This window comes from Acanthopagrus latus, chromosome 9 (genome assembly GCF_904848185.1).
Source record: "Acanthopagrus latus isolate v.2019 chromosome 9, fAcaLat1.1, whole genome shotgun sequence".
NCBI classification, from domain to species: Eukaryota; Metazoa; Chordata; class Actinopteri; order Spariformes; family Sparidae; genus Acanthopagrus; species Acanthopagrus latus.
The window spans coordinates 14,463,383-14,530,524 of NC_051047.1; the positions used below are offsets into that span (position 1 = coordinate 14,463,383).

At 42.8% G+C, this 67,142-nt stretch overlaps 7 protein-coding genes across 9 annotated transcripts; 1 reads left to right on the forward strand and 6 right to left on the reverse strand.

Moving 5' to 3' along the window:
- Positions 1-4,108: 4,108 nt before the first annotated feature.
- Positions 4,109-9,775, reverse strand: hoxd3a (homeobox D3a). The gene is made up of 4 exons (XM_037110934.1): positions 9,597-9,775; positions 7,631-7,690; positions 5,150-5,702; positions 4,109-4,979 (listed from the first exon to the last, which is right to left on the reverse strand). The coding sequence occupies exons 3-4, from the start codon at positions 5,598-5,600 to the stop codon at positions 4,234-4,236; spliced, it is 1,197 nt and encodes a 398-aa protein (XP_036966829.1). The 5' UTR covers positions 5,601-5,702; positions 7,631-7,690; positions 9,597-9,775; the 3' UTR covers positions 4,109-4,233.
- Positions 9,776-13,613: 3,838 nt separating this feature from the next.
- Positions 13,614-16,996, reverse strand: hoxd4a (homeobox D4a). Its single transcript, XM_037110935.1, has 2 exons — positions 16,246-16,996; positions 13,614-15,770 (listed from the first exon to the last, which is right to left on the reverse strand). Exons 1-2 carry the CDS (start codon positions 16,706-16,708, stop codon positions 15,472-15,474), a joined length of 762 nt encoding a protein of 253 aa, XP_036966830.1. The 5' UTR covers positions 16,709-16,996; the 3' UTR covers positions 13,614-15,471.
- A 14,385-nt stretch (positions 16,997-31,381) lies between these two features.
- On the reverse strand, positions 31,382-33,180 carry hoxd9a (homeobox D9a). The gene is made up of 2 exons (XM_037108866.1): positions 32,443-33,180; positions 31,382-31,886 (listed from the first exon to the last, which is right to left on the reverse strand). The coding sequence occupies exons 1-2, from the start codon at positions 33,023-33,025 to the stop codon at positions 31,642-31,644; spliced, it is 828 nt and encodes a 275-aa protein (XP_036964761.1). The 5' UTR covers positions 33,026-33,180; the 3' UTR covers positions 31,382-31,641.
- A 1,689-nt stretch (positions 33,181-34,869) lies between these two features.
- Positions 34,870-59,489, reverse strand: hoxd10a (homeobox D10a). Its single transcript, XM_037108865.1, has 3 exons — positions 59,416-59,489; positions 36,604-37,448; positions 34,870-35,738 (listed from the first exon to the last, which is right to left on the reverse strand). The coding sequence occupies exons 2-3, from the start codon at positions 37,391-37,393 to the stop codon at positions 35,464-35,466; spliced, it is 1,065 nt and encodes a 354-aa protein (XP_036964760.1). The 5' UTR covers positions 37,394-37,448; positions 59,416-59,489; the 3' UTR covers positions 34,870-35,463.
- Positions 42,079-43,946, reverse strand: hoxd11a (homeobox D11a). The gene is given in 3 exon segments (XM_037108864.1): positions 42,079-42,360; positions 43,093-43,924; positions 43,926-43,946. Coding segments are annotated over 3 exon segments (1,089 nt in total). The 3' UTR covers positions 42,079-42,124.
- hoxd12a (homeobox D12a) lies at positions 48,783-57,276 on the reverse strand. Of its 2 annotated transcripts, none has more exons than XM_037108869.1 (4): positions 57,253-57,276; positions 54,205-54,293; positions 50,579-51,186; positions 48,783-49,992 (listed from the first exon to the last, which is right to left on the reverse strand). In XM_037108869.1, exons 3-4 carry the CDS (start codon positions 51,141-51,143, stop codon positions 49,754-49,756), a joined length of 804 nt encoding a protein of 267 aa, XP_036964764.1. In that variant the 5' UTR covers positions 51,144-51,186; positions 54,205-54,293; positions 57,253-57,276; the 3' UTR covers positions 48,783-49,753. The 2 variants fall into 2 exon arrangements, with proteins under 2 accessions (XP_036964764.1, XP_036964762.1); XM_037108867.1 differs by lacking the exon at positions 57,253-57,276 and adding an exon at positions 54,519-54,786.
- A 5,357-nt stretch (positions 59,490-64,846) lies between the features above and the next one.
- On the forward strand, positions 64,847-67,138 carry evx2 (even-skipped homeobox 2). 2 transcript variants are annotated; one of them, XM_037108860.1, is made up of 3 exons: positions 64,847-65,322; positions 65,767-65,987; positions 66,524-67,138. In XM_037108860.1, exons 1-3 carry the CDS (start codon positions 64,893-64,895, stop codon positions 67,136-67,138), a joined length of 1,266 nt encoding a protein of 421 aa, XP_036964755.1. In that variant the 5' UTR covers positions 64,847-64,892. The 2 variants fall into 2 exon arrangements, with proteins under 2 accessions (XP_036964755.1, XP_036964756.1); XM_037108861.1 differs by having other exon boundaries at positions 64,847-65,286; positions 65,752-65,987.
- The last annotated feature ends 4 nt before the right edge of the window (positions 67,139-67,142 follow it).

A 67,142-nucleotide genomic window follows, 5' to 3' on the forward strand; every position in this document is an offset into this window, starting at 1 on the left:
ACCCCCCCTCCTTTTCCCCCCGTCTCCAGCTCCTCACCACATCAGACTGCGGCTTCACGTCAGGTTTCTGCTGAGCTGAAAATCCTCTCATGTTGTGAAATTCAGTCCTGATCCGATCATAATCCACAGTGTCTTCATTCGGCGCCGATAAAAAGCCCCGATGCGACGCGTTTGAATACAAAAAGAAAGAAAGAAAACGAAAAAAAGAAAACAAAAAGACATTTTCTCACTCGTCTAAATTTCTTCTGCAACGTTTGCGCAACTCGTGCTCTCCTCCTCTTGTCTCTCGAGCCGGCGCGCGTGAAGACAAACAAATTATAAATAAATAAATATATAAATAATTGGAAGCCCTCTTGGGATGGAGATGAATGCTGCTCACTTGCACACAGAGGAGGAATCCTCGCGATATGTTCCAGCCAGAGCCGACGCAACTTTCTCAGAGGCTGATTACAGGACTGTGTTGTGCGGTGGAAAACAGATATTTCTGTGGTCATAAATAAATCTCAGACGCTTCTCTCACTCTCTGCTTCACTTTGAATGAAAGGCTTTGCTCTCTCCCGGTGGTCCAGCATCTACAGGCTCCCTGTCCATCACCTCAACATCAACAGAGGACACAAACAAACACACAAAAAAATAATAAAAATAAAAAAATCAGTTAAAGTTTTAATTGAATAAACCTGTCTTCTTCTGCTCTTCTGGTGCCGGGATGTCCTGAGAGGAGTTGGCTGTTAGCACCTCTTGTTCTCATTAATGGTTAGCCTACAGTAGGGCTACAGCTACTTCCCCATATGTAAATATTAGCCTCCACTGAGCAGGCGTGGTCTGCTCTGCTCTTTCATCCAATCAGGAGGACAAAATGATTCTCCCAGCTGCACCGACTGCTCCAACAAAGCTCCCTCTACGTTCACACATACATGGATATCATGTTTTCGTTATTTTTATGCAGTTTAATGGATGATCTAAAGTCCAAACCCTTATCTAAGAAGAACATAAAACATTGGCCATGGAGGCTCATGAATAGCAGCAGAGGGCTTCAGTCATGCAGTTTTTAAACCAGACTCTTGAAAGCAGAGTTTCTCTGTTTTGCAGAGGCACTCAAATTAAAAAGGAACTGTGCTGCTGCTAGCTCCAATTGGGTTGAAACTTCCTGTTTGCATGCCAGATTGTTGAATTAGATCCTAGCTACACCCATGTTCAGTGCCAGAGTCAGATGGTGAGGATAACATCTGACTCTCCATTTGTTCCATTTGGTGCTACTGCAGTGAGATTTGGACTTTTATTTAGCATCCATTTGATTACATCAGAATTAAGAGTTTATCGCTGAGTGATCGAATGAATGACCTTATTTTATCTGAAAGGTCCGCTGTGTCGTTTTATGCCCAAACAAACTGAATAAACAAACTGTCTTTGTTTTGTTGCCCGAATAAACAAACTGACCTTAAAGGACAACACAGCTTCATACTGTTTTACTGTGTTCATATGTGGCGGACCCCGCCACCTTTCTAGCCTCAAACAGTGTTCTGGGGAGCTTATTTCCAGCTTGTTTATTCAGTTATGTAAGGAAAAAAAAACCTAAATATTTGTTTGTATTATTAACCCATTAATATTACAAACATTTTAAAAATCTGAGTTTGAGTTTCTTCTCCAAACTCACATAGTGCCCCTTTAAAATTTTAAATGCGACCCTCTCAAAGCATATAGATGTTTTATTCTAGACTGAATAATTGAACTTCTCTTCAGTTCATTTTCATTCAAATCAGTTCATTTTCATACACAATTGTGCAGATCCCATCAATATATTTAAATTGTTTTATTAAAGGTCGCCATGCTTTAGGGGGGGAAAACACTTTCCGTTTCAAATTTCCAAACGTTATTTCGTGAAAACTAAACTGTAAGGTTGGAGACATGAATGCGTTGTGCGGTGCTGCTGCAGTGGGGGAGATGAAAGAAAGAAAAGAAGCTCACCCAGGGTTAAAATGGCCGCCATCCACTGACTACTGAGGTGATTTGTGGCCCATTGTAGTAGCTCATAGCCAAAATCCATGAATGAATCAGGATGAAATCAACTTAAAAGCGACGCTATTGGAGGGATTTAGGGTAATACTCGCGTGCTGAGCGCCATTCAGCTGATCGTCTGAAACTTTTTTTCTGTGTGACTGTGAGACACCTGCACGGATTTAAAAAAAAAAAAAAAAAAAAAAGTCACTGATGATGTCTGATGCGCTCGCAAATCCGAGGATGTATCATCTCTGGAAATGTGAACACAGAAGGGTTTGGTTTTTTTTTTCCTTTTTCTTTTTCTTTAAACTCTCTCCCACCATTACAGATTGGGGCTGCTCGGGTCTGAAATGTGTTACTTGGATTTGGAATGCAAATGCTTTGTTCACAAGGAGGAGGGATCAGCGAGGAGCCTGAAAGCGACGAGTTTTTGATTAATGAGCTTTGAAATGGCTCTCCAGGAGCAATAAAGGATGAACTGCTCTCTCTCTCTCTCTCTCTCTCTCTCTCTCTCTCTCTCACACACACACACACACACACACACACACACACACACACACACACACACACACACACACACACACACACAAGTCCGTCGTTGCATCATTCCCAAAGCCAAAGCATGTTTTTTTTCTTCTCCCTATTTTTGTTTTATTGTCAGCATTCCGCTCGCTCTGCCAATCACATTTCTCTACTTCCAATTTATGAAAAACGATTTTTTTTTTTTTCCAAGTTGAGTCTCAGTGTGCACCGATCAATTAGACAGCCAGTAATTAGTCTTATAGGAAAACGGAGCTTAAATTCTCTTGTCCCGGCTCATGGGGAGGTAATCATGTGGCCGAGTCTAACAAAAAAAAAAAAAAAGATAAGTGACATGTGGAAGATGCAAAAGGGCCTCTCATCCCAATAGAACATCAATAACCTGCAGAGGCTTTCCTACCGCTGAAATGCACTTCGCATTGGAAGCATAGAGCCGTCTGATGAGTTTTAGATATCCTGGTGTCTAATTATCGATCGGCTGGACTCCGTATACAGTACAGCTGTGGAGTCAATAAGAGCCCTCCGTATTGTTGCCTGACAGTTTCAAGAAAAAAAAAAAAAAAAAAAAAGGAACGAAAACAATCAGAAAACAAACAAACAAACAAAAGATCAATAAAATGCCATAAAAAAATACAAGTTTGAGCACTTTATTTACAAAATGTTAAACACAATAAAATATAACATTTCAATATCATTAGGGGTTTCATAAATTTATGGATATCCAACTGAATGGAGTAACAATGGAAGACGAACTAAAGAATAGCAATGGACTACACGAAATGACATGCTGGTGTGTATAATATTTCATACTTCGATAGTCTACGTTTTTGTTTAAGGTTCGACACAAGATTAACCATGGACACATAGTGGTGTTTATACACTATCAAATGCCCCATTTATCCCAGATTTACAATTAAGAAATGCTCTTTATCAACAATTACACTGCGAGTCATAGCATTTTCCAAACCCTGTTTTGCCAACACTTTCCAAGTGCACTGATCTGTCCAATCTTACAAAAAAAAACAACTCCACACTTATAAATACTCGCATAGAAAACGATAAATAATGTGCAATACAAAAGTTATTAAATAATAAATATGCTATTATGCTAGTACGAAAAGATTATGCCAAAATGATAATCATAATAATAATAATAATAATAATAATAATAATAATAATACAAAATAAATAAATAGGAGGATGCCCGTGAGGAGAGTGAGATCCTGACAAAACAGACGAGAACATTTCCTCTAAAAGTCCTTTTCTTCTTCTAAAGATGAGCTTCTACTTCTTTCGGGATCTACAAGACTTACCTTCAAGTAACGGCATGAAATATTCAGTCAAAAAGAAAAAAAAAAGAAAAACAAACAATTTGCGCATTGCACTTAAGGAAAAAAAAACAAGGGAAAAAGTCACACCAGGCTAGTCTGCCTCTGCGCGTCCTCAAATATTCAAGAGAAAAGCTGTATTATTTAGAAAATAATTACACAATAGCATTAATAGTAATATCAATAATACTGTAATAATACACACGACTCGCTTGGAGTGTAGTTATTAGACTAGTGAGGTAATAAAAAGAGCGCAACATAATTTTGGCACACATACACACGCACGCAGACACGCGCACACACAAACACACACACATACAGACACACACACACACACACACACACACACACACACCGGAACCACATATTACAAATGCGTGAGTTTAGGCGCTTCCTGAATCCTTCCCTGAGACGCTTGGTGAGAGGTGAGGTCTGTGTATGTGGGATGGGGATCACAGGGTCCATGATGGTGGTTTCCTGGGATCTGAGCGGCACAGCTGTAGTCCACGCTGGTGGATGAGGGGTGGGGAAGATGGCCGAGGTTGAACATGGGGCCCGAGGCTGGCATGGAATCAACAAAATTCCCACCCACGTAAACGGGGCTGCCTTGCAAATTGGCGTTGGCAAAGCCGCCGTTGCTCTGCATGCCGTGGTGTTCGTACTCGGCGCCCGGGTACCTCTTCTGCTGCGGGATGCAGCCACCCAAGGGCGCCGTGTACGCGGCCAAGCCGTACATGTTCTGCTGGGGTTTGGCGAAGGACGGGGGCGAGGGCGCGTCATAGCTGAGGCCGTTCTGGAGCTGGCCCGAGTATCCAATGTGATTCGGGCCACTCAGCGGCGGGCTCCTGTCCGGGGAGTGTCCCAGGGGGGAGTGCGCGAGCCCTTTAGACTTCTGGTCCTTTTTGTATTTCATCCTCCTGTTTTGAAACCAGATCTTTATTTGGCGCTCGGTGAGGTTCAACAGGTTCGCCATCTCCACCCTCCGTGGGCGACAAAGGTAGCGGTTAAAGTGAAACTCCTTCTCCAGCTCCACAAGTTGCGCGCTCGTGTAGGCAGTTCTGACCCGCTTGGAGGCCGGTCCCGGCGGGCTCTTCTCATCACTCACCTCTCCACCTGCGAGGGAACACACAGAGCCATTTTATTACCAAAGCAATCATAAACTGTAAGCACAACGAGGCCCAGTACACCCCCACCCCTCCTCCTCCTCCTCCTCCCTCCCATATCCACACACACACACACACACACTCACGCACGCACGCACGCGTCTCCATCCTGATCTCTACCTGAGGTGGTGCAGTTGTTGCTCTTCTGCTTGGCGTTCTGCCGGGTCTCCTTCATCCAGGGGAAGATCTGCTTGGTGAGGGCAGGTGTGGCGCTGTTGGAGGCGCCGCCGCCGGATGGAGACTTCTTCTTCTGGGTCGCGGAGCTGTTGGGGCTGGGAGAGGAAGCGGACAGCGGTGGAGCCTGCTGCTCCACGATGCTCGTCGCCTGGCTGCTGCTGCTGCTGCTCTGACTGCTGCTCTGCCGCATGCAGTCCCCGTTCAGGTCACTGTCCTTGAGGGTCGGTGGCCGGACGGAGGAGGTCTGGATGGGACACACCGGGCCCTGGTAGTCACTGTCGATGCTGGCAGCGGGGTAGGACTGGTGTGCGGGGCCATAGCTGTAGGAGTCAGGTTTGGGGTAGGTGTAGCCTCCAAAAAGTCCAGAGTTATCGTAGTACGTTGCTTTCTGCATTTTGCGGATTCAAAGCCAATAAGGAAGTGCGACTCTATCCAATGGCATGGGTGTTGTTTATTCACGTGATTGGTGTTTCCCACCGTTGCTCCAGTCTGTGACCTATAAAGAGAAATACATCAGAGTCGTCTGGGCACACGCGAATGAGGCCCACACTCATTACAGCCGCAGCTTCCTCAACATCAATCCACCGCCTGGGCTGAGATTCATGCTTTAAATAATTCACAATAAACCAGGAGAATCACTCTACTTGGCCCTCTAGATTATCTATTAAATTATAAATCACCAGCTGCCTCTAACAGTGTCTGGAGCAGTGACACATCTCCCGGCTCCACATCTCAGCCCCGTCCGACTCATTTCTTTCTTGGCACAAAACAGTTAAAGTTTAACTCGCGCTAAAAGCGACCCTCTGGGAGGCTTCAGGACTCCCCTCACAAAACGAGCTGAATCAGCATTTGACACACACATAACACACAATACCCCTTTCACTAATCACAAGGCCTGACAAAGCCCGTCATGCATTGTTCCCTGTAGCAAGAAATATATGGCCCACCAACCAAGGCCGCGCGCATGCGTTCGGATCACATGTTTGCGCGCAGAGAGGAGCTCGATATTAATCCTCCTCCTCCTCATGTGGTGTTTGTTATTAATGTTAATATCAGAAAGAGAGAGAGAGAGAGATGGAGAGGGGAAGTAAATATGATGTTTCATTAGCCTCAACACAGATATTGTGGCTGCTTGCTCATGCAAAATGTATTGTTAAAGGTGCAGTCTGTAGTTTTTGGGGGGAAAGAAAAGAAATTTAAACCAGAAGGAGAAAGATCTTCACTGACTGATTTTATTCATTATTTTGTTTTCACGACTGAATGAACAAACTGATTTTTAAAGGACAACACACTTTCACACGGTTTCGCTTTGTTTATATTTGGCGGACCCTGCCACCTTTCTGCCTAGGAGCCCTGTTCTGCCTCTGAGAGCAGCTTAGTTTCCTCAGTTATGGAGAAAATAAATATTTATGAGTTTGTATTATTGCCTCATCAATATTGTAAATATTTGAATTCTGAGGTTGAATCTCTCCTCCAAAACTGCACAGTGTCCCTTTAATTCTAAACAAGAACATTTAATGACTGTTATTCTGGTGTGTATTTTCTCTATCAGCCACATTTGTTTTAGGAGTATAAATAAGGGACGTCAGCTTTGTAACTAAGCTGAAACAGAAATATCAAAGGGCCCTTCCTTCCTCCCTGCTCGCCTGCCTGCCTGCACTGTATGTTGGTGGCTTGAGGAGGTGCAGCCCGCGCCGTGCATAACAATTGCACCTGTCAGTGTGGACCGCGGCAGAATTTATGACCGCAAATGTTATGGTTGTAAACGGCCTGAGAGAGGAATGAAAAGCAAAACACTCCTCGAGACTCGCAGCCCCTCAGAAGTGTAAAACTAAGCGTAGGAGGAAGGCAGGGGGAAAGAATTTCATACTCGGCGACTTCTCTCCCCGCACCGAGCCTCGGTTTTTATATAAATGATGCCTCCATTCTGGCTCAGCGCGAGTCTGCAGCCAAACACGAGCCGGGGGTGAGGTGCAGCACTGGAGACGTCTCGGGCAGGGGGATAGTTTGGCGAGGACGCGTTAAAAATGTGGAGAAATCCAGGGATGAAACGGTGAAACTGCTCCTGATTTATTACATTTATGACTCATTTATAATTCGCATGTTTTTTCCAGTTAATGTGTGAGAACAATGCAAACTTGATTCATATTTTTTTTTCTTGTAGATAAATAGTTTTAGGCTTTCCTCTTTTTTCTTTCTTTTTTTTTTTTGTTTTTTTTTTTTGAATGGGACTCTGGCCTGCGCAAATAATTACCCGCACAGGCTGTGTTAAAGTCATCCCTCATGTCTGTTTTGGTGATTTAAGCCTCCTGTGCCACACTGTGAGCGTTAACACGCAGCCTAATAACAAATCGCCCCTTCACCTTGTTAGCAGTTGGCCGGCGCTCGCACGTCCACTCCCTTCATTAAAGAAATGTTACTCACCGAAATCTGCGCAAATCTGTTTTATATCCCTCACGCATTCATCACCGCTGCCGCCTCGACCTGCAAGAGAAATAAAATAAATGTTTGGCTGTTTCCCCCCACTGTTTGATTCACATTCAAATATGGGCCCTCCAAGTCGACGCACACACGCAGAATTTATACCCCCCAAAAATAAAAAATAAATAAAGATCAGGACGACTTTTCTCCATCATTTAAAAAAATATGTATATACAAAATATATATGTGTCAGTTCAACTTGTTCCTGAGCAGATCAGATTTATTTTTTCATTTCATCTCATTTTTTATTTTGACTTTTTCATTTGGCCAAATTGGACCACTCATGACACTTAGTATTTTATTTTATAAACATATATTTTTTCAACAGCAGAGAGACAGAGAGAGAGAAAAGTCTTACATGTGCACTTTTTTTTTTCTTTTGCCACAAAGAGCCAGCCCAAATATTTAGCAGTCATAAGCTCTTTTGGTTGACCTTTGGGTCATTCAGCATTAAGTCAAAGTTTAATGAACAACGAGGCAGTTTGGCTTCAAGTAGCCCCAAGTCTGAAACTAAAGTCAAAGCAGCCTTTCAAAGCAGCAGGCTGACTGAAACGCAGGACCCGGCGGCGAGAGAGCACAAATTAACCCTCGGAAACACATTTTTATCTCGGAACGTGTGGGTGGGGAAACCTCTTCTGTTGTATTATCTCATCCTAGGATATTCGCTGGAAATCTCAGATTCCTTCAATGCTGGAATATTTGTTAAAAGCTGGTCGATAATCTGCGCCTGAAGTGCTTTTTAAACACACTGGGCTACTAGTAGCAGACATGCTCCTCTTTTCACACAGCAGTGTTTTTCGCCTACGCGTTGTTACGGTAAGTTTGGTTCGCACAATGGGCCGGACTCGAGTGTCGAGGGGTTTATTATCCCAGTGAGGTTCTGCTGCTTAGCCCTTTAAAACCCTGCTCATATCCACTGCTAGAACATTCAAGGTTGTTGTTGTTGTTGTTGTTGGGGGGAAAAAATGTTTGTTGCGTGATAATAGTGGGATAAAAAGCGTCGCTTTTGTTGTAATAAAATGCGTCCGAGGGGTCTGTTTCATCCTGCAGATAAACACGAGCTGCTCATATAATGCGAAACAACCGAGTCGTGCTTTGGTTAAAAAGAAAGAAAAGAAGGAAAAGAATAGAAAAAAAAGAAAAGAAATCGGTAGAAATTCAGCACAGACGCACCATCACGAGTTATATTGTTTATGGAGATGTGGTGCAGGTAAATGAAACGTTTGTCCATTAAAGTGTCAGCAGAGTGGTGCGTAAAAATGGAGAAAAATCATCTAATAACCGAGCTTTTATTGTCTTTGCGACTCAGGCCTGCAGGGAAATGTTCAACTAAGTGCAAAATGAGCCTGAAACAGAAAATAGGAATAAAAGAAATGTCACCAAATAGAAGGAAAATCTGAACTATTTGCCTTAATCCTTGATCACTATCCAGCCGGGCGATCCTTTCAAACATCAAATATGAATCCGTGTATAAATATAACGTTGCAGCTTAACAAAGCCGTACAGCTGAAACCACATAAATCACCGCAAACGCCACTGTGACGATAAGACAACAAATTAATGTGATTTACGATCCGAGAGCCCAAAAAGAAAAGTTCTTCTTCTTCTTCTTCTTCTTCTTCTTCTTCTTCTTCTTCTTCTTCTTCTTCTTCCTCTCGTCGAAACGTGAATTTCAGCTGAAAAAAGCGCAGGATGTCGATAATGTTTGAACGCGCGTTCTTTCCCCTCTTAAAAAAGAAAATAAATTATGAATGTGCCTCAGATGAGCCGGCTGTGTGGACTCCATATCCGCCACACGGTCTCCGACATTAACAAGCGTCGCCTCCTTGAGTGGAATAAATCACATATATTTCCCTTGCATTATATTAACCCGTGGTTAAAGGTGGCTTTCTGCCGTGCAGTTGCTTACCTGCGAATCAATTCATCATAAAGCGGTCCCCCCTCTCAGCATCAGTTCCTTTCCACGCAGTCTCTAGAATAAATCCTTCACCCTTTGTCTGTAGACAATGCTGTCCTAAACCTGATCTTGCTGTTTTTCAGACATTTCCATATACCAGTGGAGACAGTATTCCCGAAAGAATGGAAGGACTCGCATTCAACTACCAATAAAAAGCGAACAAGGTATCCTTATTCCAGAAGAAAAAAAAAAAATCCCTGGCAATCAATCACCCATTGAAATATACAGGGATTCAGAGCAGGATAGGCCTGAGCACACTTGGAGCTTTAACATTAGGAGATTTTTTTTTTTTTTTTTTTTTTTTTTTTTAGGTGTTTCGGAAGCTTTGTGGTGACAATTAAAGGCGCTGCCTCAAGATACAGGCATATTTGTTCACGTGATTGTTCCTCTTCTTCTCCAGCCGAGCCTTACCTCACCAATCCATTTTGATAAAGGGTGGCGTTTATTTCCTCGTCTGAGCCGTGTGAAAATGTTGTGCACTGCCTCGTTTCTTTTCGCCTCCTCTCTGAAATTTTGGCGAGGACTGGAGCTCGCCTGCGCTCGAACAACGAGCATTACGCGCTGCTTGTTGCTGGACAGGGCTGCTGCCTCAGAGCCTCGTTAAATGCAGCGTGTTTTGCGTGTTACCTTCGCCAGTTTATGTGCAATTGAAGTCTGATTGCAGCCTTTTTTTTCTGCATTTTCTCCCCTGTAAACTGTCCGCAATCTCACAACAAAACGCCTAAAAGTGGGCCTCAAACGCACCACATTGAAGTATTATTGGATATTATTCTCAAACGATACTAAACCTACTCTCTGCCTGTGTCTTATGAAGTCGACCGGTGATGTTTCATGTGCAGTTTCTTTTGTTTACAAAAAAAAATGATTTATGAAATAAACGACATGTGTTGGCGGTTTTTTTTTTTCCTCCTCTTCTTCTTCCAGCTGGGACTGGATTGTATTCAAATAAACCACATTATCATCTTTTGTTTGCTGTGTCTGTCCTCACTCTCAAACACAAAGAGATGGAGAGGAACGTCTTCTCCTGCATTGTTTTTTTTTTTTCTTCTCTCCAATATTAACAGCAGCACGGTTTGAAATCCAATAAATAAATATATTGAGGGGGGGAATAAGACTAGGATGGATTGGGGAAGGAGGAAGAATTCGGAGCCGCGGAGAGCGTCGGCTGTGTTATCTGAGGAGAAGACGAGGCAGAAGACGAGGAAGAAGAAGGATGCAGGACTGGTAGCGACGCAGCATATGTTCAGAGGGGTAATAAAAGTGAAAGATTTACAGTTTTCGCCCGGCCCCCCAACAGCCTCGCACCCTTTCAGGAATTACTGGGAATGATTTACAAGGAGGCAGACCTGTCAGCCTGGCCCCCTCCAAAAAAAAAAAAAAAAAAAAAAAACTTCCAAGACTTCTTCTTCTTCTTCTACGACTTCGAAAATCAGAATCATATTTTTTTTTTCACCCCCGCGAACAACAACAACAACAGAAATCGACTCATATTTTAAAGATAAAATAACAACGAGCTGCTATTTATCTCGTGTTGAAAACTTGCACAATAAAAAAAAAAAAAGATACGTGCACTTTGTACTCTGCGAGCAAGACACAAGAACGATGAATTTTTACTCGTCTTTTTAAAAATAAAATAGAAATACAACATTTGACTGATTGTGAATAAAGACAGAGTGGGCCCAGTGGTGTCGGAGAGAGCATCCCATAAATACATGTCACTACCCTTTAGTTTTTACCATTCATCCCATCAGTCCCCTTTCAACATGGACAAGCGAGCTCAGCAACAAACAAAAAAAAAAAGAGGAAAACCTACCATTTGTGATATATGAAATGAAAAGCAAGAAGAAGAAGAAGCAGAAGAAGAAGAAGAAGAAGAAGAACGGAAAGAAGGAGAAGAAGACATGCACACAGCGACTATACGCACAGCCTCGGAGCGCGCACACACACACACCAAAAGGCAGCAATTTATCAAATATCACGACATTTGATATCGTCATTTAGCGGCTCGGCCAACATGGAAAAAATGCTGAAATATTTACCTACCCAAGCATCCATCGGTTCGGATGTGTCGCTAAAGTGCGGGGCTGTAAACGCTTGAAGCCGGGGTATCGGATATTATTTTCTTGGGGGATCTCTTCAGTTTTCAAGTCTGATAGAGTCCTTGCGATTAATGACGACGCCGTGTTTCTAGGGGGACGTGCTGCATTAATTATTTAGACAATCACGTGGTCGAGAATAGAGAGCGGAGTGGTATAGTCTCTGGATTATATCTCTGAATGCAGACAGCGCACTTTAATATATCTTAGGGGGGTTGTCTGGCTCTCGGAGAGGCTTCTGCGAGAGAGAGGAGAGAGGGGGGGAAAAAAAAAAGAAAAAACAGCTGGAAATCAAATATGGCCGGATGGAGAGCGACGACGTTGTATTCCTGCACTGGGTGCAGTGTCATTGAAAATGGCACTGCCTTTGGCTCCCATTTATTGCTGTTCAGACATGTAGGTCAGTGTGGCTACACACTGTACGGCGTAGTAGGCTGCTCTGACCTGATAACTGCCGGAGGACTGCGGGATGGAGCCCGCGTTTGAATAAAAGGGATCATCACAACTTGTGTTTGACATAAAGATGCATTTAAAATATATATTTAATAAATAAAAAAAAAACCTTATATGAAATATATGTATATTAGTTAGGTTAGTTGTCCAATTGTGCCAACAGCACCCCCCCTCCCCTCCCCTCCCCTCCCCCACTCCCCTCCCTCCCTCCCTCTCACTCTCCCCCCCCCCCCCTCTCCCCCCCCCCTCAGCAGCGATGTGCAGATCATTCATGGCAGGATGGTGGATTGGAAGCATCACTTTGTCTCAGCTTCTCTCTGAATCTATATATGACACGAGCCTCCACTTTCTTTTTCACACCTACACAGCCTGTACATAAGAGCCTCGTGCACGCCTTATGGGCCCCGCGCGTGCTCGATGGGGGGGTTGCTGGTGGTGGTGGTGGTGTTGGTGGGGGTATCAGACAGTGGTCACCGGGGATGAAAAACAGCGCTGAGTGGGCTCGAGATTGTCTTTCCACATGTCTGTTTATGACCACTTCTGTTTGTGTCACCGCCGCTTCGTGCAGCGTGGAGGGTCGGAGGTCAGAGCTGCAGTGGGTCATATTCAATAAAGGAATAAGTCGTGGAGCTCTGATAGGAGGCGGCTCTGATATCAGATGCGTACAGTTGTTTATTCGGTGCGTTTGGAGCGGTTCGTGATGAATGTGGCGTAATCTGGTGTTTTGGAGCAGGAGCAGCAGCACCGTGAAAGAGTTTGTCAGTTTGAACGTTTGTGTTTCTATGTAATAAAAAGATTTGTGTGATTCTGATGCGACTCGAGACAAAGTCTCGGTTTTTCATCGAATAAAATCACCTGGAGAGGCTCCACCGAGAGCTCCCGAGGACGCAGCCAGGCGCTCGTTGTCCATATCAGAGCTAACCAATGAAAATTAAGACAAAAAAATGGTATAAACTCATAATTTAATGGGGTTTTTTTCAAAGAAAAAAAGATTTGCTAAACTTATCACTTATCAAACTCATCACATACTATTTTTGCTCGTAAACTTCACCCTTGACGCAGGAGAAGAGGCTGAATGTGCCCATGCAGCGCACATTTGGTGCATTTGTGGACGTTTGGTGGGGAAAAAAAAGCGGCTCAAATGGCTCCACGTGCTTTGAAGAAAAACTCCTTAACCATCAAACGTGATCCTTTTTTTGTAAATGGCGCAATACGAACGACGGAATAACCCCATGAAAATGAAAATAAAACACGTTTTGCAGCAATTTTAGAGGAGTTATTCAAGTCCCACAGTGGCGCCGGGAAAACAAATCTCCTCGCAATCACAACATTTCTGAGAGGAGAATTAAAAAAACAAAGAAAGAAATAAGAGAAATCTCGACAAAGTGCCCACTGCAACCATTTAAATGCATAATCAGTAGAAATCTTTATTTTTTTCCAATATACTTCTCGCATCTCAATGCACAATACAAGGTAGAAAGCATGTACAAAAATAAAAATAAAAAAAACAACAAAAAGGATTGCATATTGACATGAGGAGACAAATACACAAATCAGAACCTTCTGGGGGCTTCGCCTGATATAAATACTGTTTTTCTTTAAAATTGTGGGCTTCACGCACTGACTCTTTTTTTCTATGAATGCTTTGGCTTGTCTGTTTTTTTTCTTGAAGTGTGGAGAGGAAAAAAAAAAAAAAAAAAAAAGCGCTCCAAACCAAAGCGAGCAGCGCCTGGGAGAGAAAATGCTGGCTGTCCGGCGGGTCAGGGGGTGCTGGGGTCAGTCCTCGCGGCTGAAATGTCCCCTGGATGAACCTGCCACTGCTGCTTTGTCGACCTTCGGCTGAAATACCTTTTCAGAGCTTCTCATCGGGAAGACTTCAGAAAAGAAGACCTCCTCGGACTGGGAGAGAGCTTTGGGGCTTTTTGCGTTTGTGTGTGTGTGTGTGTGTGTGTGTGTGTGTGTGTGTGTGTGTGTGTGTGTGTGTATCCGAAGACAATGACTGTAGAAAACAAGAAATATCTGCCTTGAAAAGGTGACGTGAAAGCCCCCCTTCGGTTTCTTTTTTAAGCTCGGTGTAAATGAAAAACTCGGACGATTCCCACATTGTAACTAAGACTAAAACTTTGCATAAAGCCATGCTAATAATGCACATATTTTTTTGTTGTTTAGATTAATAAAAGTTTAACGAATACTTTTAATTAGAATTGTGTGTGTGTGTGTGCTATACGAAAAATGTACACGTTTTCTTTTTAAACAAATAAATAATGACGTAAAAAAATCATATTATTAAAAATTAAACAATTTCTACTCCCTAAAATAACCTGGATTTCCGATGAGAAACATCCAATATCAATTCGATGCCATGCAGGGAGTGTTTTTTCTTTCGAGGGGAGCCTCTGAAAAATGCGCAACTGTTTACACAGATGTCAGGAGAGATTTATAAGGGCACTCAGAATAGTGTGCACAAAGGAATGTCTTGCTTTTTTGGGGGGGGGAGAGGAAATAATATTTAAGCTCCGAAAAAATTCAAAGCTTTATTGTACAAAATAAGTTAAAGACAGACACAAAGATCTGAGGGATTCACGGGTTGATGTGTGGGGCTGATTTTTTTTTTCTCGCAGCTAAACGAAAGTAGGTTGTGTTAGGCGTGCTCTGTGGAAATAATGCTTCCTTCAAGTATATCTATATATATATATATAAATATATATTGTGCGTTTTTAATGTGAAGATTCAATCGGAGACAGAAGAAGATTTAAAAAAAAAAAAAAACTGAAATAAGGAAGGAAGGGCTTCCCTGTTCTGAGTGAAGTAATTAAACCTTTCTAACCAGCGTGAATCCACGTGAGAGGAGCAGAAAACACTTTGTTTGAACCCATGAAATCAGCATTTAAACGTCCACAGAGGGGGAGGGAGACGTCCAAACGAAATTAAATAAAACATATACATAAAAAAAAAATTAAAAAAAAAGAATCAAAAGCTTGTTTCGATGTTTTTGAGTCCCCCAAGAGAAAAAAAGAGGCTCAACTCTCAAACAACTTTCAACTCAGGGCTCATTTTTTTTTGTTTTTTGTTTGTTCTGACTCGGTTCTTGAGTCAAACAAAAACACTGCTGGGGTCATTTTTGTTAAATAAAATTTAAAAAAAAACAAAGGCTAAAAACGACATCAGTCCATGCAAAAGTCAGATGCAACCCATGTCTCTCTGTTTTTTTTTTTTGTTGTTGTTGTTTTGTTTTGTATGTACAGTGAATGTTCTGAAAGCCACCTTCTCTCCTGGTCTTATAATGACGTGATATCAGTCTGGTTGTCCTTCTGAATGCTCTGCAGATGGCCGGAGGCTGGCGCGGATCTGCCCTTGGTGTTGGGCAGTTTGTGGTCCTTCTTCCATTTCATCCGTCTGTTCTGAAACCAGATTTTGATCTGCCTCTCGGAGAGACAAAGAGTGTGGGCGATCTCGATCCGCCGCCGCCTGGTCAGGTACCTGTTAAAATGAAACTCCTTCTCCAGCTCCAGGACCTGCTGCCGGGTGTAAGCTGTCCTGGACCGCTTGGGCTCGGACCCTGTGTAGTCCGGGTTCACTGGGAAAGAAAGAAAAACAGAAGAGGAGGAAAGAAAGAAAAAAAAAAAGGAGAGAGGAAAAAGTCACCAAGTGTGGCCAAAGCAGCATGCAGGCAAGAAAAAAAAAAAGGACACACACAACAATACAACATGAGGAGCCTCTCTCTCTGCACCCGGGGCGCTCAAAACTTTGAGGAAACGCACGAGGAAGAGAGGCGAGGAAACAATGACAGATTTAAGCTGAATTTAAGCAGATCTGCTGCAGATTGAAGCTCCATTACGAGCGGTCAATATGTGTTTCCAGGAGCTTCCAGGCGCTCACCTAGCGGCCTATTTCCCGAGCTATAAAAATTTATGACTTGTGTAATTGGCGAGGCCTTTCAAAGACTCCCATAAATATTACACTGAATGATTCCTGAAGTACACGTCTCAGCTGCTCCATGACAGAAGCAGCAGCAGTAGTAGGAGTAGTAGTAGTAGTAGTAGAAATCTTACCGGTAGTTACGTGGACTTTCTTCATCCAGGGGTAAACTACTGCAGGCTGCTTGGCTTGTGTCCCATTTTGGCTCTTTGTGTTTTGCTGCTGTCCACAAGTCCGAGGTCCGGACGCTTGGACCGGGGGCCCTGGCTCGCCAAAGGGGCTCGACTGGCCGGATCTCTCTTGCACATGACCCCGTGGCTGCACCGTGCTGGAGTCCTGCACAGTGTTGCAGCTGAAGGGCTGCTCCGTGTAGTTTGACCGTGGGTAGATCCCTGCATGGTGAAAGTCTGTGTCCTGCGCCGGGCTGAAGTAGTCCGAGCCCTGCTCAGGTATATAGTTATTCTGTGAATATTCCTCGCACGGAGGAAATTTGGGATCCACATACTTGGAGTTCACCATATACGAACTCATGGCCATTAATTTCTGAAGGTAGAAAATACTAATTTTTCTCGAGTTGTCTTTTTTTCCTCCCTCCATAAAGCCCTCCTACTTGGTGTCAACTGAATAAAGTTAGCGAACCATGTGACCGGATCGGCCAATCGAGGTGATGCTGGTCCATAAACGGGTAAACATACAACTAAGAGCAGTTCCGTCGAACTTAGGAGGGACCAGAATCAGACCCCGGTGGAAAAAAACAAACAAATATTGACCCGGAGCGTCTGCGTGCGCGTTTTGGATCATACAAAACGCATCCTGGAAGAAGAATGAAAAAAAAAAAAGAAAAACACACGCAGCTTCCAGTTTCCTTTAATATTTTACTTTAAAATTATAAAAACAAATAAGAATGGGAAATAAGGAAACAGAAAGTGTTCTCTTTATTTCTTTTTTTTTTTTTTTTTTCAATCCGAGCGGAATAAAAGAAACCTCATCTCAGTTTCTCGGGCTCTAACTTGAAGGCACGGAGTTGAACAGAGAGACGAGCAACAAAAGCTACAAAAAGCCCCGTGGCATAAAAGCAGCGAATAATGACTGAGGACAATTGATGGACACTGTCTTTGTCAAGAAGGGGTCATCCAAAAGTTACACGAATCTCATCACTTCATCTGCTCCCATCTCTTTGAAAACACACACACACACACACACACACACACACACACACACACACACACACACACACACACACACACACACACACACACACACACACACAGAGTGTCTCAGGAGCCTATTGGCCAGCAGCAGCAGCAGCAGCAGCCTCTGGGAATCAATAATGTAGAGACACAAACGACTCACAGGAGGGAGAAGCTACAGCTGGAGTGTTGTTGTGGCTTTCTTTTCTTTCTTTCTTTCTTTCTCTTTCTTCTTCCTCTTCTTCTACTTCTTTTTCTTTTTTTTTTTAACCAAAACACGCTGGTTAATCCAAACGCAGAGAAATAAACAGGAAATCAAGTCTCCCCCGTCCCTCTTGATTATGTTTGTTTCATGCGGAAACACTCCGCAGATTTAAGAGTTTCAACACGCCCCTGAGCTCTTATTCTGACACATGTGCTGCTGCTGTCGGGTTTGTTTCCCCCCCCCCCCCCCCCCCCCCCCCCCATTCACAAACTGTCACTGTAGCTCCTGACAGCACACATGCGCACAAGACACCTGATTTAAAAAAAAAATGGCAATAAGTGGATCAAATCGAAGTTTTTTCATCGACCATATACTCCCCTAGAACCGAATCTGTGACTGTGGATTCATCACACAAATTCGGTTCTACAGGGTATATATAGACGACGGCAAGCGGCGCCCAGCGAGTGGCCAACACCAGAGCTTTTATTTGTGGAGCACTTTGAGCCAGGCATCACGCACAAAGTGGCTCAGAGTCAATACAAACAGAAACATCAGAGGGAGACAAGGTTACATGAGGAGAGAAGCTCTGGGGAAGTCTTCTTACAGGCTGTAATAATATCTTTTAACACATTCTGATGGGCTCCTTTCTCTGGCACGAGCATCTCCTCCAGTTTAGAGGCTTTTACGATCTTTATGTCGCCGGTTTGACCCAAAGTTGACCGAACAGCAGCTTGTAAAAAGTCACGTCAGTGTGCTGCTCCGTCAAAAAGAAAGCTGTATGAAAAGGTTCACAGTGTGGTTTTAAAGAGGAGATTCAAGCTCACAGATTTGATATTTACAGTAATGATGAGGTTTTTATCATTTAACAAGCTGTTCTCAGACGAAAATAAGGTCTGACGCTAGAGAGGTGGCAGGGTCCGCCACATATAAACAAAGTAAAACGGTATGGAAACGGTGCTGTCATTTAAGATCAGTTTGTTTATTCAGTTATGGAAATATAAAAAGAGTTTGTACAGGAATGAAAATAAATCAGCCTATGAAGATCTTCCCTCCCCAGAAGAAGTGAATTAGAAGAAGAAGAGAGAAACTGAGATCAGAAAGTGTCCCGGCGGGTCATCTTCCCTCCATCAAGTTCACGAGAGGAAGAAAAAATCACCTCCTTTAAATGATGAAGAAGACTTCTCACTGGTGCGAGCTGCCGCCTCGTAATCAAAGACAACCTCGCAGTAACGAAATAAACTCGGACAGCTGATCCTCGCTGCTAAATTCAGAGGAGCTTATCACCGCTGAGCTCCACTCCCACCCACCACCCACCACCCAGCCCCTTCGAGAGATGAGGCTGGGGGCCGCCGAGGTCAAACTAAATCATTTACAAAAACTTATCCAGAAGTTCAATTATTTTCTTGGCCTGGTGACAGCTCAAAGGGTGCAAAAGTTTACCAGTTCCCCGCCAGCCATTAACCAAAAGCTCCATGACGGCCGCTGCAGCTCCCTGTGACACCTCCTCACGAGGTGGATCAAGCTGGGAAGAGTTCAAATATCTCACAAAACACCCAGGAAGACGAGAGGAGTTATTCTGTCGAGTACATGAAAGTAGTAATGTGATAACGTAATTTAGTTCAAATGCTACATCAGCCTCAGCGAGAGAGTTTGCAGTCTGATATGTTGCATTTTGGCGGCAGCTCTGACTCAGTCACTGTCCACATACAATGATTTCATTGTAATGTCAGGTTTAAATTTAGGTCATTTTTATTTTTAAAGGCACATTTCGCCACTTGGTTTCCATCACTGTGGGGAAAAGCTTGAATAAAGACTGAGTCAGACATTAGAATTAAGAAAAAAAGGCACGTAGGAACATTTAAACCAGCTGATTATATACAGGATGACGCAATGAGCCGTTTAATTTAATGTGACGTTTTTTTGGCCACGGTCGTATTTGTAGCAAAAAAAAAAAAAAAAAAAATTAATTAATTAAATAATAAGAAATAAATCAGAATGGATCGATATGAGCGCAGTCAGGACGCATGCGTGTTTGTTTTTCTGCTTTATGCGCAAGTTTAAACGTGAAATAATAATAATAATAATAATAATAATAATAACAAACGTAAAATATTCGTTTCCGCCGCAGATAAAACAGGAATGAGAGAATCTGTAGAAACTCGCTCTTGATCTTCACATTTCAATATTTGTGAGACAGCCTGACCTGCCTTTCACCTTCCCCCTGCCCAGTCCTCCAGACGGGTCAAAGCCGAGAAACACAACAAAAGAATGATAAAGTCAGCGTTTCCTGGCGGCTTGTGTTCAACGAAAGGCCAGCCAGTCCAGCCTGAGTCTTTTTTTTTTGCCACCACGGTTGTTGGATTTTACTGCGAAAAAAGACGCAAATTGAGAGTTTGGGCGCGACAGAAAACACGAGGCCTATTTAATCTAATTTGCGGGCGGGGTGAGGGAGCACGTTTGAGTCATAGACATAGAAAATAAAGTTTAGATTGTCCTTCTACTTTGAATTAAATATTATTTAAATATTATTAGACGTGTTTTCTATCAACGAGTGATGGAACAAATATTGAAAAAAAAAAAAAAAGCCCTGCAGAGGAAATGCAGCAGGCCTGCAGCGAGTAAAAGCCACATATCATGTGACAAATACAAAATAAAACATTCTTGTCACCTCAACACTGTTTTTATATCTTTATTAATTTCAGTGTAATTAAAACTGAAGCTGCAGACTGTCTCAAAAAACGAATTGTAAGTTGTGAAAATTGCAACAGAAGAAGAACTGGCATCCTTTCACTATAAATATATATACTAAGGCCTTCCAGATATTTCAACAAATCCCTCAGAAAAAAAAATACTAAATCACAACAACAGGAGTCTGTGGGGGGGACAACAGGTTGATTTCTCCTCCTCCAAAGCAAACAAGAAATCACAACTCTATGATCCAAGTGCAGCACGCAGCAGAGCGGCACACTTGAACAGCACCAACATCCAACACAGGCATCGATTGAGACCCTGAAAGGGTTCAAACCCAAACCGAGCGCAGTAATGAGATTAAACACCATTTCCTCACATCATCTAAACCATCTCCCTCTCCTGGACCCGCCGCTTTTTCTTTCTTTCTTTTTTTTTTTTTTTCAGGGGCAGGAAACAGTGCAGCGTGACATCACACGCCCATAGCACGAGCTTAATGACAAAAACGCAGCTTACCGCAGAGCCCGCAACACATGGCACCGCACCGAGGAGCCACCGCGCCCGAGGGGAGAAGTCCGCCCGGTCCGGCTACACGCTGCCAATTGACGGTCTATTCCAAACCCATCTGGACCGTCTTACTAATACACAATGAGAATTATATTTTGGCTTGTCAAGTCCCGGGCCATAAAACAAACTTTAATGGCGTCACGTGTTTCCTCGCAGCCACTCACAACACCGCGCAGGCCCATAAATAACCCTCAAAGTTGCACTTACTCAATAACGCCGATTACACTGATGTGCGCTGAGGGGAGAAAAAAAAAAAGTCGCGGAGAGCAAGAGAGGAAGCTGGGAGTTCGTAGGAAGGTCGCAACTGTCAAGAAAGAGCTGGGAAATAGAATAGAAGTTCACTTGGATAAAAAAAAAAAAAGTATTTTATCTTGGTATGTCTGTTTATTTGGGCATTATACTCAAATATAACTTATAAAATACTTTAACTAGAAACAAAGTCTGATACTTGGATCACTTTGTCTCTGTGTGGTAACATTCATCATGTTATGACCTGTTCCCCCTTTATAATTAGTCATTTTAATCAAAGATTTCAGTTTTTGTATTCATTTCTTCGCTCCAGGTGTGATTCTATCACCTCACCGAAGCCCGTTGACCTCTAAAAAAGCGCGAAGAAACACACGCATGCATGATCTGAGCACAAACACATGATTTCTCTCCCCATGTGAACCTGACACAACGAGACTGATGTCATTCATTCATCCGGGCCAATCCCAGAGCGCAGTGCACCGCTGCCCCGCCCCTCCTCTCCTCTCTCAGAGCTGATGTGATGGTGTTCAGGTTTGGTTGGCTGCCGCTGTGTTGGCAGGTGTGATGAACTGATGGGGCATCAGATCCGAGGCCTGTCACGTTCTACATGCATGCAACTCATAGAAGAAAAGAGATTTCCCCTGCAGGCAATCAGCGGCCTCCTGGCTGTTCTATAAGTATCTGAACTCGCCTTGTTCCAGCGTTAATTCTCGGCCTGTGCAGTTTAAATGCAGTCAAACTCCGAGTGAATCTGCGTGAAAGTGTCCCAACAGCCCAAGTCAGTGAAGCTGCAGCTTGTTTAGCATCTTTAACTGAAGTGGTGTCCGGTAATAAAGCACCCTCTGATTAATTCATGACAATAAACTGTTTGCTTCTTGTTGTAAAACAACTAATGGACACGTGGAGCCTCAAAATCCCACAAACACACCAAGTGCGGCTCAGAAGGCGGATAAATCCTCACACCAGCGCTTGAACTTGGTGAGCTTTCTCTCACACACAAGAGCACTTTCAAAAGCGAGCCACGTCACGTGACCACGTGTCTCAGCCAATCACCGTGCTCGAGAGAAGTCGGCCGAAGGCGTCCGGAGAGGCGGACTGTTGGGCAACAGCGCCTTCTGCTGGCTCTTTGGCGAGCCTCCCCTCTCCTCTCCACTGCAAGAAATGTCCAACAACACCGGCAAACACTTTGACTTCATCACCGGTTTTATGGAGGTATGGAAGAAATGTGCGAGAAGGAGAGAAGAAACTGCGAATTCTGCACGCGAATAGGTTCTTTTCAGTAAAAGCTGGATTAGATAAAGGTGTGTTAACTCAAGAGGGCTGATGAGTGTTGTTTTAATTAATGTCTAAACGAATTAAACTGCAATCCAACATAAATCACCTCAGCCTTTCGGAAAATGAGCTTCCTTGGGCTTTTTTTTTTTTTTGGTGCACGTGTTTTTCACTGTTTTTTGTTTGTTTTTGTTTTTTTCCTTTTTCTTATTGCTTCAGATTAATCCGATCAAACGAAAACGAATGAACTCGTGGCTCGCGATGATGCTGATGTCGTGCACAGAAAACTGTCAGTGAACGACTCATTTCATCTCCCTGGGAAACGAAAAAAAAACGAAAACGAAGGAACAACAGAAATAACAGTTTAAAAAAAAAAAAAAAAAAAAAAAAAAACACCCTTTGGGTTCTGTATGAGCTGACAGGAAGACGTGTTTGTTTACTCTGTTTCACAATAACCAAAAAAGAAAAAAAAAGTGTCTAAATTTGGACTACAGCATGTCTGCAGGGGGTTCAACGAAGGGTGGAGAGGGGAAACCACATCCATTCATTGCAAACTATCTGCTCCTAATGTGTGCGGGGCCTGCGGTCAGACACAATTGTTCGACATAATAAGGAGTTAAGACAAACACGCAGATATGGTGTGCGGGGATGTTCCGCACTGTCAGATCACAACAGCAGTAGGGTGAAGCCCTGTCTGGCTTCCTCGGGGCTCCTCACTTCTCGCCTCTCTCCTCTCTCAGGGTCCATTTTGTCGCATTGCAGTGAGGCTGTAAATACTTTCGCAGCTGCCTGTCAGGCCGCAGTGAAATACTGTCTTTGTTCAGCTCGCCCTCCATCTCTAGGCAGCTGAACACTGCTATGAAAAACCCAACTTCTCCTGGCCACACTCGCATACGTGGAATACAAATTTAAAAAAGAAAACGAAAAAAACAAAAAACAAAAAACGAGGCAAAACTTCTTCTGTGGCAGATTTTGTACAGCTTTTTTTAGCAAGTGAGGGTGAGCAAGTGGGGGAGCATACAGTGTTTTCATGAGGCCGGTGCAGATTTTCAGCAAGCTAAACAAATGCCAAATGATCCAAGATACAGAAATAAAACAAAGGAGGCTGGAGGATGTTAAGAGGCTTGTCGATAGGCAATAAGGAGCGTCACCAGTGAAACGAAAATGGGGCTCTTTGGCTCAACACATGGAGCTTTCTTTTAAATAACACCATCAGCACAGACTCCAAACACACACACACACACACACACACACACACACACACACACACACACACACACACACACACACACACACACACACACATACAACCTATATGTCTGCAGAATAATCTAGAACTAGAAGGTGGGGGCCACAGTGAAGATGGAACATAATAAAGTTGATTATAACCAAATGTACATACATCTCTCTTTGTTTCTTGCCACATAAAGACACATTTTAACCAATACCAACATCACTGTCAACCTTTTTCTGTGTTTCAAGTGCCAAGGCTATGTATCTCAACATATCCAGCGACGTGTGAAATTACCCGAAAGCCCTGCTACTAATTTACATGACTAATGAAACAGGAAGCTGTCAAAACTTCACACGCAGACACACACGCGCGTAAATATAAAGGTCCATTATGACACGCAAAGCTTACCTATAGCCGGGAGGTAATCCATGTTCATTCTCTCAGTTTTACTTCTGCGGAGCTTCTTTCTGGGGGATAAAGCTGTGAAGAGATCTGCTTCTGTTTCTGTTTCTGCCTCTGGTGCTGCTGCTGCTGCCTGCATGAAGATGTCAGATCTGTAGAAAAGTTGAAACGCTCCTCTTGTCATCCAGCAGAACGAGCATCACTGTGCCCTCCGGAAAAAAACCGTGCGCCGATGGCACGCTTTATGAGACGAATGCGATTTCTTTCTTTTTCTTTCTTTTTTCTTTTTTCTTTTTTTTTTTTTTTAAAGAAAGCCGACCGTGGCGCATCGGTTTGAACGCCATAGACTCAGAATGCAGTGGGAAAAAAATCGCCTGGGAAATCAGGAAAAGAGCCATGAAGACGATTCGCCTCTCACACATGACCAGTGGCATCCAATGACAGGCGATGCAGGCACATAAAAAGGTCTATTACCGAGTTGTAAATTGTCCCCCCCGCACAAAAAGGAATTTCGACTGCAGCAATTCTCCCCATCTCTGCTGCATAATGGCAGAAGCCCCTCCATGTCCTCTGGAGGAAAACAAGAGGGGCTTTCCCTCCGTTTTTTTTCCTTCTTTTTCTTTCTCTCTTTTTTTTTTTTGTTTCTGTCACACAACCATACAATGTTAAATCTTAGAGCCTTTAGATTTTTAGCCTCGAAATGTTTCAGCTTCATCATAGCGCACGTTCTTCAGCAGAAACGGGAAATAGAAGATTTTAGGATATTTTCTTTTTATTGAACCTATGGCAGTAATCAGGGTGACGCAACGTTTTGCTTTGCTCAGATGAAAATCGACGCATTTTCTGTTTAACATTTAGTTTTTAAAAAATCGTAATAATTCATCAGAATATTTTTTGTATCTTTTATCTCGGTTTTTGCGTCAAATTGTAGCTTTTAGTGCGACGAAATCAACTACTTTCTTTCATCTTGGTTGTTTTTCAGGAAGCGGCCCTCACAAACACACGTCACATGACACAACCAGCTATTTAATTCGGGTTTATTACGACTAAAACTGGTGCGTAAAACGTGCGTAAAACTGACATTGGCCTTCTCCGAGTTGTTCCTCCGCCATTGCTCGAGACGACCGAACCCGTTTTTAAATGAGTGTTTCTCGCTGCTGAACTCGGAGAGAAATAAATGATGATAGATGAAAACGTTTCACACCGCTGACTCCGAGATTTAAAGGCTAAATATTGCAGCTGCAGCTCTGCTCTCCGTGTGTACACCACTGCAGCGGCATAAAAGGAATTTCTCTCATTTCATTCTCGCTCATCTGGTCGCATGCCAGAGTCAGCACGATGCGATTTATGGTCAGGCCATGGCTCGCTCTCTGGTTTCCTGCCCTATAGCTTTGTGCGTACGTGTGTGTGTGTGTGTGTGTGTGTGTGTGTGTGTGTGTGTGTGTGTGTGTGTGTGTGTGTGTGTGTGTGTGTGTGTGTGTGTGTGTGTGTGTGTGCTGCAAGAGATCAGGATTTGTTGCATTGCTGTGACATCGTTGTAAGTAACTCTAGTCCAGTTCGGTTCCTCCTCTGTTGGAGGGGTTAGACGAAAACAGATCTGGATTAACGTCGCGTTAGTCGCGGTGTGTGTGGAGAGATGAAGATAGAGGACGATTTGTCCGAGCATTCTTCTCACGTGATGCTCTCGGCCGATGCTCGAGGTCACTGATGGTCAGAGAGCAGCCACATTGCACCGGTCTGTTGGTATTAGCTCCGGTGTGTGTTACGGTGTGTGTGTGTGGGGGGGGACCACAGTGCGCAGTGTTAGTGATGGAGAGGGAAAGACAAATCTAAGAAGCTCAAACTGATTATTTCTTATGATTTGGGAGAACACATGGTGTCTGCTGCAGGGCTGCTGGTGAATCAAATGTTGAAATTGCGCCACTTTTAATAAATCTGACTCATTAGTTGGATAGTGGGATAAATAGTAAAGCCTGGCTGATTCTCGATTATACTTTTGTTTTTATCTATCTATCTATCTATCTATCTATCTATCTATCTATCTATCTATCTATCTATCTATCTATCTATCTATCTATCTATCTATCTATCTATCTATCTATCTATCTATCTATCTATCTATCTATCTATCTATCTATCTATTTATTTATTCATTCATTTGTCGATCTGGGATTCAAAAAATCTGATATCGGCATAGCAACGCATATAGGCTACACACATGCACATTTTCAGAATTCTAAAATTTAAAATCTATTTTTTCGCAGTGATCCTTCAAATGGTTATCAAACACTTGTGATAAAGATATGTAAAGGGGGATATGTATTGTCTAACATGACATCACTGCACTATAACAATAAACTTACTGGGAATTTAATATCTATAAATGAACCCAAGCAAGTTTTTAGCTTATATTATAATCTCTGAGCATAATGATATGTATATGTTTAATATCAGCACAAATCAGACAACATATACGAGGCCTATAAAGACATATCTGTGATCAATAATATCTGCAACCCAATATGTCTGTCGAGGGCTAATAAACAGTTAGCCAGAAAGCTAAATAGATAGATGTCCCTGGTTTCTAACAACAAAAGGAAATTAGATGTGGCCAACATCAGCTCGCAGTGTTGTAGTCCAGAATTCCTGACAGATATCGGGGTTTGAAAAAAGAAAAATAGGAAAGACACAGGCCTTTGAAAACGACTTGGCATCGGTGGGTGTGGTTGGTGGTTGGTAGGTTAACACACACACACACACACACACACACACACACACACACACACACACACACACACACACAGCTGCGACACTGGCAGACACCTCGAAGGCCAATAAAAATGGTGGCAACAACCAGAGCACCACGTCTCATCGTGAGTCTGGTGGGCTTTGCTGTCTGTCTCTCTGTTCTCTCAAACCACCTCGGTCTGGGAAAAAAAAAAAAAAGCAGGCCATAAAACCAATTTGGCTCAGTGCGAGAGGAATAAAGCCAAACATCCAAATTAACGGCTCGGCACAGTAAATTAGTTGCAGTTGTAGCCGGTGTGCGCCTGCGTCGCTTTGAGTTGACTGCTGACACCTAAAAAAATGATTACAATCAAAAACATCATTATTGTAAATGGATAAAAATTCAAATAAGCTTTAAATTTACTCCGACAGGAAAGTGGGCCTGTGCACTGTGTTAATGTGATATTATCAAGTGAGGCTCAAATCATGTGGCTCACTTTGATCACAGAGCTCTGATGGTAGTTCTATGGAAAATTAGGCCCAACCCAAATACACAGGAGGCCGCTGTACAGCCTGGCAGCGTGTAGAGCAAGGCCAGGTGGTGGAACTTATCATTTTCATCACTATCATCGGTTTTGTTTTGTTTTTACACCATTTTGGTCACACACACACACACACACACACACACACACACACACACACACACACACACACACACACACACACACACACACACACACACACAATAATAAACTCACAAAAATAAACGTTTCATGGTGGAGTGGTGCGTTCAGGTGTCTCACAACCTAGGGAATAAAGGGTGCCAAGCGGACCCCCTGGTCATGAACTGACTGATCAGTTATGATGATTTAATTACTAGAAATCCGTTGTTATAGCAACCGCACCAGCTCCAGTGCAGACATCTACCTCATCGTTTCTCATGTGCACCATAGTACTTTACAGTGTCGTTGCTGTAACGCCATTCCGTCCTCTCTTCTTTCTCTCTCGCACATGAACTTTCTAAAGAACGTCCTGGGGTTCTGCAGAACGTGAGACGTCACAGTTCACTCGAGACCGTCTGGACTCTGGAATACCTGCTTGTCAGATTGCGTCATGGAGCTCAAGTATTTCACAGTTGCTGTGGTCTGGGTTGGGAAAAAAAGACAGGCAGGAAAACACCGCGAGATTTAGAAATGGCACAATAAGGCGAGGTTGGTTTTAGCCGTACAGAGAGCCTATAGGCTGGACAGACGGGTTCACTGAAGCGAGGTTTCCAGTCATAGGTTCAAATTCAAAACATCTCTCTCTCGCTCTCTCTCTCTCTCTTTCTCTCTCTCTCTCTCTCTCTCTCTCTCTCTCTCTCTCTCACCGCAGGACGCTGAGAGAGAGACTAGCAACTCTCCTGAAACCAGCCCAAGTTTGTTCCCAGCCGGTGACGTACACTGTTATGTTGGCGCGTGTAAACGGAGCTTAATGTGAGTGCAGCTAATGGCCACAGTGAAATATTTGACCCCGTGGCCCCTGTGAAAGAAAAGAGGCACATGACTACCCATAACTGTACATCGATTATGACTGCGCGGACATATTGACAGAAATCCCCTCGTCATCAAAGAAAACGTTTCATCTGGTCACTGCGCGCGTCTAATCGTCACTAATGTCTCTCTGAGGGTCTGAGGCCGTTTTTTGGGGCCCTGCTCGTCTCCGTCTCCTCTCCAGTCCGCTGTCCTCACCGCGTACAAAAAACCGCTGAAGACATCAGGACGTCAGATCGAGACGCAGAATAATCAATCCCAGCATTTATTTATTTATTTATTTTTTTGTTTGTCTCTTAATTGCTTCAATATTTCGCATCCCATCTTGCGCTCTCGGCGCGCCGCCATTCGCTCTCCAGTGTTCGGGATGCTTCACACGACTGCAACCCTCATGACAATCATAATTTTTAACGGCGATGAGAGCGGTAATGTTCGCACTAACGCCTCGCGATCACAACGAGGGAGAAGCCTCTCACTCCTTCCTCTCGCAGACTGAATTAAGTACAAACAACAACAACAACAACAACAACACACACACACACACACACACACACACACACACACACACACACACACACACACACACACACACACACTGCCGCGTCCTCATCAGATGTGTCGAACCAGCGTCCTGCGGTGTTCGACGCTCTGAGAATCTGCTTTAATTGAAATGAATTAGGGGCCACTTTTAATTATTCTTAACTCCTCTTATTGTACTTTTAAAATTCAAAATGTTATTTGTGATGTGTTGTTTAGAATAGTTTTATTTTTTTATTTATTGGCCTGGCTTTTTAAAGATGGGAACACATATAGCTGCTTTCATCCACTGTCCCAGTATGTTGCTGATGTAAGACATTCAAACATAAACATATGAATTCTTTTTCAGAATTGTGGGGGAAAAGGAGCAAACCACAACAACAACAACAACAACAACAACAACAAAAGAGACGCATCGGGCATGTTTAGTAGCTCCAGTGCCAAAACAGAGCTCACATGAAATGTTAACGACCAACCAAGGAACACAAGTAAAGGCACAGCAAAACATATTTAGAATAGATCGATTTAATAAAGTTTGGAAGGGAACTGGTGATTTTTAAGGAACACATTTTTCTAAGGTTGAGTAGAATTGTTTTCGTGTGTACAGGATGATGAGGTGAGGCTGAGGACTTCTTTAACCCTTCTCTGTGTCTCTGTGTCGATTAAAAGAAGCTGCTCTTTTTGTTTTGTTTTGGGTTTTTTTTTTACAACGTGTTCTGTCCCTATCCAATAAACAAATACAACCGTTATTTATTAGTCTTGGATTGCACACATTTGGGGCTTTAACAATCTCAAAGGATCGTTTATTTTATTTCAAAATAAAACATTTATTTTAACGGCAATGGACGATTAAAAATAGAAAGACATAAATTAGGACTTTTAATTGTTTAAATCGATGTGATGTTCTCTCTCTTTTTTTTTTCTTTTCTCGTCCACAAAACAACAGCTGTTGATTCAGGACGTTTAAAAAAAAAAAAAAAGTACCATATTTGTTTACAATGCTGTAAAATTAGACCCAAACACTTCTCACACTCACACACGCACAAAATAAAACTCGACCATTATAAAAGATATTCAGAGATTCAAGCCAACAGTGTGTTCTCTCCACTTTCTCCTCACAGCTCAGTGGATCCATGAGGACATGCTGTCTGGTTCTGCTGCATGTGTTGCCTTCACGTTCCAGCTGTGACCCGCAGCGACTGAGACTAAAAGGACAACATCGCCCTCTAGCGCTCTCGTCGCCTCCCCCCCTCCCCTGAAGCTGCAGCAGAGATAAGCTGATTCTATCTGTTTTGGCACAATTCAGGCTTTCCCCCCTCATTTGGATTCGGATTTTGACGTGTAATTTGTCACATCAGTAAGAAAAATGATTGATGTCTGCGTCAGTAAAAACACGTTCCTGCTGATTTCAGGTGCACATCAGCACACACGGCCTGGTTCCACGTTTCAAATTAAATTAAACGCATTTTGACTGTAAGGCCGCATCGGTGCACCAGTCAAAGTGAAGGTTTTTTTTTTTCCCCTCTCCTTTCCCATCAGTGGGAAGTGCAGTTGATGAATAAACGTGACCATTAAGGTTGGGGGGTGATTTCCTCTGAAACAATTCATCGACCAGACACCCCGGTGGAAAAGCGTCTACATTCTGTTTGTCAGCAACAGACGCGAACAGCCCCAAAGAAAGAAAAAAAAAAAAAAAAAGAGGGGGTTTCAAAGGAGAGTGTAATTACTGGCCAGGGCCATAAAGTCATTTAGGCCAGACGTCTAGCCATTTCTATAGCTTTATTGGACCGCGTTTCTTCCTGCCTTAAAGTAATTATTCGTACAAGTTGGACTATAAATTGGAAATCCGCCGCAACACCTCTCCCAATCGTAAACACTTTATTACTCGTTTCTTCTTCTGTGTTTTTCGAAAATCCAGAGTTTGGATTTTAAAGAAGAGTGAAATCGACCAATAGCATGTTACTTCAGCTCCTAGGTCTCAGATTTAAAAGGGGGACTTTTAATTCGTGGATGCTGCGCAGATACATTTGTAGGCTGCATATTTAAAAAAAATATAAGAAACAAAGTGGTGTGTTACATGTTGTGTTGTATTTGTTCTGGTCTGCTGCAGTGACAGCCTACACGTTAAAACACACACACACACACACACACACACACACACACACACACACACACACACACACACACACACACACACACACACACACACACACAGGCCTCCAGGAAGATTTCGCGATTTAAAAAAAAATCAACAAAAAAATTCGGCCGGAACATGCAGATACAGCTGTCAAACTTAAAAGGAACAAATGTAAAATATTCATAAATGTTAATGTGCAATTTCTAATTCTCAAAGCATAACGCACGACTATTTTTCTGTCCATAACTTGTATTTGTTTTTTTTTTTATGTGTAACTAGTAAATTAAAGCGGGGGTGGACGCACGGTTTACTGACGCAGCATCTCCCGTGTGTGCACGCTGACAGAGACAGCAGTCAGAGCAGGTCAAGCTGTGAAAATGTTTTTATATACACAACTCCACATTCTTAACAACTATAAAAAGCAATACACATAGGCACGTTTACTGTGAAAGGGAGGGGGGGGGGAATCAACCCCCAGTGTGTGTGTGTGTGTGTGTGTGTGTGTGTGTGTGTGTGTGTGTGTGTGTGTGAAATCACACAGATCATTTCAGATGGCCTGAAACAGAATCCGGACGAACTCCTGCACGTTTTGATGCATCGCTCCGGCCAACACGTTTTGACACTGACACGCTAGAAAAATAACAATAATATTAAAAATAATAAAAATGGCTACCGGGGCTCCTACCAAAATAAATGTAAAATAGTTCAGATGGCTTCCTTGGTACAAACATGAGAGTGTGTGAGGACGGCAGCAGCAGCAGCAGCAGCAGCAGCAGCAGCGGGGAGGGTTTCATAGGTGATCCTTTCCGCTCCTCTCTCTGTTCATCTTCTTCATTTTCATCCTCCTGTTCTGGAACCAGATCTTCACTTGTCTCTCGGTTAAACTGAGGATGCGGGCCACCTCGTAGCGCCGGTCTCTCGTCAAATACATGTTGTAGAGGAACTCCTTCTCCAGCTCCAAAGTCTGATATTTAGTGTACGGGCACCGCTTCTTTCTCGTCGAGCGGGCGTGAATCCAGTTCGCCGCAGGATTGTCTGAAAGAAAGAGAGAGAGAGAAAAAAAAAATAGAGCAGAAGGAAGAGAGAAATGTATAATAAGACACATGTGATGAGGGTGTTTTGGATTTGAAACTTTAATGACTTCAGTAAATGGTTGCCAGATTTTGGGGGGCTCGGGGACCTGTGAGGACGCTGGGGTGGTTCCTTTGGAATCAAAAGCAATAACCAAAAAAAGGAGAAGGAGGAAATAGTTTAATTTGGAGAGTTTAGGTGACATGCTGTCTGTCTTGTTTGTTTTTTTACGCACGGATGAAAAATAAATCCCATCAGGTAAAATCTCACCGACTCTGAGCTTTCTGCGTGTGTGAGTGTGTGTTTTGGTTGTCCTGTGACATGGAGAGCTCCAGGATCTCCCCTGTAATAACCCGCGCAGGGCGGGTTTTTTTCTCTCTCTCTCTTCTCCTTCCCCTTCCCAGAGCCGCGGTATAGTACGAGACACTTTTATAGGGTTAGTAAAACCTCCAGTTTTACACACCCAGCTCATACAGTTCTTCGGGTTGTAAATCAGCGCCCGGCTATTCCGTTTACTTACTTGGGTCAAGTTGTTGTTGTTTCTCCTCTCTGGGCTCGCTGTGGCTGGACAGCTCGCTCCCGCTGAGCTCCCTGCTCGCCTTCTCCGGACACTCCGACGCTCCGCACGCGAACTCTCCGGCGAGCGGCCGGGGAGCCTCTGCCTCCAGGGCGTCGCACTCGGCGGCTTTCGGCGGCAGGACGTCCGGCTTGGTCCCGTACGGCCGGCCGCCGGAGTGAAATCCGGCGAACGAAACGTGGTTGGAGATGGGGTCCATCCAGGAGCGGACGCCGACATATCTGCCGTCCGAGGCGGGGAGGTGGGACTGGTGGTGGTGGTGGTGGTGGTGCACGTACGGATGATAAATCCCCTGCGGGTGCACCGAGGGCCAGGACGACGAGAAAACGGCCGATTTGGGCGCAAAATTGCAAGAGGAGAAGTCCGCGTTGTCCGCCCCAGCACCTGCCGGCCTCGGGGTCACCATGTGTGGAGCCTGGAGAAAGCGAGCGCCGTACACATCCTCCGGCTCCTGCCCCATGATAGCGTCCACATAGCAGTTACTGAGAGTGCCACTGGAAGACATTTTTGATCTCTTCCTACTCATATAATAAGGGTTGCTCTGTTACGGGAAGCTTCCCTCTATGAACAATCATAGTATTTTTTGCTGGCCTGCATCTACAGGGATTGGTTACATGGATCACGTGGTCATATTTACCAATACAGCGAGTAAATCAATCCTGCCCTCGCTGCTCTCTCCTTCTTTTTTTTTCTTTCCTTTTTTTTTTTCCTTTTGGTCGTCAGGTTTAATTTAGCTTTTCATTTCACAAATAATAAAAAGCCCCATCAGATGTGACTAGAGGGAGAAAACAATCGCTCGAAATGGATGCAAATGTTTTCTTTTTTCTTTTCTTTTTTTTTTTTTCGTCTTCTCTGTTTCTCATGTGCTGCAGAGCGCTGCAACGATGCAAGCAACCATAAAGGAAAAAAAAAAAAAGAAAGAAAGAAAAAAAAAAAAGGAAAAGTCACACATAATCCACCCCAACACGGATTCACTGCATCTTAATGTTTGAGAAAAGAAAAGAAAAAAAAAAAACCTCTATAATATCGTCCTGATGCCCTCAATGCTAGTAAAATGGTTTATAGACTTACGGAGTCCTCGTAAAATAGATGTAATAACATGTTGTAAAATAACAGACGCCATTTCCGTTCACAATGCGGCGCACGGGCCTTTATCCATTGTTAATAATTCGGCGAGGAAACATATTTTCTGGGCTGGGTTTTAATTTTTAAAGCTGAGCCGGAAACGGCAGTTGTGAAATGATTGTGCTCATTCAAAGGAGGGCAATAATGTCTTTATGTATCAATAAATGTTTTATGAGGTGCGTGTGATTATACATGCCGTCAATAAAATAAAAAAATAAAAAAAGAAAGAAAGAAAGGACTTGGAGGAGCAGGAGTCCATCTGCGTGTTGCCATCTGAGAGGCGCACTTTAAACCTCATACAGATCTTATTTTGTATTCTTTAGGAAGTGAACTTTAGGTTTGTTTTTGTACTTTCTTGACCTTCAGCTCAGAATTAAAAGGCGGACTTTCCAGGGAGATATCGTGAGTGTTTAGGTCGAATCTCCCGCACAGGATCACACTGACAGCTGCGCGTCATTTGTCGCATGTGGTCTCATCGCACCAAGTTATTCTGGACTGTGAGGAGACGCGGCCGAGGCCTCGGGAGGGAAGGAAGAGCTGATTCTCGCCTGTGCGTGTTTTTTTGGGGTGCTCGAACGCATAATCCGGCCCCGTCCTGATGGTGCTGGCAGAGTATTAGTCCAGTCACAAACAGCAGCGACTTTATTTGATGAAAGCGTCTTTGCGCACACACAGAAATAGACCCTTTGGCAGACAGCAGAGGAGGCTGCGGCATTTTTTTTTTTTTCGCTTATTCTTCTTCTTTTTTTTTTTTTTTTTTTTTGGTTTGCTTTGGACTATTTTTAGCGCTTAATTTCACAAATGTAACTCTTTTTTTTTTTCTTCAGCGAGCTGGATCACCTCTAATGACAGGTTAGGTGCCGTGTAAAGTCACCCGCGTGAGTTTAAACTGTGGCAACCCGCAAACAAAATATTTTCACATTTTAAGGCTCATCGCGTGATGTCTTTAGAGCATAATTGTAGATTTGGATACATTAGAAACACATGTTAGGATGCACTTTGGAGCCCAGTGGCTTCCCTTGCAGGCAAAGTGCGACAGGCGCTTTGGAAACGTGTCTTTTTCTCGCGCTGTCCCTCCTGCTTTTACACATTTTAAGCAAAAAAACCCAAAACAAAACAAAAAAAACAGTTCCTGCGTCAGAGCGCCCTGATACCGCAGACCCGCTGGGACTGATCTGGCACTGACCCAGGTATTTGTAGACCACAGGCTTTGATAGCACAAACAAATACATAAAAACACGGGGAATTATTTGACAATTTATTGCAAGATAACATGCCACAAACATGCAGTAAATTCACAGATTAACATCGTTTCTTGTCACTTTGAAAGGCTCATACATTTCACTACTGAGCACATGGCTTGCACTTACTGGAAGAAACAAAAAAACAAAACAAAAACAAAACAAATGTCGCACTATTACACCACAATAAAATGTGCTTTCATGACTGAAACAGAGTAACTTTTTTTTAATTATTATTATTTTTATCTTCCCCCCCCCCCAAAAAAAAACAGCAAGACCCCAACAGAGGATCAGCGTCTACTGGCAATAATTTAAGACCAAAAAGTGAGTTACCCTGTGATGAAACAAAACAAACAACACGATGCCACAAAGAAAAAGTACTCAATTGGCATATACATATATTTATATTTATATTTATATAGTCACAGTTTCGTTGAAATTGAAGATAAACGTCCAATGCCGCTGAAGCATCAAACTGAGTATGAGAGTAAGGAAATAATAATAATAATAATAATAATAATAATAATAATAATAATAATAATAATAATAATAATAATAATAATAATAAAAGACAGCTAAACCACAAATACATGCGGGCTCACGAAAAGGTGAGATTTGAGGTCAGTTCGCGGATGCGGTTTTCCCTGCTCATTTTCTTCAGCTTCATCCTGCGGTTCTGAAACCAGATCTTGACCTGCCGGTCGGTCAGGTTGACGCTCCGGCTGATCTCTAGGCGGCGCTCTCGGGTCAGATACATGTTGAACAGAAACTCCTTCTCCAACTCCAAGGTCTGGTGCTTCGTGTAGGGGCATCTCTTCTTTCTGCCACTTTTCGCTGTCAACCAGTTGCTCGTCGGCGGGTCACTCTTGCAGCCTGTAACGGATGACACACACAGACACATAAACACACACATAGGAACACAAAAACACACACACATTAGGATTTTAACGCTGCTGCTGCTGCTGCTGCTGCCAACTCCTCACCTGCTGATTTGGTATTTCACCTCTGGGAAATAACACACAATTAGAAATGTTTTCCCAGAATAGACAAAATAAAATAAATAAATAAATAAAGAATGCAGGGGGATGTTATTAGTCACGTACATGCCAACACTAATGAAGTAGAAATGAAATTAAAGCCCAAGCTGATCAGACCGCACCCTACCATCTTTGTACAGCCGGAAACATTAGCCCCAGAAAAAAAAAAAGATATCTAATATAACGATAATAAAAAATCTATTAATTTCACAAAAAGTTTCAGAGGAATTAGCAGGTAACACTTGATTAAACTGATAAAAAACATCCGCTTTTAATTTAAATTTGAACCCCCTGATTTAGTTAAGGTTGCGAAAACTATCGAGCACGTTTTATTCTGAAGGTCTTGGAGTGATGATACATTTTTGCAGCTATACAAAAAAACAAAAACAAAAAAAAAGTATGGCAATTTATGGTGTCTGTGACATGTGCCCCAAAACATTCAAACAAAACACTGAGGAAATATATATATATATTTTCTAAAACTGCGGATTATTACACTCAGGACATGTGAGCAGAGGGGGACACACGGTAAAACCCGCGCTCTGTTGCCTGTTACTGCAACCTGAGAAAGACTCTCATTAAACATTACGACTTTAGGGGTTGTTTGTGTTTTATACTTGGTTTTATGGTGCTGGAGCCTCCTCAGCACCGCAGCGCCACGAGATAAAAAAAAAAAGCTTCCATTGTGTGAGCAGACCCACCTTTCCCTTCCTGCTGCAGCAGCTCGGGACTGGACACCGGCGCCTCCGCGGGGCAGCTCCTCTCCCCGGAGCTGCTGCTGCTGGACTTCGGGCTCTCCGCCGCGGGGACCGGCGTCCTCGACGCGTCGGGTCTTCGCGGCACCTCCTCGCTTTTCTTTTTAGCCTCCGCGAAATTCGAGGACGCCGAAGACGAGGAGGACGAGGAGGAGGTGGAGGAGGAGGGCTGCGGTTTCGGAGTGACCCGGCTGAGTTGCATCAGCGTGGGGTTTGGACTCGGCGGGTCATGGCAGTAGTTTTCCTGGTGTTTCCCGTTCGCGTAAGTTTGGCTCAGTCTGAAATAGCCCGGAACCGGGATCTCCGGACCGCCGTCGACCGGACACGGCTCGGGGAGAGCGTCAGAATACGCGGGGACGTCTGACGAGCTGACTTTTTGCACTCTCTTATCCGAGTACATGCAGCAGTTACTCTCTTCCTTTATGCTCTGTGAAAATGTGCAGTTTGACATCTGGCTGGACGACTCTATCCTGCAGGGTCTGCTCGGATCAGTCCAGTTATCTATTTGAGGTATGTACGAGTGGACGCTCATGCCCATACTTTGGTGGCTGACCTCCCCTCTTTTGCCGAAAGACGGCAGGAGTCCACAGGTTTGCATTCCGTAAGTTCCCATGTCAGAGCCGGCGGACGGCATGTACATGTTGCTGCCGGAGTAAAAGCTGTCCGTCCTGCAGGCGCCAATCAAAGAGTCCACTAAGAACGTGTTGGCCGCAGGAGAGCTACTGGGGAAGGACATTTTGGGGGGTAACGTGTTTTAAGAGGAGAGAGATGTCCTCTGGAAGCTGACATATCTAGGAGGGAGGGAAACAAAAAAAAAAAAAAAAACAATCTCCGTGTAAGTCAGGATGCCTCCCGACCACATGACGAGCCCACCAATGAGATTTGAAAATGGCCTTGAGACGCAGCCTCCTCTCCCCCCCCCCCCCCTCACCCACCCACCCACCCTCACCCCACTGCACGCGCTCGCACTGCGGATGCAGACGTGGTCAACAGCGACACCTACGACGCGGACTTGAAATTGCTTCTTTTTATTTTATCTTTTTTCCTAGTCGTGACTCCTGCAAGGCGAAGAGGCAACACAACTGAAACAATGTTAATTTTAGAAAAAAAAAAAAAAGACACAAGGAAACAGTCCAACTGTGTTTGGGTGTGAGCTGCTCAGCAACAGAAGCTCTAGGATGATGATTATTACTGTTATTATATTATATTGTGCAATATGGTTCAGAGGATGAGTGTGTGTGTGTTTTGTGTGAGAGATGCAGCGTGTGCGTGTGCGTAAAATGCTGCCTACATGACGCACAGGCGACAACTGCAGACTAGTTGAAAGAATGTAACCACCTCTACTGAATTCAGCGTGTTTCTGTTCGCATTAACCATTTCCCTTCACTCCCAGGACCACCAGCGGCAGAGGGAGCACCCACTGTGTTTTTGCGCGCACGTTAAATACCTCGTGTAGGATCCGAGAAACAAAATGAAAATGTAAAGCAACAAGAATAAAAATGACTAATAAGATGTTTGCGCTGACATTTTCTTTCTTTTCAATCCAGGGTTTGAGGTTTAATTTGAAAGGATTTTATTCCCTTTTGATTTTTTTTTCTTTCTTTTTTAAACCAGCACCAAATCATTCGATGGAAGAGCATCGGCCTTTTGGGGGGGATTTTCTTGCACGTCAGCATCAGAATAAAATAAATCTATAAAGTAAAATGTGGCTCCGAGAGGCCCCACACACCTGAAGGTCAATGATAAGGCTGCACCTTTTCTTTTTTGTTTTCAAATAAATTCCACTTCAGACGGATAGAAAACTGTTCTTTTTATTATTTGCACATATCATCAAGCACGAATTTCTTCATTTGCATTTCGTCACATGTTTATCTGATGGTCAAAAGCTGTAGATAAAATAAAATAATAAAAGAAAAAAGATTCCTGCGGGAGGAGGTGACGGTGTACAACAAGGGGTTGGGGATTAGTTTTGCTCAGGGCTCCATTGTTTTTGTCTGCAAGGGGGAAAGGCGAACATGTGCAAGATAAAGAGTGTGTGGGGGGGGGGGGGGGCGACGAAACAGAAAATATCCAAACAAACATACGAACAAAATAAAAATAATAAAAATGAGAGGTCAGGCCAGAAGAACTGCAGCGATCCTGCAGGAGCCTCACGAGTGAACAGAGAACAGAGTGGATGCAGCTTGAAAGAATTAAATCTTTGGTATTTATGCACCAAGCTCGAAATAACCACACAAAGCACGTGTCCTGGATATTTACAGTTTGTAGTTATGCAAATCATCTCAACAGCACAGGATTCACAAACGACCGAAAAAAAAAAACCCAACCAAAACAAAACAAAACAAAACAAAACAAAACAAAACAAAAAAAACACAGGCAGATCTCATCGCGGAGTATAACACGTGTAGAAAATACATTCCTCATATTCGGTTATTGATAGAGAAAAGAAAGAAAAAAAAAACATTTAACTGAGAGATCACGGACATCAGCTCTATTTGAAGAAATCGTGTTCCTAATAATGACACTAGGATCATTATTATTATCATTATCATTATTTTGAATCCTTTGACGCACACAAAAAAAAAATGAACAAAATCTTTCATAGTTGGAATAGTCGGAGCTATTCTTCATGTATAATCATTCAATATATGCACAAAATATACACAAGTACCGTAAGAGTGGGAAACAAGTTGGACCTCGGGTTATGAAGCATGATAACCATAACAATTAGAATCATAATAATTTAATGCAAATACAAGGAGATCCGCAGATGCTGAATATGAAATGTAAGAAATAAAACACGAGACGCTGCTGCAGCTTCAGGAAGCCACAACAACACGTGTGTCATGCAGTAAGTGTACGTGTGCTCAGATGTGTGTAAGCATGGCTGTGTGTGTATATACGTGTTTATAGAAGTACGTACGGACCTGCGTCATCTGGTTTGTACCTTTAAAGCTCTTCCATGATTTGACGAACTACAACAAAAAAGAATTCTTTCGTGTGATTGTTTCTCGTCGTCTCTGAAGTGTTCTCCTCTATTTTACTGATTTAAATAAAATACACGGGGAAAAAAACTCTCGTGTCCTTTCTTTTGGAGCAATTTTTACCATTATATTGTTTTATTCAAATCAAATATCCAGACGCAGTTGAACGATGACCTGAAATTTGAAATGAAATGAACTTTTATTTAATTTATATGTGTGTATATATGTATATATCAATGAAACTTTCTTTCATATATATATATATATATATATATATATATATATATATATATATATATATATATATATATATATATATATATATATATATATATATTCTCCACAATGCTGCGTCTGTTCAAACAGGTTTCAGCTGCCTTCAGGTGAACATCAACGTCTGTATTTTTAAGCTTCAGATGATAAAAAGAGACAAAACCAAAGAAAAAAAAAGACGAGGAAAAAAGACGCATCAGAATTATCTGAATTTTGTTTGATTCGTCTTCACAAAACACTTGAAGGTGACTCGTAAATGTAATTGTCCTTCTGGCGGACGCATCAACTCAAAATAAAAATCGTATCTTAGCATATTTATTGTTTTATTTTATTGTATTTGTTTATTTAAAAAGCGGGGGTGGGGGAGTCATCAACCAGCCCCAGATTTAGCCACACCGCTGCATTTTATCTATCAGCAGCCTCCAGGCAGGAAAAAAAACAAAAATTTTGGCATCAATTTATTCAGCATTCACTATGTTTTTATTTTCTTCAGAGAAGCTGCAGCCTACGTGTTGAATCGTTTGATACACAGACAAAAAAAAGGTGGGTCTCGGATATTCATTTTAGAGAATAATGTGTTTAAATGTTGTAAAACACGACATATATCCAGCTTTGAATTAAAATAAAGAATCCAAAGAAACCCTTTTCCCCCTCTGAAGGACTTCCATGCATGCTGGATGTCAATTTGGCTCAAGCTCTGTGTTTCCTCCTGGCAGCCCAAAAGCTGCAAGTGTGCCCTCATGTGGATACACGGAGAAGCAAAGTGAGGTGAAACACCCCACACAGTTGGTAATGTAATTTCACTGTAGGACGCGATGACAACCCAATTAAACGCTTAATGAAACCTCGCGTTCCTAATAGCCTTTTTGGGAAATAACCGCAGATGTGATAGAGATGAAATACACGTGGAACTTTCCCCATCTCTTTCATAAAAGGAGGCCGAAAACAATGGCTGTAATTGTTGCTGCAGTGTGACAAAAAAAATAAATAAATTAAAAAAAAAATCCACCTAGTCGGCGTCACATGAATTATCAATGAAAGCGACTGTTTGTGGTGGTGGAGGGGATCAGTGCGCTTATTTTTACTCCGCCACTCAAAAAAACAGCACAGAGATTAAAACCCAGCGTGAGGTGCGGATTGAAACCTGCCTTAATTAAAAACGTCAAGGCGCAAAAACAAATTGGACGGTCTCTCCTCATTTGCAAGCAGATTTACATGCGTCACATTTACACGTTTTGGCCTTTTTTTTTTTTTTTCTTTTTTAAAAAGAACGTAGACAAACTTGAAGAAAAAAAAAATCACTTCATACCCTTCACATGGCGGTCCTTGTCAGATTAGTCCCTCTGCTCTTCGCCCACCCTGGCTGACAATGAAGTGCCATGAGATGTGGCGTCAAAAAAAAGAAAAAGGAAAAAAACGGAGCTACATGTTGGACTGGATGCGCAGAAAATCTCCAAACATTTGTAGCCTGGAGTGAAACTACGAGGCAGGAAGGAGAGTCGGTCCTCTTGTGGTCTGGGGGTTGGGACACCAAAGTCCAATAGCCCCCTATTTAGACATTTACAGCTCCGTTTATGATACTGTCTAGACGGTTCAAGGTTTAGTAAACAACCCTGGCGTTTGAAAGCGAAGGAAATAAAAGAAAAAAAAGACTACAGAGGCCCGCAAGCGCCAAATTTCTCCAACGATTAATGTCCATGAAAAAGAAGGAGACAAACAAATTAAGAAAAAGAAAAGAAAAGAAAACCCCCCTTTTCTCTTGGGTTGTTTTCGTACGACTTGGTTAAGTTCATGTGACAAGTTTCGCAATCGTGACTAAGATACGACATTTGTCTCACACCGACAACGTGCATTAGGTCTATACATGCGCCTCATACATGGATAATCACACAAGGAGGAAAGCCTGCGTAGATTGTATATAAATACTTTGTACAGAGCACCGCGCGCGAGCTCTGCGGAAATATCGGCCGCCAGTAAAAAAAAAAAAAAAAAAAAAAAGCGAAAAAACGAATGAACACAAATAAATAAAACGCAGGAGCTGTTCACAATAATATGACACCAGGCCGTGGAATTATTTTTGTGTAATTAATCTGTTTAAACAAAATAAAAAATAAAACAGGATGATGAGAGGGACCAGTCTTTAAAACGTGTGTGTGTGTGTGTGTGTGTGTGTGTGTGTGTGTGTGTGTGCGTGTGCGCGCGCGAGCGCATCAGAATAAGGGGTTCCCAGTGAAATACTGTAGGCGGTCGCGGTTGAGCTTCTTCTCTTTCATTCTCCTGTTCTGGAACCAGATCTTCACCTGCCGGTCGGACAGGTTGAGCATCCTGGAGAGCTGGAGCCGCTTCTCCTTGTTAATGTACACGTTGAAGAAAAACTCTCGTTCAAGTTCTCGGATCTGGTATTTGGAGTAAGGGCACCTCTTCTTCCTGGACTTGGTTGATGAACCTGCGAGAGAAATAAAACAAATAAACAAACAAAGAGGGAGGGGGAAAAAACGTGGAAATGTGACGAATCTGGAGATAATATCAGTCGTGAAAAATCTGGTTAACAGGTTGGCAAGTATAGATATTTATTTATTTATCTCTGGACAAAGGCCCTCTCTCTCTCTGTCACACACACACACACACACACACACACACACACACACACACACACACACACACACACGCACACACACTGAAAGAGAAAGAGACAACAACAACAACAACAACAACAACAACAACAACAACAACAACAACAACAACAACAACAACAGTGGCAAAATCGAACTTAAACTCTGCTTAGTTGCGCTTACATTAATGTATCCACACCACACAATCCTTTAACAGTAACGTCAGAGCTGCGCAACACTGCTTACAAAGCGACAGAATAAACTTCACGAATAAATGTGTAACTTTCCTGCATCCCCCCCTATCAGTACAAATCAGCCCGGGCAGCGCAGCATTGTTATTAGACACGAGGTGGCCTTTAAAGTACGCTTACTTAACCGTTTCCCATTGTAAATACCTTTACAACCGTAAAGCAGATCTTATAGGGATATAAAAGCTTTTGCATGCTTATAAAAAGACACATAACCCTGGACGGCCGCGCCGGTGGACACAGAGCGGTCCAGACGCTCTATTGTCTAAATTGCACACCTTATATCCAGGACAAAGAGGGGAAACAGGGGGGACTTACTCTGTGGGTTGCTCTTGTCGCCGCAGTTGGAGGATGAGTCCTCGTCGACGCTCCCGCTCGGGTCAGCTTTGTGCTGCTCCAGTTTGGTTAAAGCCTGATTGTTATTCGCAGCATCTCCGGGAGCAGCAGCAGCAGCAGCAGCAGCAGCAGCAGCAGCAGCAGCAGCAGAGTCTGTCTTTTGTTTGGGGGGCTCCGCGTTGGGCTTGTCCGAGTTGGGAGTGTCAAGAAACTGGTCGAAGCCCTGGGGAAGAACCCCGTTTCGGCCGACGCCGGTGAAGAAGCCGCACGGCGAGCTCGTCCCTCCGTGGTGCCCGTACAAGGACTCGTTTTTGAATATCACGTCCGCCCTGCCGCCGGAGGACTGGATCAGGTCCCGGTGCATTATCTCCGTGTCCGCGGAGTAGTAAGACGCGTAATTGCCCCTGTAGTGCCATTTGCTGGGATGGTCCAGTCCATAATCCCTGAAAGCGACCTCTCGAACAGGTTGGACCTGGGCTATGTTGGGCGAGTAGGGGAAATTAATCTGACACGACGTGGTCTGCGGTAAAAAGGAGGAGACTGATGTAAAATCGGGCGTCGAAACGTAATAAGTGCAGCTCGGTAAATACATATTTGACGCACAGCTGCGATCCTCGTATTCCGTCATATCTCTCCTTTCCCTTTTCCTCCTCGCGACAGAGGAAAGGAATTGGCAGCTTGGCCGTGTTAAACTTTGTCCATCTATAGCACCACAGGCGCGTGGAGAGACCCCGCCAGGGAGAAAAAATCGGAAACGTAGGCAGACCTGCAATACATCTTGATCGATTCTTGAGGTAATTGTGTCATGTGATCCCGGCCAAGAAATTACCATACATCAATATCAGTCATTAAAAACTGTCCGGAGAAACTCATGTGAGCGCATGCAAGAGCCTTCATTGGCTGCCTGGCTGCAGAGGAAACTCCTCTCCTGCCTTCTTGCCCTATAGCTCACAGGAAAAGAAAAAAAGGGGAGAAAAAAAAGAGGAAAGACATTTGTGAACCACTGCTGGAATATTTAATTGAAAGCTTTACAGCGGCATCATCTTCACCGCGTATTGACGCGTAATGACAGCCGCACACGCGCGCGCGCAACCAAGGCGATACATTTGCGCGCTTTGGAGCAATCATCGCGGCGGCTGTGTAGCAACAGTTAGGTGGGTGGGTGGGAGAACATTGAAGTTGACCTCGGCGTTTAATGCAAAGCTCCGGGAGAATGGCACCGAGGCCACCGTGGCTGCTGCACTTCCTTCCGCTGCACCGTTGCGCACAAGGAGAGCCGCGCAGTTATTACACTCACAAGCGGGCTCATTAAATTTAGTTTAGTTTTTTTTTAATTTTTTTTTTTTTAACGCAGATGAATTTCGAGGGGGTTCACTGCGTGCGATCGGTGCGCGTGGTGTCGGATGGAGGAGGTGTAAGCACACACCAACAAAACGCAGCGGGGGGAAATATAAGAAATTCATGATGAGACGCAGTCATCCTCCTCCACACTGAAACAAAGAGAGAAATCACAAACCCACCCTGCCATAACTCAGTAAATTGTAAATTCTGCTACAAACAGAGCCCGTGTGTGCGTCAGCGTCACAATCAGAATACTCAAACTGATGATCTGCTGCTCGTTCCTTTATCCAGTAATTACAATCATAAATGCAGATGAACACAGACAGATAAAAGAGCCCACGGCTTTCTGCAGAAAGTTGATTTTGGATGGCACAAAAAAAACAAAGAAAGAAAAAAGAAGCCAAGCAGTCCATCACTGAGCACATTCAAGCATGGCCAAGTCCAAAACAGCTGGCTTTGACCGTCTGTGGTCTAGGTGATGTCCACTAAGCATTCCCCAACAAGAGCCTCTGCACCCAAATCATTTTATTGCACGGAGGCTGCAGCAGCCATGTCTGCCGCGTTCAGGGCCTCTGCTCGGTGCTCAACACGCGGAGTTAAAAAAAAACAAAACAAAACAACAACAACAACAACAACAACAACCGGTGAGCGGATATTTCTTCAAGCCTCCATCAGTGTAATTGCTTGCCTTCTGTGAGTATGATGTTTTTATGTTTGCTTGTTTTTTTGTTTTGTTTTGTTTTTGTGTGTGTGCAGCTCGTGCGTAAAAGTAGCAGAGGCGAAGTTAGGTACCTAGAAAAAGACAAATCCGGATCACAATATCATCAGGCAACTGTGCAGCCAAAAAAGTAGGAATGCAGCTCGGGACGTGAAGGCCAGTGTTGCGTTCAAGAAGACACACAGTAGATTCTTCACAGCTCTAAAAAAGCCTGAAGGTCACACGCAATGTGGAAGTAGCTTAAAGGCGACTTGGGTTTATTGTTATTGGGGGTAAAATCACCTCTGTGGTCGGGTTTGTCTGTGCTCAGCTCTTTCCCACACTCACGTTTAAAAGAAATAGAAAACCTCAGGCAGCTGAAAACATGTGCACCGTTTAGAACAAAAATGTGGATTTATTCACAAATATAAGAAGGAAAATTGGCTATTTCGCATATTACGCATGACCCAAAGAGCGCAAAAACGCACATTTACTCATCACCAACAATCAGCAGAGCTGCAGTGAAATGTTCCATGGATGTAAGGATGTAACGATCAGACCAGACGAAATTAACTTCTTATGAAACCAGACGAGAAGAAAAAAGTTGAAACGACCTGTTGCTGTGACTTCTTCCAGTTTTGTGGCCTTTTTTTTTAATTGACTCGACAGAACTTTTGTTTTTTAAAGTTGGATTCTTTCTTATCATTGTCGTTGATATTTGTTTATTTTTATCTTTACTGCACTTTCTCCATTAACGTATTGAGTATTGTTTCATTTGAACACTAATAATAATAATAATAATAATAATAATAATAATAATAATAATAATAATAATAATAATAATAAAAACATTTTGTTTTGCGGCACTATTCAAAAACACAAAACAAGAAGTGCTCTCCGTGGGTGAACCAGGAGCACAGGGACGTCAGGAGAGCAATGAAATAAAATCAGACGTTTAAAATACAACAAGAGTAAAATGGAAATAAAAATGGAAGTAAAATAATCCTCCGAGCTTTAACTGGAACAATCACTAATTCATGCGCTCGGCAGACGCACTTTAACTCGTTCCCTCTTTTTTTTTTTTTTTTTTTACATTTCGATATTTCACATTTCAAATGGCACTGAAGTCCCGAGTCACCAAACTCGAATTCAACTTTAACTGTCGCTGTTGCTGTGCCAGTTTTCTCGTGCGCAACAATAGGTGGACGGACACTTTGTCCGTCCCGAGGGAGGTTAGAGGGGAGATCTGGGCATCCCAGTGGCTGAACACGACGCACGCAAGGATGTAAGAATAAGAACAGAAAACAGGAATATAAGAGTAGAGGAATATGAGGTAAACACAGCGATGAAGTCCAGCCGGAGCTCCCAACAAAGAACCGTCACAACTCTAATAGATGTATCACAGAAAACACCTCTAAATTATACTCAGTGGTTATAGAATTACACATTAAAGTAAAACTAATTCCTATATCCTCACAAAAAGAAGTAGCTTTGTGGGGCAAATATCGATGCACGGCCTACTAACTTGACCTTAACTTTGTTCTGGCGCCCCCCCCCCACTACCTCGAGTAGGCAGAGCTGTGTGACGCTGAGTCTGGCTGCGTTTAGGCAGTAAAGCAATAAAGCAACACAAAAAGTGAAGGAAAAAAGTCGCTGCAACCATTCAGAGCGGTCCGAGCAATAAAAAGCCAACAGCGAGAGGGTGAAACTTGTTGTGTGGGTTGAGGATTTGGAAACGGAGAAGGACAGGCGCACCTCGAGCAGGAGCACAACAAGGCCCTCGGCGTGTTTATGTGAGCGACGTGTGTGTGTGTGTGTGTGTGGACTGTGTGCAAAACGATACGCAGAGAAAGCAGCAAAGGTTGCGCCAAAAAAAAAAAAAAGAAAAAGTGTGTGTGTGTGTGTGTGTGCGGGGGGCACCTTCAGCCTAAACTGCTCCACAAAATATGAGTAGAATAATAAAAAAAACTCAAAAAACCTAAAAAAAAAAAACAAAAACAAAACAAAACTCAAAAAAACCTAAAAAAAAAAAAAAAAAAAAAAAAAAAACAGCCACTGATGGAGGAACCATCTTTTCGGGTTTCATTACAAATGTCCGGGTCTGAAATGTATCTCTGACTGTTGTGAACCTTTAATACGGTGTTATGTGCTGCAGACAGTTGCGGTGGTGATGACGCGATGATGATGATGATGATGATGATGATGATGTAATGGGGGGGCCCCATTAATAGATCCGCACTCTTGATGTCTCACGTGCGCTGCTCTGTCTGTGGTTGGTGGGTCCGTCTCTGGAACCACTTGTGACCCTGCAGCCTTAAACTTCAAATCTCAAAACACATGCGCCGACAAATCTGCCCCTCCTGACTGATCCAAGGCTATTTCCAGGATTTGTTTATCGTTTTGAACTACTCCTGAGAAACAAAGTGTCCAAGGCGCACAGGAGAATCTGTTTCTGTCTAACAAACTGCTTTAAATAACACTGGTGAAATCAAAAGGATGCACACACGACTTCTGAATGACAACAGATCCGTATGGCCACAGTAGCCTCCCACCGACGAGTGGAGGGGTGGGAGCTGCTGCTGTGTTGCATTAGTCACCATAAGCAGGAATTAGTAGCGTGTTGTTTTGTTCCAGGAACACAACAACAACAACAACAACAACAAGTGTGTTTACATGAAACCAACGCAGTGTCGTTACGTCCCACGGAAAATGGGACAAGTTAACCCAGTAGTACTAGGTCGGTGTTATATTAACCTCACACTGGGAGAATTTTTAACCAGCTGTTTGTTAGTGCGTAAAGGTGATGATAAAAGTCCCACTCGTCGCGTTTTGACTGAATTCTTGTCCAGTATTTTCTACAAATTCATAACTAAGATAACTTTTAAAAAAAAAATGTTTATGACGTGTTTCTGTTCAAGTAAGTGACGATTTAGGTTTTTCTTTTCTTTTCTTTTTTTCATTTTTCTTGATTGGGAAAATATAAGATGATCTAGTTTTGAAGCTGCATGACAGAGTTAAAGACAGATGTTAACTACAGATGTGGCTGAATCACTGCGGCACGTTTCATCGCAGAACTAGTTGAGGATCCCTCAGAAAGACTGTGCGTAAAAGACAACACATATTTTCCTTGCATGCACTGATCGATTTAAAAAAAAAAAGGGAGGGGGGAATTTTCTTTTTTAGCACAAGTGAGAGGTAACAACAAAAACGAAGAATAAAAAGAGGTGTTTTCAGTAAACTCCCTTCGACTTGAATTTTTAAATCAGTCCTGGAATTTAATAAGATATGTGCAGAGTACTGACGCCTTCACATACTCCAACAATTCATGATCGATGAATACAACCCGCAGTGTACTTGATGCCTGTATACGACCAAAAGACACAGAATGAGTCGAACGATGCGCACATCATTTAAAAATGATCTTTATTTACACATGTAATCATCTGGAGGTTGCATTTACTTTTACAAAAAGAAAAAGAAACAACTCTTATCCGTGCGTAAAAGTGTGGCTGGTGGTCTGTGGTCAGGTTCCATCCATCATGCTTTGGATTTATATATATAGATTTATATATATATATATATATATATATATATATATATATATATATACAAATAAATCAGTCCAATCCCAAAGTATAAAGCAAAATATTCTTTAATTAATCAGGTATTTGTAAAGTCTGGATCCGCAGAGCAGGACTAATCCTGACGCATCAGATCTGTGACTATTCAGGATCATCTTCACGTCTGCATGGCGACACAAACCCACGGCTGACAACAACATTTAATACAGTTATAATGTAGCCTGAACCAACACCAGATGAACATTTCACAACTCTTGCTTTTTTTTCCCCTCCGACAACAAATGCGGCGCTGATTTGTTGTTTTTCCCCGCACGACGCGGCCGCACAGAACAAAAGCAACGCCACTTTTCTTACTCAGTTAGATTCACAATCATCTTTTTAGGGGGGAGGAAATCAGGCATTTATTGAAAAACAGTAACTAGGAAATAGACATGCAGTTAGGATATATATTTTTTTGCAATACTGACTTGTGTTCGTCCGTAAACATGAACTTGACTGTCTGCCTCCACATTAGGCCCGCACCACATGCGCAGACCATCATACAGAATACACACACACACACACACACACACACACACACACACACACACACACACACACACACACACACACACACACACAAAAACTTATAGAATCACATTCCTGTTTAAATAGGTCTGAAATCTGAGCTGCATAAGAAATGCTAACGTTTAAATGTGCATCTTTATCCGGCGGCTGCAGGCCAGCGTGGAGCCAGAGGCGTGCTGCGCATTTGGACACCAGATTAAGTAAAATTCACTGCATCTCTACCTGCAAACATAATTTCCGTATCCTCATTAATATGACTGGATGTTTGTTCTCTGGATAAAAATGTAGCCTGTGATCTGACAGGAATATAAACATTTTATACATATTCATAAATACTAGTCCGAGCCGCACACCGAGAGGGGCGTGTGGAGTGTGTGCTGCAACGTTCATAGTATGGCTACAACATATATTCTGTGCTGCTGCTGCTGCTGCTGGTCACGATCAAGTCCAAAGGTCATCAGTACGCGGAGAAGGCCTGGTCGCGCATCATCAGCCGCTTCTTCTTCATCCTGCGGTTCTGAAACCAGATTTTCACCTGCTGGTCGCTCAGGTCCAGTCTGTCCGACAGCTCCTTCCGTTTCTGCCTGTTGATGAATTCATTCATCAGGAATTCGTTCTCAAGTTCAGCCAGCTGTGGCTTCGAGTAGGGCTTTCTCTTCTTTCTGGTCTTGGCTTGTGACGAGCACCACGGGGCACCTGGAGGGAGCGCAGGGGGAGAAAACGGGTTTTATGCTTGAAAATTAACACCGACTTCGGCCACAGCGGTGGAAAGAGCCGCTCTCTCTCTGCTGAGAACCGCTGCTCGTATTTTACACTGATTTTCTTAAAAAAAAACGGTTCAATGCTGCGTTTATAGAAGCTCAAAGCGTTCGAGTAAGAGAGAAACAGGGCAGATATGACCATGAACCCCACACACAGTAGCCTCTGTTAGGACATTATGGGAATGTTAAAATAGTAATGACACCACGGGAGATATAAACTGATCATAAAATAGTCCGACAGTCATAAGAACTCACATGATGTCACACACAACCTGCGAGCTCTCCATTTCAACTCCAATATAACAACATTCGCTTATGGAATCTGGTGGAGTCTTTTTATAACGACGTGATAAAAGCGAATCAGCATAAAATTGGATAAAAACAGGTGGGAGAAAAAATGTGATTATGGGCCTGGTGGAGTGTAAATAATCAGAGTTAGAGTGGGTTTGTAAAAGCAATAAAAAAGGACACAGTGAGGTGACACACTGGAGGGTTTTTTTGCGTAAAATAAGATACTTAACCTTCTGCAAAACTCGTCCTGGAGCATGTGTGGCTCGAGGATGGGTGCTCCTGTTTGGTGGCGTTCCCACTCAGCGATCCTGCCGAATCCGGATCGAGCTGCTGGGCCGCAGATCCGTGAGACCGGCTCTCCAGATCCGAGTAAGCACCGCGCTCACTGGCGGCCCCGTGCTCCCCGGCGTAAACTTCCTCCTGCCTGCTGCCAGACTCCTCCGCCTTCGCGCTCTGGAAGCACCGCGCCGGCTCCTCCAAATGCGCCTTGGCGTGGCCGCCGTGGGAGTTGGAGTTTATAGACAGCGAGTTGGACAGAAACGGCGGACAGTAGCCTCCGAAGGCGCGGCTCTGTGGTGGCGGCGGCGCTGCTGCTGCCGGTCCAGACGTGCACGAACTTGAGGAAGTCCACGGGAGCGTGCACACCTCTCTCCTGTTGTAGGGGAGCTGATGCAGCCCGGGTATGTGGGCTCCATTGCCCCGCAAGTTGGAGAAATAGAGCGAGTCAGGGGGCGCAAAATTCAACAGAGAACCAACATAGCCGGGATTTAAAGGATTCCGCTCACACATTTCCATGGAGCTTTCCTCGAGCGCTTCTTGCAAGCCCCTTTAGCAACTCCTGAAGAATAAAGGGTAGGTAATTGTTGATTTGTTAATACACCGTCACGTGATATGCAAAATATGTTGTTCCGCCCCACCCTTGCTCTCAATACTGCAAAGCAAAATACTCCATGAGGACATATTTTGGTATTGGGTGGGGTGAGGGGACATTCTACACATCTGTCCGCAGACAGGAACGTACCTTGAAAAGATTTGGCTTTAAGGTTTTGGTAGTTTTTTTGTTTTGTTTTGTTTTTCTTTTTGGTGCCATCGTGCTGTGGCAAGAAGAGCAGCAAGGTGACTCCACTGTGGCCTGGCCAGACCAGTACGAAATGAAGGGGGGCCTTAAACGCACCACAGGAGACACGAGGCAATGCACGGCCGCGTTCATGGGCTTAAATGAAACATTTCTGATAATTATGCAGAATAGATAGATAGATAGATAGATAGATAGATAGATAGATAGATAGATAGATAGATAGATAGATAGATAGATAGATAGATAGTGTTCATGACATCAATGAATCAAACGAAAAAAAAATCCCCTTATCTCACATGCAATCTCTCAAACAATGCAGCATTATACGCCTCACACACATACCATTCATTGTATGAGGTTATAATGTGTTATTGTGGCCCTGGACGTGTTGCTTCTCACGTTGTCACTCCTTTGTAAACAGTGCAGCCTTTCTTCGTGTAGCCTCGGAGCTACGTGCCGGAGACAACATATGAGGCGCATACATGGAAGCGCACAGTTTGAAACTGTTTTTCCTTCTCTTGTGAAGTAACTCCACAACCCGCTTAACAGTAAAAGCCCATAACTCGCCTTTATTTACTTTGAAAGCTGTTTACCACCTGCAGCTTTCTTTATAGACATCATTTTCTCATATTTCTAAGGCCCTATCCAAAATAAGCAGAGCCTACCAGCGCATTTTAGGTCGTTAATAGCCCATCTATTAAAAACAAAAACGGAAAAGGAACTTTTGTATTTTCCAGAGCGAGGAAAAGGGACTTTTATGCAATAAAAGCTTCTGTATCGCTCCCCCACCGTACAGTAACGACCGTGAATTCCTCAAGTGAGGCGTTAGAAACCCTCGACATGATTAGACTATCGTTTTTAATTAAAACGCAGTCAGATTTGAAGGATTCAAACGCTTTAGTGTCACATGCAGGAAAAAAAAAACCAAATGAGTCAATACAATATAATTCCTAATTCACTGTCTCAATTAACTTAGTTTAAATATGGCCTACTCGAGACAAATAAGAGAAGGATACATATTACGCACGTTCGTATCCAACCAGCACTCGGCACCAGCCTGTGTCGCGGTGTTGGATCTATCAGAACATCATTAATGTTGCTCCAGGTCCGTTATTGAATCTGACCGATCACGTTGTTGTGATTCTAATTGTAAGTTTTGAGATTTGCAGGGAAGGAAAGAGCGGAAAAATGCGCACACGGGGGAAGTTATTCTCTCTTACACGCGCGTAATTTGCTGAATTTGATCTATTTTAACACAAACAATGTTTTCTTAGAAATAACCAGATATTTTTCTTGCCCAAACCAAAGTGTTCTGGTTCTCTAAATACGCACAGGGGTGGGAATTTGATTTTTTTTTAAAGTGCTGCGTAAATGTATCCAAGTCCAAGTGCACTTTACCAGCAGCGTTAACGATCAGATGTCGTCGGTGCTGTCTTCAGGAAATATATTCACACATGTCCACAGACTCAGACTATAATATGATATACAAAAATACATCGCAGAGCCTACTAAGAATACATTTAAGCAAACCTGCGTTTTGATATTTTGTAGTCCTATTGGAGGTTTTTTTTAAACATTAGTATTGTGTGTGTGTGTGTGTGTGTGAGAGAGAGAGAGAGAAAGAGAGAGAGAGAGAGAGAGAGAGAGAGAGAGAGAGAGTGTGTGTGTGTGTGTGTGTGTGTGTGTGTGTGTGTGTGTGTGTGTGTGTGTGTGTGTGTGTGTGTGTGTGTGATGTGTGTGCGTGCGTGTATTCCAATACATTGACCTACCTAATCATTTCAGAGACACTAACATACTGATAGCTTGACTTTATGATAAAAGTGAGTCCATGTTTATGTATCTGTATCAAAGCCATCATCCTAGACAGACTGAAGTGTTGTTGGGCTGGTTGAAACAGGCCAGCTGGCCTGCAAAGTCGCATCATTAGGTAATCCTTGAAGTATGAGTAATTGCAGCTGCAGTCCAATAGGTGGCACTAAAGGCTCACATATGGCCTCCATCCTGCAGGGCTGCCCCTGCCCCTCTCATTGTTTGTCAGTGGCTTAATTCTGCTATTTAAACATCAGCAGCCTCTTAAGGCATCAGTGAAGCTGTGGAGATGTCCTGCTCCATGAAACCACGACAGGAAGATTTAAAAAAAAAAAAAAAAAAAAAAATGTATGTATGAAAATGAGATCAGCTGCAAAATCAGTCCTCTAAATAGGCTTCGGTGAGAATGAACGCTCCCAGTAAGATTTAAATAAAGAAAACAAGAAACATATGTTAAATAATAAACTAATGCAAAGTTGTTGTTTAAAAAAATAAATAAATAATAATAATACCAACACAACAAGTGTTTAAATAGGAAATATTTGAGTAGAACAAACACAGGCTGAACCTACTTATGTCATATAAATAGAAGAGGGGTTCAAATATGCAGCGATATTACACAAATAACTGCATCTCTGGCGGGGAAGCAAATAAAAGCAAATCATTTGAAACATTTTTGAATCGGCCGCGTCCGATTTGTTCAGAAGACTGAGCTGTTAAACGTTCAGTCTGTTTGCAAAAAGTTCATCTAATGTTTTATGATATTTAAGTTTAACTAACTGACGAATGGAAACGTGTCTGAATCGCATGTGACCCTTCAAAGTAAAAGAAAAACAGCAACACGAATTGAATGATAAAAAAAAAATTAAGAGTATCACGTCAGAATGCCTGTGAACAGACTCGTGCTTATTTAAGCAGATGCAGATGAAATAATCGTTCGTCTTATCAGAAAACTTTGAACTCACTGACCGCTGTGCGTCACTTGAATCTGGATCTTCTCCTAAAAACGTGTGGCTTGACCACAAACTGTGCAGATCTCCTGGAGGCCGGATGGACATCTAATTATGGGCAAGAGAGCATTTAAAGACAAAACCATTTCTATCTGCAAACATCAGAATCAGAAGGAGTTCCTATTTCGTAAAGCGCAAACAAAGCTCGTAAAGTTTTTGCTGCGTAAAGTTGAGGCTACATGCTCTATGAAGCCCGATGCCACAGAGGTAGACGGGTTCACACAATTAGAAAATTAGGAGAAGATTTTAGTGTTCAGTTTTAGTGTCATTTACTGCTCTTCGTCCTTCATGTTTAGGGTGTCAGGAGCCAAATTGCGGAGCTTCGGTCTGGTTGTTTTCCAGGCCCCTTTGAAGGAAGCTATCCGCCGTCTATTGTCCTTGGTAATAAACTTGCTGCTTCCCTCGTTCAAGTTCTCTGGGCTGAGAAATGTTTCCCTTGAATCTCCCCAAGTGTTGAAATCTCAAAAGCGTTCGGAGTCACAGTGGGTTCACAGTGAAGTTTCATTCCATATAACTGACGCAGAAGGTAGGCTTATCTTATTTTCTTTCTCCTGAAAATGTAAAATACAAACGATAAGGTGATAAAAAATAGAATGGAAACACAGTTTGGCAATTTATTTTATACGTCTTAATTGTGTTCATTTGTAAGAAATGTCTGAGAAGTGTCTTTATCTTTGAGATACAAACTTTTAAAAAGTAACAGGCCCTCAGGGCAGGTTTACAGATGTGTGTTACATTTTCGGATTTACCTGTTTATCGCGTACATTCACTTCTTTCAGGCCTACATTTAGAAAACGAACATGTTTGGTTGTTTGGTTGAGAACACTAGAAATCTCCCATAGAAATGAAACGACACCATTCTTTACGAAAATGTAGAAATAAAGCGAGCGATGATTTTACCCGGAGACATGTGAAGCTTGACATATGAATTAAATATCACGGTTTAAATATTTGACACGAGCCTCCCGAGTCTGCGCAACTCTCACTGAACTGGTGAAGACAACTCGTCACACGCTGGGACGAAGTTCTCCTGCTCGGCACTTTATTTCATTGTCGGTGAAATAACTTGAATTCATTTAATAAATTCAAACCAAAGGAGCCACTGGCTACACATTCAATACGTTTGCACCAGCGAAACAAAAAAAACAGAAACACCATCACACGATGTTGCGTTCAATTGAGGAAATATTTCTTAAAATGATTCAATTCAAAATGAGTGGAAAGAAGTGTTTTGCTTTCTAGGGAACGAGAAATGGAGCCGACTTTAAAGAATCAACAACAAGTCGCTCCAGAATAAGTCTGACTCCAGGACTAAATATTCTAACACAAAGGCACAAAGTGGTTTACTGGTCATTATATAACGAAATAAGAGTTCTGATGATCTCTCCAGCTACACAAACAAGCACATGCACATGCACGTAGACTCATTATTTAAACAGCGTTAAAAACAAGAAAGGAGGGGGTAGCTGTCGCGTATTTACACTGACTGGATCCACATCAAGTTTATCAGCGACATTTCACGACTTACTTATTGTACAAACACTTGGACACACCGGGCACTACGCGACTGTCGTTCATCACATCACTGTTTAATATGCTGATACTGAACGAGCAGCTGTCCCGAGAATAATGATACTCAGCGACTCATTCGTTCATTACTGACCCATATGCAGCTCATTTCACCGACACTGAGACAATGAATTCCACTGAAATCCGACCTGAGATCATAACGAAATATAAAGTAGTTAAATTTAAATCAAACACTGACTACTTATGTTCACTGTTATGCTAATCACACACATCATACATACAATTTATATATACAATATAGAACTTACTGGGCGCCTTCAATGCCACTCAAGGTCACCTTCCCATGAAGACAGTCAAACAATAAAGCACCAATAATTATATCAGACGAAAACATACAATATAAATGCATTTTAAATCACTGACATGTTGTTAATGTCACTCTGTGTTGCAATGATCAGATGCAGTACCGCATCGTGTCCAGGAGCAGCAATTAGTTTGGTCCCTGTCCTTTTATTCGGTCGGTGTGCATTCACGACGTGTCGCCACTAGATGGCGCTCTGACTCAAGGAAAGAAGTCTGAAGGCCAGCAGAGCCGCAGCTGTCTTAGCGAGGCAGCAGATTCATTTAGCTTTCAGCACTGCAACATGTGATGAGTGACCAGGTTCAGCTGAAGAAACCCCAGCGAGGGGAACCTTCTCTTCTGCACAGACACAACATGCGTGCAAGTCCCTTATTACTAAAACAGCTTTGTGTTAATGTGCTTCAACGCCACTTGTTTTATTATATCAACACTGAGTTCTCATGGCTGACTGGCTGCTCAAGTGCTATTAATAAGTGGCCATAAGATTCACAGACATGTTTATCCCAGATGTGCATTTGTAAATTCTATTTATCTATTTATTTTTATCAGGGACAGTTGGACAAAAACAAACAAACAAACAAACAAAAAAACGGTGTAACAAGTTATAATAACAAGTACCCTGTTGAAACCTCTGTGATTTGTAGCCTGTGACCCGTGTCCATGTTCAGGCTTTTCTGCTCAGAGTCGATATTGTGTTGAAGATATCGTGTTGAAATACGACTTCAGTAAAAAGTAAAAATCACTCATACAAAAAGTACTTGCTGAGTTAAATTCCATCTGTGTTTCTACTTTAAAAAAGCTCATGACAAATCATCATTACCACACGCACATTAGTTTGAATGAGATCATTCTTACATATGTGATGGGGTCATTAAAACAGTTACAATACTTACATCACATTACAATCATTTCGCATGGGTTGTGTATGTGTGCATGTGTGCACGTTCCCTAATATGTGCAAAATATATGTGTGTCCTTGATCAGTCAGTGTGTATCTGTTCTGTTATCGGTGTGTACTCATTCCGCGTGCAAGATCAGCGCTCTCGTGTTTGTTTTTGTTTCAGCCGGTGTGTTGAAGCTAAAATATTCAACATGTATGTAATGATGTGCTCTTACTCTGACAGTTGTCCGCACAAACATACACAGCACATGTCTCTCCCTGGCTGACAGCAGTAGGCAGATATGTTGTGCCTCCTGTAATGAGTAGGACTGTATGGGGATGAATGCAGAAGGCGGAATTATTTCACAGCCACATACTGTGTATTCAACAGTCGCACATAGTTTTACATACTGATACAAGCCGCGGCTTATTAGACACACATGCGAGATGTAAAGTGAGCGATGCAAATTGTGGTTCAGTAGCGATTTGACTCTAATTTCTAGGGATAGAGTTCATGAAGTTGTTTGTGTCGTGACTGATTCCCATATCTAACCTACGCATACCATGTACTGTTCTCTTGACAGGCAGACTGACTCATTGCTCATCTATAGTCCAAACAGAAGTCATCCAGAGACCAGTGGCCACTGTTTAGAGTAAAGACATGAAAAATGCACAGCGTGGCACACAGAGTCAAGTGATACACAACTCTAGCGAGGGGAATTTATGTGGAAACCTTCATCAAATTGCAGGAGCAAACTCCAAATAGCTCCTGCACAGCGCTAAAAGACAATTCAGAGAGCACAAACAGGTCATAGTTTATCAAAGTAAGAAACACAAAGCATGTTTAATCTGTCTCATTTCCATGTGCGCTTCCAGAGTGAAGTGGATTAATTTATCTAATTTATTTATTGTTGTGTGATTTGATAGAAAGAGACAGTCAAAATGTTTTATGAGTGACGGCCTAAAAGACTGCAATCTATTATAAGACTTCGAACGATGTAGTTGAACCTTTTTTGTGTGTGTAAGTCTGTCACGATTACATCACTGGGTGTGTCTTGGTGTAATTTGGAGTTCTGGAGAGTAAAAGGGACTTAGCTAGACATTCACTGAGTCCAGAGTCAGTTTTTATGCAACAGTTCAGTTCTGCCAGTTTGATCATGGGCTCACAGTGAATGCAACCTTTTGTAACACTTGAATGAGATTAATATAAACCCGTACTTGTTAATATTCTCACCAGTTTCTACTGATTTCCTGAAAATAAGTTGTCCAGCACAAAAGCCTGATTCAGTCATCAGCACTTACTGTCAGTCATTGATATCTGTAAGCGGAGAGCGGAGAGGCACTGAGTCGAGGTAGCCGAGAGTGAGCATAAAGTCACATCCTTTGGACTGTCGCAGGAAATCCAATGAATAATACATGTAAATTGATACAGACTGTTACACAGATCCCCTTTAAACTCAATTAATCCTGAAAGGAATATTTGGAATGCTCTTAAAGATGCAGGAGACCTGTTTTATTTAACTTTCTGTATGTATGTGTCAATCACACACACCTTCAGAGCACCACAAGAACACACTGTTGGAAGTGATCATCAAGAGAGACTGTAGTTCAGCATAGTGTGCAAAAAAACCTTCAAACATGCGTAGTAATGCAGATGTCTACTTTACATGGTCCTTCTGAAGTCTCGTCTGCTTCAGTTATGAATGGTAAAGGACTGCTCACATCTCATTTTACCAACGTGGCTACAGCCTATCAAGGTTTTCCAGAGCCTTGGGCAGAGTTGTTTCTGCTTAGCAGCTGACGGAGGCAAGTTCAAGGACTCAAAACACAAACCAACTTCTACAAAAATGAAAACAGACGATCGATGTGACGCAAGTTTTAAAAAATCTCGGCCAGCTTATGGAGACCAGTTGTTGACACGTTCAGATGACTGTAACACTACAGCACACCTGCCAGATGATCAGCGGTAATAATATGTATGTTCTATTTAGTAAAATGTCACAAAACTTGCAAAAAGCACAATGAATTGTTACACATTTACATCTGTCCGCTCAAAATGAATATCGCTTTTTCACTGGAAAGACCGTTTTGTGTGTATGTGGTCAGGCTATTATATAAATAAACATTTTAGCGAATGATTTCTGCTATGATGAGCAATGAAAATGACTGTTTTTACAGCGACTTGGGGAACTCTGAACATGGGTCACGTTGTGGTGCGACTGACTGATACTTACATTGACAAATATGTTGCAGTATATGTGCTTTCTTGATCCCATTTCAACAAATACTGTCTACTAATATCAGGATTGTAAATTGTTGTTACATTCACTGAAAAAAACATATCAGGGAGCTGGTGTGGTTTCGAGGCCCCTCACGGAGATAAGAAGCTGTGAACTCACCCCTGACCAGACAAAGTGGCAGCCACCATGCTCCAAAGTTGAACCAGGTGCCTTCAGCTGCAGTCCCTCTGATGGCCACTAGATGCTGTGAACAAACAAATGAGGTATTAAAGATGGCTGAATTCTAATAAGCTGCTTCACTTTCAGGGTCCTGGTGATGTGCAGATTGGATCCCCGTCACACTGTCATTAATGGGCCACTTGAATAGAACAGAGCCATCGTTACTATCATCAGCACCTTGTGCTTTTCCTACTATGACAAGTCTGTAGTAATAAAGCCTGTTGATCGCTTTACATTGCAGCCTTTTCTCCTCACACAGCGCTGATTTTAATTATTGTGTATACGTGTTCAGACTGAGCTCGACTGACATCTCCATTATTTCTCCTGTTAGCTTTGTTGCACCTTCATCATTCTTGCAGGTATAGATCGAAACATGACATCAGCTTCGCCCACCCTCAACCTGAGCCGAGGTCCAATCAGCAGAGTAACAGAGAACATCTGCGTGGGTGTGCCGTGCCTTTCAGCCTTAAAGGATAACATTTTTCCTGGCTCCAGAAGAAGCTGCATGCCATCTGATAAACTGCCCCCAGTGATGTCACCCAGTGGCAAAGTTGCATTGTGGGTAATGTAGACGGCAGGTTTTGAAAAGGAAGAAGAATGCTTTGAATAAAAGAGGCGAAATCTCTGTTCTTGCTGTATTGATTTGTTTGTTTTGAAACTGTCCAACAGTGTTGTAGGAGTGCAATGCTAGACCATGTAATGTGGGCACTATAAAATCTGGTGCCTACATTACCCACAATGCAAATATGTTCATTTAAGAATATGTTATTTTGTGTCATAGCTTTTTTAACAGTTTGTTTGAGCATGTATCTTCTTGAGGGCTTGGCTAGCTCACAATTTTGCTGATTTATATGGATTTACAGTAGCCATCTAGTCGTCAGTCAGTCAAGTCCTTCACCAAGACTGCTGCATCATTAACAGTAGCCTACTGTTCATTTGTTGACAAATATAATGAATAGTGGATGTTATCAATATATCCTTGCATCCATGGTTTCTGCTTCCTGTCTTGAAGATACTGATTTTGTTGTTTACATCTTACTGTGCTTTGTTTGTGCTTCTGAAACCATCACTTCGTCAGGTATAGAACGTCTTACCGAAGGATCACAACCGAAAACTGCGACACTGCTACAGTTTTCAGAAATGCCGATTAAGGTGCATTGTCTTAAAGATCAACAGATTAAATAAATAAAATGTATGTCTGTCTTGTGAAATCTGATTTACACATCTAGTGAAGAACAAGTGTATTTTCTCTACACGTTTTCTACTAGTGTGTCACAGGAATGGTGAGTCTTTTTCACACTAGTTGAATAGAACTGATTTCAGTTTTCTTCATGGTTATATCATTCCACACATGGACAAATAAGAGTTTTTACAACAGAAAAACAGGCAACAGGCAGGGAAACCTAATGGTGAGATTGAACAAACTCTGCCCCAAAATGTTCCGCTTCTGCTCTCTCCTCCCCGCCTGCTCCAGCATGGAAGCTGAAATGTGTGATCACCTACAGTGTGAGTGAAGAGAGAAAAGCCTGCTGCTCCTATCATGACTCTACTCCCTATAAACCCCAAATCTCAGCATGTCATTAAAGTTTAATATGGAGCTTTTCATACTTTTGACTCCGTGTGGCAGATGGGAGGTAACTGAAGTAAAAAACTGAAAAGTGCTAGAAACCGAGCGACCCCCAACCTTTTTAACTATTCAGTATTTCTGATACGCGATTCAGGCTGATTCTGTATGAATTCTCAAACTTCAAGTGTAACTCCTCCAGTTTTACACACTGAAATGTGTTTACAGGTCTCGTGGAGTACTTCTGCAAATGTGATTAAATAAGTAGTTTAAAGCCTTCTGTGGCTCCAGAGGAAGCTGCATTTAATCAGATATATTGCCTCTTGTGATGTCACCCAGTTGCATTGTGGGTAATGCAGAGGTCAGGAATATGTTCCAGCATTGCACTGCTATAACACTGCTGAGCCTCATTATGGACAGTTTAAAAACAAAGGATCAAAATCGATGAAGCAGAACCAGACCCAGCGATATCACCCTTTCTTTTCAGAACCAGGCGCCTGTATTACCCACAATTCAACTCAGCCAGAGAGTGACATCACTGGCGGCAATTTATCAGATTACATGCAGCTTCCTCTGGAGCCACAAAAGGCTTTATACTTTTTATGCACGTAAGCTGTAGGACTCCCCAAGACCTGTAAACTGCACTTGAATGTGTAAAATTAGTGGAACTGCCCTTTAAGATTAATATCCATCAATGCCAATTGTTCCTGTTTAGGTACATTGAGAGTGTGCTATTGTTCATCAATAAGACCCCTTCACTTAAATCTGTAAATATGCACCTTCACTGTTACACCGTTAAATATTGATAAGGGAATATTTGATATACTTCATAATCTGTATATTTTGAACCAATATTCAGGAAATATGATGCTAATACTGGCGAGATGACAGATGTCATATGAATGCAAACAATGTGTAAATAAATAAAAGACGTGATTTACAATAGAGCCTGATCAATAAGCAGTTTTTTAGTCCCCTTAAAGATATAAAGGAATTTGAAGAAAAAAGAAAAAAAAAGATTTTGATATATAATGGCCAACATATGATCCCTCAGATGTGTTCATCAATCAAATATGTGATGGTGGCTGGATATTTTACAGTTAAACGATACAAATTATTATCTAAAATGACATCTGTGAACAAAATCAGTAAAATTCAATCAAGATGTAATAATTACAAATCAGCCCACACATCGTTTTCTGCACTGTGTTCTATATCGAAACAACACATACATCGACACTGATGTCTCCAACATCGGCTGATAATATTGGCCAACCCATATATCTGTCAGGCCACTGTTATTTTGTTGACCAATAGAAGAGCTGAGCAGAAAAATTCAACTTGATCTCTTCTACTCAAAAATGTCAACTAAAGTAAAGTTTAGTCTAAAGCTTCACTCAAAAGTAGCCTACATTTTAACAGTCTAAGAACGAAGGATTACACAGTTGTCTGAGATGTAGAAATATCGCTTTTGGAAAAACATCATAGAAAGATTCATCAACTGCACAATTAATCCAGTACATGTATGCAAATTGCCTCATTATATTTAATGTAAACCCTGAAAGCTTTAAGAGGAGGCTGCACACCGGTGCCTTCACGTGAAGCTATTTTTTTTTTTTTCACTCAAAAATAAAAGGCAACACTGTGTTCACTGAACTTCGCTATCAGTCAGGAAACATTGCATTAATTGGTCTTATTATCCTGCAAGGTGTAAAACACGAGTCCCCAAAATGAGATTAGACGATCACTTTACATAAACACAGATTTTTCTGAACAAACGACTAAGTGGGCTGAAATATATTTAAATCAGCTGCATGCAGAGAGAGAAATTCAAGCTTCAGTAGGTCCTTATCCCGGTTCTGAAGCTTCATATTTGTCAATATTCAGTCTCATATTCTGTGTTTTCCCAGAGGGGGAATGGCAGACAGCAGATTTTGTTCTGATTTGAATCCTATTATATTTCTCACCACTATTATAAAAAAAAAAAAAGAAGAAGAAATATGGGGAGAGAGTGTTAGAGGGATACGACTCTCCGGTGCTGCAGCCACTTCCAGCTCCTCCACAAATGGCTTTGGGAAGCCCAATTAAAATAAATATTTATATTATCTATCTGTTCATTGCCATGTACACTAATGGTAGCTGGACAGACACAAAGCAGGTGAACTGCAGCCCACACCTTCCATTCAACACCTCGCACCCAATGGCAGCAATTCATATTAAAGCCTGCAGGAGGCGCCAGAGGACGCGCAGAGTGTAATCTGATGGCGCCTTTAGAGTCATTTCACATCGAGGAACCAGGAGTCCATGCTTGGGTGTTATGTCTTTACACATCGAGTCTCCGTTGGAGTTGATATGATGCGTGCATGTGCCAGTTATTTATTTATTAATTTTTTCCTAGAAACAGCCGAAATACCAGGCAGCAGAGAGACGGGAAGCGGGAGGAAATGCCTCCAAACAGATGAAGTAGTCTGTTAAAAAAAAAACCAAAAAAAAAAAAAAAACCCGAAAACATTACAAGTATCAGCTCTCAAACCTGCGCATTTCGTTTTTAATTCGACACTAGAGCCAATCAAAATGAACGAGGAGAGTGTAAACAATTAGCTGTAACGAATTTCTATACTTCAAATAATGGACTGCCGGTCGTTTAATTATAGAAGATTACGGGCACGTTTTAGTTACTTTTAAAAGTAGCTCATCCGAATATAAATATATAACAACTCCCGAATGCGTTAATGAGCATGTAAGTGTGTGGTGTTGTGGGTAAATGCGTAATAATGCGCGCATTATCACCGCATCACAACGTGTCTTTGACGAATAAAGGGAGGAAGAAGCTGCGTAGAAGAACAATCCGGGGGAAAACAAGGGGGGAGAAAAATATAAAAACAGCACGAAAAGAAAAAGAAAAACTGGAAAGACAGAAAGAAAGAAAGAAAGAAAGAGGAAAATAACACTGTTAATCTCGTAGCACAAACTCGCACCTTAAATCCTGTAATGCACCTCACATACTGATTAAGTCGCAGATATGGTGGGGGAAAAAAAGAAAAAGAAAAGAAAGAAACAAGTAGAATAAATAAAAGAAGAACGATTAGAGAAAGAGAGAGAGAGCGAGAGAGGGAGGGCGAAACGGAGAGGAGGGGAAAACAATAGAGAATCAAAGCATAATAATATTCCTAAATGAAGAGGGAAATGTTGCGCCGCTCATTTTATTAATCAGACTGTCAATTTCACCCAAGAGGCCAAACCCAAGAGCAATCTGCAACAGACTCAGAGATCAACCCAGGGACAAGCACCTCGCTCCTCACTCCTCTCCTCCTCTCCACTTGGATATTATTCGTCTGACCGAAGGCCGCCTCCATCATCAAGTGACAGCCCTTCTCCTGTTTATTTGCTTATAAACCTGTTACAATAAATGATCATTGGAGCAACGTCAGCCGAGCATTTTAACAACGAAACGGCGGCCACTCTTCTTCTTTTTTTCTTCTTCTTCTTTTTTTTTTTTTCTCCCTTGATGAATGACATTTTTTGGCCGCTGCTGCCGCGGGGAGGACGCACGGCTCGTTGTGAGCGGCCGCTCGTCGATTGCATTCAGATTCTTTTCATTTTTCCGCGCGCCTCGCTTATAAAAAGGTTTTAGAGACAGTTATTTAGAGACAGTTGCTGAGTTGCATGCGGATTTAGCTCCGACACAACTCATTGGTGCTCCAGCCCCCTGGACAAGTGCTGCGTGGGGTGCGTGCGTGTGTGTGTGTAAGAGAGAGAGAGTGTGTGTGTGCGCGTGTGAGTGTGTGTGTGTTTTTTTTTTTTTTGGTTTTTTTTTTTTCCTCTCTTCCTCGTCGTCGTCCTGCACGGCTTAATGATGGAGAGGATAAGAAAAGAGATGATATTGATGGAGAGAGGTCTGCACAGTCCCGTCGCAGGGAAGAGGCTCGCAGACACGCCTGGAAATTCAGTGCTGGAGGCCCTGGAAAACTCTCAGCACAGCGGACGGCTCAGCCCGAGAATAACTTCGGCTTCCCTCCATGGAAATCTTGGGGACATCCCGACGAAAGGCAAATTCGAAATTGACAGTCTTTTCGGCTCGCACCACGGCAGCGAAAACACCTCGTCGGCGGAGATTTCCTCGTCAGAGAGCAGGAAGAAAATGAGCCTTTACTCCGAAGTTTCGCCAGATTCAGATATCAACAGTGATGTGGAGGTGGGCTGCCCCTCGCATCGCTCCCCGAGCCAACACAAGGAAAACAACAAAGGTGAGGGTTTTATTTCCAACCCTTCGTGTTTATCTCGTTTTTATTTAGTTATTTTGTTTAATTCTGCTGCTGTAGATTAATGCTGATACAGCTGGTATTAACCTGCATGTGCCATTATTATTCTCTCCCTTTGTACGTAATCCAAAGAAATTAAATTGTTATTTCTATCACTATCATTTCTACCATTATGCATATTTATATGAATATTATTATGACCATATCCTCACTGCAACGGATACACGAATAATTATAAAATAATATGAACAAAAAAAAAAAAGTAGGCTATTTCATTTGGCTCGACAAACATTTTGAAGCTACATCATCCAGTATTATTGTTATGATCCTCCAGCTGTCAGGCGCACTGTAGGCCCTCACTCTCTCCGGCTAATCTATAATATTGTTGATATTAATACAAAATAAATAAAAGAATAAATAAATAAACGCGTCTCTTTTTTTATTTGTAAGGTTTTTCAGACAGAGACTCTGGCTCCTCGGGCTCAAACTCCCTCGCGAATATGAACGGCAATGGCACGGGAGGCTCCAACAATTCCAACAGCGACCAAGTGAGGAGGTACCGGACCGCGTTCACCCGGGAGCAGATCGGCCGGCTGGAGAAGGAGTTTTACCGAGAAAATTACGTCTCCAGACCGAGGAGATGTGAATTAGCCGCAGCGCTCAATCTGCCCGAGACTACGATTAAGGTACCGATTAATCTTCATTATTCCTCAACACTGTGTTTGTGTGTGTATGTGTGTGTGTGTGCGTGTGTGAGAGTACATGTGCGTAAAGCCACGGTGTGGGAGTATAGAATAAGAATAATTCTTATGACGTTCTGCAGTGACATTATTTCTCCTCATTAAACGCTGCAGTGTGATGTTTTTTGATTTTCAACCTGCAGGCAAAATAAGGCTTGTTTTTACTGACTCGCTGGATGCTAATATATTCAGCCTTCCATGTGTTGCTACAAGGAATTAATACTGCTTATAAAAAAATACATTAAGTGATATATTTTAGTTAATTGGGTAGATTTTAACTCCTTAAATGTGCGATGATTGATCATTTTCACGTTCAGTGACAGGAGCTTTTCTAGGAAATTGTAATCTCAGTGCAGAGATGAGTGTCTGTGTTGAATGCACACACACTCACACACACATACACACTCCTCACAGGTCTAAATTTAGCGCTTGGAAACAACATGGCAGCTTCAATATGGGCCTTGTTTTGACTCTGTGTGCAGGTGTGGTTCCAGAACAGGCGGATGAAGGATAAAAGGCAGCGCTTGGCGATGTCCTGGCCCCATCCGGCAGACCCCAGCTTCTACACTTACATGATGACGCATGCGGCAGCTACAGGAAGTCTACCTTACCCTTTCCACTCGCACATGCCTCTACACTACTACCCGCACGTCGGTGTCACGGCAGCAGCAGCGGCCGCCGCCGCCTCCGGCGCCGCCTCGTCACCTTTCGCCACCTCCATCCGGCCCCTCGATACCTTCCGGGCGCTCTCACACCCCTACTCGCGGCCGGAGCTCCTGTGCAGCTTCAGGCACCCGGGACTCTACCAGTCACCCGCAGGCCTGAACACTTCAGCGGCGGCATCGGCGGCGGCGGCGGCTGCGGCCGCGGCGGCGGCGGTCAGCGCCCCGTCAGCCACCGGGCCATGTTCGTGTCTGAGCTGCCACAGCAGCCAGGCGGCCAGCGCGCTGGGCTCCAGGAGCGCCAGCGCTGACTTTACCTGCACAGCCTCGGGGCAAAGATCCGAGAGTGGATTTCTGCCGTATTCTGCCGCAGTTCTCAGCAAGACCTCAGTCCCGTCACCAGACCAACGAGAAGAAACCTCACTTAACAGATAACTCG

Bases quoted from the DNA above. Each gene is read 5' to 3' on its own strand.
- hoxd3a (XM_037110934.1), bottom strand. From the start codon at position 5,600: ATGCAGAAAGCAACGTACTACGATAACTCTGGACTTTTTGGAGGCTAC. The intron at 4,980-5,149 runs GTAGAGATCAGG...GTTCCCTCGCAG, and splicing joins CAACAACTGCACCACCTCAG to GTGGAGAGGTGAGTGATGAG.
- hoxd4a (XM_037110935.1), bottom strand. From the start codon at position 16,708: ATGGAGGGAGGAAAAAAAGACAACTCGAGAAAAATTAGTATTTTCTAC. The intron at 15,771-16,245 runs GTAAGATTTCTA...TTTCTTTCCCAG, and splicing joins GAAAGTCCACGTAACTACCG to TGAACCCGGACTACACAGGG.
- hoxd9a (XM_037108866.1), bottom strand. From the start codon at position 33,025: ATGAGTAGGAAGAGATCAAAAATGTCTTCCAGTGGCACTCTCAGTAAC. The intron at 31,887-32,442 runs GTAAGTAAACGG...TCTTTCTTTCAG, and splicing joins ACAACAACAACTTGACCCAA to ACAATCCTGCGGCGAACTGG.
- hoxd10a (XM_037108865.1), bottom strand. From the start codon at position 37,393: ATGTCCTTCCCCAGTAGCTCTCCTGCGGCCAACACGTTCTTAGTGGAC. The intron at 35,739-36,603 runs GTGGGTCTGCTC...CATCCGTTACAG, and splicing joins GCTGCAGCAGGAAGGGAAAG to GCTGCAAGAGTGACCCGCCG.
- hoxd12a (XM_037108869.1), bottom strand. From the start codon at position 51,143: ATGGAAATGTGTGAGCGGAATCCTTTAAATCCCGGCTATGTTGGTTCT. The intron at 49,993-50,578 runs GTTAAGTATCTT...CGCTCCCTCCAG, and splicing joins CAGGACGAGTTTTGCAGAAG to GTGCCCCGTGGTGCTCGTCA.
- evx2 (XM_037108860.1), top strand. From the start codon at position 64,893: ATGATGGAGAGGATAAGAAAAGAGATGATATTGATGGAGAGAGGTCTG. The intron at 65,323-65,766 runs GTTTTTATTTAG...TTTCAGACAGAG, and splicing joins CAACCCTTCGTGTTTATCTC to ACTCTGGCTCCTCGGGCTCA. The intron at 65,988-66,523 runs GTACCGATTAAT...CTCTGTGTGCAG, and splicing joins TGCCCGAGACTACGATTAAG to GTGTGGTTCCAGAACAGGCG.